This window comes from Cavia porcellus, unplaced genomic scaffold (genome assembly GCF_034190915.1).
Source record: "Cavia porcellus strain 051 isolate PalLab524CR breed Dunkin Hartley unplaced genomic scaffold, mCavPor4.1 scaffold_6, whole genome shotgun sequence".
In the NCBI taxonomy this organism is placed as follows: Eukaryota; Metazoa; Chordata; class Mammalia; order Rodentia; family Caviidae; genus Cavia; species Cavia porcellus.
Genome location: NW_026947489.1, coordinates 90,505,884 through 90,572,310, shown reverse-complemented (window position 1 = coordinate 90,572,310; position 66,427 = coordinate 90,505,884). Strand labels below are relative to the sequence as shown.

The 66,427-nt window shown below is 53.7% G+C and overlaps 5 protein-coding genes and 1 long non-coding RNA gene across 13 annotated transcripts in view; 4 read left to right on the top strand and 2 right to left on the bottom strand.

Moving 5' to 3' along the window:
- The window catches only part of Calcoco2 (calcium binding and coiled-coil domain 2), a 21,228-nt gene extending 3,219 nt beyond the window's left edge, over positions 1-18,009 (top strand). For 2 of the 5 annotated variants that reach the window (XM_013149557.3, XM_013149558.3), the window contains exons 2-14: positions 867-1,056; positions 5,758-5,860; positions 5,992-6,125; positions 7,189-7,314; positions 8,884-8,972; positions 9,285-9,354; positions 9,642-9,764; positions 9,995-10,081; positions 11,558-11,713; positions 12,896-12,991; positions 14,196-14,331; positions 16,402-16,430; positions 17,182-18,009. In XM_013149557.3, coding sequence (XP_013005011.2) covers positions 874-1,056; positions 5,758-5,860; positions 5,992-6,125; positions 7,189-7,314; positions 8,884-8,972; positions 9,285-9,354; positions 9,642-9,764; positions 9,995-10,081; positions 11,558-11,713; positions 12,896-12,991; positions 14,196-14,331; positions 16,402-16,430; positions 17,182-17,337 — 1,488 coding nt within the window. In that variant the 5' untranslated portion in view covers positions 867-873 and the 3' untranslated portion in view covers positions 17,338-18,009. Of the gene's footprint in view, positions 1-866; positions 1,057-1,202; positions 1,339-5,757; positions 5,861-5,991; positions 6,126-7,188; positions 7,315-8,883; positions 8,973-9,284; positions 9,355-9,641; positions 9,765-9,994; positions 10,082-11,557; positions 11,714-12,201; positions 12,281-12,895; positions 12,992-14,195; positions 14,332-16,401; positions 16,431-17,181 lie in introns of those variants that run through there. The other 3 variants (XM_063251400.1, XR_010048295.1, XM_023563862.2) reach the window with 3 other exon arrangements.
- A 10,254-nt stretch (positions 18,010-28,263) lies between these two features.
- Atp5mc1 (ATP synthase membrane subunit c locus 1) lies at positions 28,264-31,093 on the top strand. 3 transcript variants are annotated; one of them, XM_003466885.5, is made up of 5 exons: positions 28,264-28,364; positions 28,879-28,925; positions 29,798-29,875; positions 30,300-30,478; positions 30,905-31,093. In XM_003466885.5, the coding sequence occupies exons 2-5, from the start codon at positions 28,887-28,889 to the stop codon at positions 31,017-31,019; spliced, it is 411 nt and encodes a 136-aa protein (XP_003466933.1). In that variant the 5' UTR covers positions 28,264-28,364; positions 28,879-28,886; the 3' UTR covers positions 31,020-31,093. The 3 variants fall into 3 exon arrangements, with proteins under 3 accessions (XP_003466933.1, XP_063107473.1, XP_005002453.1); XM_063251403.1 differs by having other exon boundaries at positions 28,298-28,321; XM_005002396.4 differs by having other exon boundaries at positions 28,342-28,433.
- A 1,736-nt stretch (positions 31,094-32,829) lies between these two features.
- On the top strand, positions 32,830-37,575 carry LOC134476536 (uncharacterized). Its single transcript, XR_010048296.1, has 2 exons — positions 32,830-35,509; positions 36,860-37,575. It is a non-coding gene; the product is annotated as an uncharacterized LOC134476536 (long non-coding RNA).
- A 685-nt stretch (positions 37,576-38,260) lies between these two features.
- Ube2z (ubiquitin conjugating enzyme E2 Z) lies at positions 38,261-49,550 on the top strand. Its single transcript, XM_063251401.1, has 7 exons — positions 38,261-38,692; positions 40,481-40,553; positions 43,236-43,423; positions 44,918-45,029; positions 46,618-46,730; positions 47,010-47,100; positions 47,979-49,550. The coding sequence occupies exons 1-7, from the start codon at positions 38,364-38,366 to the stop codon at positions 48,147-48,149; spliced, it is 1,077 nt and encodes a 358-aa protein (XP_063107471.1). The 5' UTR covers positions 38,261-38,363; the 3' UTR covers positions 48,150-49,550.
- A 389-nt stretch (positions 49,551-49,939) lies between these two features.
- Positions 49,940-58,803, bottom strand: Snf8 (SNF8 subunit of ESCRT-II). Of its 2 annotated transcripts, none has more exons than XM_003466884.5 (8): positions 58,652-58,803; positions 58,286-58,336; positions 56,542-56,680; positions 54,361-54,465; positions 52,325-52,397; positions 51,131-51,272; positions 50,422-50,496; positions 49,940-50,154 (listed from the first exon to the last, which is right to left on the bottom strand). In XM_003466884.5, the coding sequence occupies exons 1-8, from the start codon at positions 58,703-58,705 to the stop codon at positions 50,017-50,019; spliced, it is 777 nt and encodes a 258-aa protein (XP_003466932.1). In that variant the 5' UTR covers positions 58,706-58,803; the 3' UTR covers positions 49,940-50,016. The 2 variants fall into 2 exon arrangements, with proteins under 2 accessions (XP_003466932.1, XP_063107472.1); XM_063251402.1 differs by having other exon boundaries at positions 50,428-50,496.
- A 3,786-nt stretch (positions 58,804-62,589) lies between these two features.
- Positions 62,590-66,177, bottom strand: Gip (gastric inhibitory polypeptide). Its single transcript, XM_063249715.1, has 6 exons — positions 66,064-66,177; positions 65,461-65,557; positions 64,545-64,685; positions 63,976-64,065; positions 63,536-63,622; positions 62,590-62,700 (listed from the first exon to the last, which is right to left on the bottom strand). Exons 2-6 carry the CDS (start codon positions 65,538-65,540, stop codon positions 62,691-62,693), a joined length of 408 nt encoding a protein of 135 aa, XP_063105785.1. The 5' UTR covers positions 65,541-65,557; positions 66,064-66,177; the 3' UTR covers positions 62,590-62,690.
- Positions 66,178-66,427: the final 250 nt, after the last annotated feature.

The window sequence follows — 66,427 nt, the reverse complement described above, 5'->3', positions numbered from 1 at the left end:
AGGCAACTTGCTGGAAGTTCAGCTGCAGAAGGCAGGAATGCAGTGTGGAAGTGACGGCTCCCACAGGAATCATTCCTGCCTTTTTGGGGTTTGGCATGGTGCCCCTTGAACCAGGCAAACCAGTCAGACCAGGGACTATGGCTGTACCTAGTGGTCATAATCTCACCCTGTTTAAGAAAAGAGGACCCTGAAGCAGTCATTTCTGCAGGGCTGTCCAGCTAAGAGGCAGACCTAACGCCTGCCTGGCACGTGTGAGGTGCAGGATTCAGTCCCAAGAATTTCTCCCAAGTCAGGGCATGCCTTACGCCCAGCACACAGAAGGCTGAGGCAATAGAATCCCAGCAAGGTTAATTCCAGCCTGGGCTATGTAGTTATTCGCTGCCCAATGCCATGGCTTTAAAACACTCAGTGGGGAAATTGGGATTTAAATGTCACCCTCGTGTGGCCACTGTGTCTTCTTTATTCTGAATCCCACCTTCAGCTCCTACCATGAGCCTCCAGAATGGAAGGGCCATTGCAGGAAAAAAGCAGTTGAGTGGGGCAGCCGGAAGCAGGCCTGTTGGGATGCAAACCGTAGATCTCGGCCTCACAACTTCCCAGCTAGGGTTTTTTTTTTTTCTCCGACACTATTTTTTTAAAGAGGAAGGTAAAACAACCCAGCTGTGTGCAGAGGTCAGGAGTGTGTGTGTGAGGCAGTGCCGGTGCCCCTGGGCTCCGGAAATAGGTAGTCAGGAATGCGAACTGCTCAGATGGAAACAGAAAATAAGCTGCTCCCGATCCCCTGGAACAGAATGTTCTTGGGTGAGAGCCCAGAAGCTGGGCGTGCGGGATCCTTTTTGAGCCGTGCTGCGTTCCGTCCCCGCCAGGCCGGCCATGGAGAAGGCGGAAGTGGAAGACCTCGCATCGGCAGCAGTGCTGCTGGACCGCACCAGCTTCTCGCAGGTCGTCTTCAACAGCGTGGACAAGTTCTACGTACCCGGCGCCGACGTCACCTGCCACTACGTCTTCACCCAGCAGTTCAGCCCGCGTCGAAAGGACTGGATTGGCATTTTCAGAGTGAGTGATGAGCGTCCTGCAGCTGCAAAGTGGGCGCGAGTCGTGGGTGCTTTGTGAATGACGTCTGGCCAGTTGTGGGTTTTTTGGGGTTTTTTTTTTTTTTTTTTTTCTTGATTTGGGTTGTTTGTTTGTTTTCTTTGAGACAGCGTCTCGATATGTAGTGCAGGCTGGCTTTGAACGCACTGTGTAGCCCAAGCTGACCTCGAACTCAGAGCCATCCTCCTGCCTCAGCCTCCGGAGTGCTGGGCTTACAGGCTTGAGTCTCCACGACAGGCTCATCTGGTGGGTGCTGTGCTGCTTAGCTATATCCCCAAGCCCTAAACCGTTTCTGTTAACTGCTTGTTGAGACAAAAACTCATAAGGTCTCTAAGTTGCTCAGCTGGTCTTGAACTTGCCTTTTCCTGCCACAGCCTCCATTAAGCCTCGCTAAGAATGGATTTTTAAAATACAGTTAGTATAGCCAGCCATGCTGGCACCTGCCTGTAGTCCTAGCATTTGGGAGGCTGAGGCAGGAGGATCACCAAGTTCAAATCCAGCCTAGACTACATAGTGAGTTCAAGGCCAGCTTGAAGTACAAAGTGAGACCCTGTCTCAAAAAAATAACTAAATAAAAAAATGCAGTAGACTGGGTCATACATGACAAGGCTGAATGGGACACAGTGGAGGACAGAGCAGCGGAGAGGGCAGGTGAGAAGTGTTTTCCAGCTGAGAAAGCAGTGTAAGAGGAGGCAGATCGAGGTTCACAAGCTGGGAATGTGTCAGCCAGTCACTGCATCTGACTTGCTGGGAAAATTTGGAGTTTGTATCCAGGGTTTAAAGAGCTAGTTTTATTTATTTTTTAAAATTGAGTTTATTGGTATGATCTAGATGCACATACTGATCACAATCATCATCGGGGATTTGACCCTGTACATGGTATGTCGATTGCTTTTTTCCCCATTCCCCTCCCCTCTCTCCAACCCCTCTTCTCCTGCTTATTTACAAAGCTTTATTTCCATTTTTTTTTCTCATTTTTTATTTTCTCTTCCTTTCCCCTTATTCCTCCCTTAACTCTCTTTTTGTTTTGAATAGTTTCTTTTTCACAATTTCTATTATACATTCTGGTTCTTATTTATACTTTCAGTTTCACAATCTGCCAATGTGGTATTTAAACATCTTTGTCTGATTTATTTCACTTAAGAATATGGTCTCAAGGTCCATTTAGCTATAAATGTCTCAAGCTTTTCCTTCTTTATGGTTGAGTAGTACTCCATTCTATTAATAAAACAGATCTTTATCCATTCACCAGTTGATGAGTATTTGGGCTGGTCCCAAGATTTAGCTATTACAAACTGTGCTGCTATAAACATGGGTATGCATGTGTCACTGTGATGTGGTACTTTTAAGTCTTTTGGAAAGATACCAACTGAGGTAATTAACTGGGTCAAATGGTACTTATACTCCCTAGATTTTTGAGGAGTCTCCACATTGGTTGCACCAGTCTACACTCCCCTCAACAGTGGAGAAGGGGTCCTCTTTCCCCACAGCCCCACCAGCATTTATTACTGGTTGATTTCTTGACAATAGCCATCTTTTACGTAGTGAGATAGAATTTCAGCCTTGTTTTAATTTGCATCTCTCAGCCAGCAATGTTGAACATTTTTTTCATATTTATTTGTTGTTGATGCTTCTTCATCTGAAAAATCTATTCATATCAGATGCCTGTATTTTGGATTGAGTCTTTAAATTTTGGGGGAAGGTCTCAGTTTTTCCCTTCTTTGTATGTTATAGATATTAGTCCTTTGAGGAATAGCTGGCAGAAATTTTTCCCCATCAGTGCATTGTCTGCTGATGATTTCTTTTCCTGTGTAAAAGCTTTTTAATAAGATGACATCTCAGTTGTTGATTCTTTGTGATGTTTTCCATGCAATTGAGATTATGTTCAAAAAATGTTTGCCTATACCAGTGTCTTCAAGAGTTCTATCTAGTCTCTCTTCTAGCAGATTTAGTGTTTCTGTTTTAATATTTAGATCTTTGATTTATTTTGATTTTAGTTTAGTATATGGTGATAGACATTGGGTCTAGTTCTAGTTTTTAACTTGTAGAAATCAGGTTTTCTGGGACTGGAGATTTAGCTCAGTGGCATAAGCACCTGCCTTGCAAGCAGGCAGTTGTGAATTCAATCCCCAGTACCAATAAAAAGGAAAAAAAAAAAAAAAGAAATCAGGTTTTCTGCAGTTTTTATTTATGATTTTTTTTTTTGAGATAGAGTCTTGCTCTGTAATTTAGAGTGGTTTTAAACTCACTGTGTAGCCCAGGCTAACCCTGAATTTGCAGCAGTCCTCCTAGCTCAGCCTCCCAAAGTGCTGGAATTGCTTGCATGCACCATCACACCCACCTCCCAGCATCATTGACTGAAGAAGCTATTTTTTTTTCCTGTAAAGAGGTTTCAGTATGTTGTACTGACATTGGTGTTTAATTGTAGAAAAAATATAGTTTCTTCTTTAATATCATCTGTGACCCATTGGCTATTCGGGAGGGTGCTATTTAATTTTCACGTGTTTATGAAGTTTTGTGGTTTCTTTTGCCATTGATTTCCAGTTTCATTGTGCTGTGGTCTGATAGTGTGTATATGGGGTAATTTCAGTTCTTTGCATTTTTACTTTAGCATGTTCTGTGAGTTAGTATGAGGCCTGTTTTGGAGAATATCCCATGTGCAAGTGAGAAGAATATGTATTCTAACACTGTGGGGTGGAAGTCTGTAGCCGTCTACTAGGTCCATTTGCTCACAGGTTTGATTCAGTTCTAATATTTCATTGTTGATTATTTTTCTAATTAATCTATCTCTGTGACAGTGTGGTACTGAGTTCCCTCATGACAGTTGTATTAGTGTGTCTTGGTTGCTTTTCTCTCCTTGCTGAGACAAAATACCAGACACCCAAAATTAAGGAAGGCAAGGTTTATTTAGCTCACAGTTTGTGGAGGTTTCAGTCTGTAATCAGCTGGCTCCAAGGCAGGGTGGTGTGAAAAGGGGGCAACCCTTCAAGGTGGCAGACGACAGCAAAAGCAACCAGAGCAAAAAGAGAGGGAACAAGCCTGGTTTTCTCCCTTATATTGTGTGTGTGGGGGGGGGGGGGTTGCCCTCACACCGTCTCCCTGCCCTCTTGCACAGGCTGAGGATGTTTACAAAGTGAGACCCCTGGACCCCTGCTGAGTCACTTCCTTAAACTTCTAAACTCAAGTTGACCCAATGTATCAAAGTGCTTTGATTTTTCATGTCCATTAATATTTGTTTTATTTAGTTGGGTGTGCTGTGATTTGGTGCATGTATATGTTTGATTGTTATCTCTTCCACTTGTATTGTTCCCTTAACAAGGATGTAGTGACTCTCTTAGTCTCTCTTGACTCCTCAGGCTTGAAATTGACTTTGTCTCCAAATAGAACAGCTGCCCCATTTTTTCTGGGTTCCTGTTGCATGTAGTATTGTTTTCCATCCTTTGACTTTCAGTCTTTGAAATTTTTTCTTTAATTAAATGTTTCTTGTATGCAGCATACTGTTGGATCTTGCTTCGTGATCCATTCTGCCAGTCTGTGTCTTTTGATTGGAGAATTGAGGCTATTTACACTGATGGTTATAAATGATATGTACTGACTTATCTTTGTTATGTTGTTTTCCTGTTGTTGGTTCTCCTTTTCTCCCCCTCTGTTTAATGGCTTGCCTTGCCTGATGGATTCATTCTGTTGGGGTTCATGGAGTGTGAGGTCCTTGTTATCTCTCTCTAGAATGCTCTTCAGGACATTTTGGAGTGCTGGTTTAGTGACCATGAATTTCTTCAGGTGCTCTAATATTTTCTTTCTTTTTTTTTTTGTACCAGGGATCAGACTCATGACCTCAGGCTTGCCAGCCAGGCACTTGTGCTGCTGAGCTAAATCTCTGGCCAAATCTAACTGCTTTTAATGTTCTGTTCTTGTGTTGAATTTCTGAGACCTTGACTATTATATGCCTGGCTGTAGAATATTTTTGGTCATGGCTCATTGGAGTTCTATATGCCTCCCTTACTTATATGTCAAATTCTTTATCCCTATCAGGGAAGTTTTCTGTCATGATTTCTGTGAACAGTTTTTTTAATGTCATTTACGCTATCTCCTGCTTTTTCATTGAGTCCAATCAAATTATGTTATTCTTCTTTGCATCATCTAGGAGCTGCTGGATTTTCTGTATCTGACATTCTGTCCTCACACTGGCTCATTCTGCTGTGGGATTTTTTAACCTCCTGGATGGCTGTCTGAATGTTCCGTGGGTTCCATTTCTTTCCTATGTTGGGTATCCATAGTTTCCATCCCTTTCCTAATCTGCTCAAGAGTCACTAAGCTGTTCTCTCATTGTGGTCACCATTTCTCTAGTTAGCTAAAAAAGTATTTCTGACTTGGTTTTTCTCTAAAGCTTCTAAATTGGTGTTTTTAACTGCATGTGGGCCTCAGTTTTTCTTTTGAGACAGGACTTTACTCTGTAGTTCATGCTGGCCTTGAACTCACTATGCAGCTCAGGCCAGCTCACAGCAGTAGCCTGCCTCAGCCTTCCCGAGTGGTGAGATTACAGGCGTGTGCCCCCATGCCCAGCCTGTATTTCCAACACAAGCAAATAAGGGAAGTGTGTTCTAGGGAGCCATAGCCTAGATGGATCCCTCTGCAGCGTCAGCCCCAGCACTGCTGTCCTTGCAGGTGGGCTGGAAGACAACCCGGGAGTACTACACCTTCATGTGGGTGGCTCTGCCCAGCGACACGGGCACCGATGTGGCCAAGCAGCAGGAAGTCCAGTTCAAAGGTGAGAAAGCCTGTTCTGAAGGTGTGGAGACCTCGGCCAGGCTGGGCAACTCTCTGAGCCCAGGCTCTCTGGGGCAGCGAAAACGTTTTGGGAAGAGTTCTTATTCTGAAATACACTCTGTGTGTCGTCAGCTTACTACCTGCCCAAGGATGATGAGTATTACCAGTTCTGCTATGTGGACCAAGATGGCGTGGTCCGGGGAGCAAGCGTCCCTTTCCAGTTCCGTCCAGAAAGTGAGGACGACATCCTGGTTGTCACCACCAAGGTCTGGAGTTGTCTGTCTCAAGCCCTTCCTGCTGCTGGGGTGGGGCTGTGGCTCAGTCAGATATCTGAGGACAGAGACCAGCACAGCACGGAGACCCTAGCAGAGAGGCTCTTGCCCTTCCCGAGCACTGCTGCAGCTCACTGGGCACTCAGCTCTTGCCTTCCCTGTCCTGGGTGAATTTCTGTCCTCCAAGTATCTGACCACCACTGTGACAGAAGAGCTCTGTGGGGCTGTGTTGGTGCCACATACCTGTCGTCTCAGCTCCCGGGCAGCTGAGATGGGCAGATCACTGGAGCTCATGAGTTTGAGACCAGCCTGGGCAACCTAGTGTAACCCACAGCAAAACAAAACCATCTCCCGGCAACAGTGAGACCAACAGAAAGCTGCTGGAGAGAGAAGCATTCGGTATTTTTGGCTCTAAGTTGTGACCCAGATCCTGTCACAGCAGGGTGTCAGGCCCACTTCCTTCCTCCTTTAGCGATGACAACTTTTCATTCCACACTGGGGCAGGTAGTGGGGCTGCTGGAAAAATCGGTCTAACGGGATGTAGCAGTGCACACCTGTCACCCCAGCACTCTGGAGGCTGAGGCAGGAGGATGTTGGTGAGTTCAAGGCCAGCCCAGGCTACATAGCGCAACTCTGTCTGAAAAACAACAAACATATTAGACACTGCCGTCCTCAGAGCCCAGTGCTGTGAGAGACAAGTGGCACTAAGCATCTGAGGGAGGATCCTCACGTTGTGGATGTGGTTTCTGCTTTGCCCAGCAGTACCAGTGGGGCTGCACCTCCACCACAGCCCCTCCGCTGCCCCTGCCCCTGCATCTGGGTCACAGGGATCTAGAAAGTGGGAGGCCTTGAGTCCCCAGCCACCTGGCATATGGGGCTTTTCTGGGGGCGGGGTCAGTTTTGAAACAGTGTCACTGTGTAGCCCAGGCTGGCCTCGAGCTTACGACCCGCCCCCCCATGCTGCTGTGACAGGGATGTGTGCCCCACTGTGCCCAGCATGGGGTGGAGGGCCCTTCCCTGAGGGGAGTCTGCACGTTCACGGGGTGTTCTTTTGCAGGTGAAGGTGGAGGAGACTGAGGAGCACAACCAGCAGCTTCTCCAGGAGAACCAGGAGCTGAAGGCCCGCTGCGCCCGCCTGGAGGAGCAGAGCTCGGCAGCACAGGCTGAGCTGCGGCAGAAGCAGGTGCGGCCGCACTGTCCCCAGCGGTCCTCTGTCGCTTGTCCCCCGGGTGTCCTGGTCTGAGCAGGCTTGCGGCAAGGACTCCTGTCCCTGGGCCGGAAGCTCAGGGCCAGTGCATCTCCAGCATGCAGCACCCTGATCCCCAGCAATGCAAACTAAAGAGGAAGAGACAGAATAGAAAGGGACCTTCCAACTGCAGGTGACTGTCAGGCTGACTCCAAAGTGCTGAATAATCCCGCTGCCCGTTTATTATTTGAGTCCTTCCCTGGCTTAGCTGCCGTGTGGACACCGGAGACCAAGGCCTTAGTATTGAAGTGACGTCATGATGTCCAGGTGTTTTTTTGCTCCTCTTTTGAATTGTGCTCCAAATCAGCAGTGAATGAGGGCTGATAATATCAAAAGGCAAGTGAAAGAAGTTTTTTTTCCCTCTCCAGTGACTATAAAGAAGACATTTGAAAAACTTAATACTAAAGGTAGGCTCCCAGGCATGGCAGTGCATCCCCATAAGCCCAGCACTCAGAGGCTGAGGCAGAAGAGTGCAGCTTGAACCACATGGTGAGACTCGACATCCACAGTTTACTTTAGTCCAAAAGGAAGCTAAAGAGAAAACAAACAAATATCTAGGGGCAGCGCGAAGGCCAGTGGGGCGCACATGGCTGCTGTGCCCCTGAAATGCACAGTGCACCTCACCTCGGGCAGAGGAGAAGATGCTCTGTGTCCTGTGTTGCCCCAGGTTGAGATAAAGCTTTAGCTCCACTGGGCTGAATACACCAAGATTCAAACTCGCGCCACCCGTTTTTAAATTTTTAATGTGGCTACTAAAATTTTTATGGGACTTTTAGTCATTTGTAGGACAACACAGTTCTGGAAGCAAAGCAACTTTATCTGTTTTGTTCATTGCAGAAACCTATCTGGTATGGATCAGGAACTCAGTAAAATGCTTGTTTAATAACTTAAAGGACAAATATGAATTACAAAAATGAAATTGAGGTAGATGACCTTTTTTGGGTCTTTTTAAGACAAGGTCTTGATATGCAATTCAGTCTTGAGCTTACTTTGTAGCCCAGGTTGGTCTTGAGCTTGCGTTATCCTCCTGCCTCAGCCTCCCAGGTGCTGGGACTACAGGTATGCTGTGACGTATGGTAAGTGGGCAGTAAATTCCATTGGCTCGAGCTGGTTGTGGTGATGCAAGCCTGTAAACCTAGTATTTGACAGGCTGAGGCAGGAGGATCACCATGAACTGGAGGCCAGCCTGGGTTACACTTTAAGTTCAAGGCCAGCTTCAACTACATAGCAAGACCTGCTTCCAAAAGCGCCCCCAGAAAATGTTTGCAGTCTGTATTAAATACTTTTTTAGTATATGTGCTACAAAGGGAGCACATGCCTCAAATACAAGATGTATTTTAGAAGCTGGGTGTCAGGGTAGACGCCATAATCCCAGCACTCAGGAGACCGAGGCAGAAGGCTCTCTAGGAATTAAAGGCCAGCCTGAACCACATACATGAGATCCTGTCCCCAAATAAAATGTGTCTTAGAAGCAGTCCATTCTCTTAATGGTGTTTCAACTTACAGGAGGAACTAGAAGCTCTGCAGGGCATCACTAAGAAGTTGGAGCAGGAGGCAGAAGCACAGAAGGCCCACTGGGATGTGGAGCAACTTCAGTGAGTGTGCAGCCGAGCGGGCTGGGGTGCCCCTCTGCAGACAGCTTGTCTAAAGCACTTCCTGGGGCTGGGGATTTAGCTCAGTGGCATAAGCGCCTGCCTTGCAAGCGAGCAGTCGTGAGTTCAATCCCTGGTACTGATAAAAAGGAAAAAGATAAGAAAGCAAGCAAGCAAGCAAGCAAGCAAGCACTTCCTGCTCGGGGGTCCGAGGGCGTGGTCAGCGCTACAGGGTTAGGGCTGGGATGGGACAGGCAGTGTGCAGACTTCTCTCACGCCTCCTGGTCTGGTCTCCCACCTCTGTCCCCACTGCAGACTAAAAGAACAGGACCAGAAGATGCGCTCGGAAAATGAGCAGCTGGGAGCCAGAGTGGTGGAGCTGCAGGTAGGTGACGCCGCACCTTTGCCTGTGGGTACCTTCTCACCTTGCCCCTCTAACCCGAGATGCATCTCCTGCGGTGCCTGCCCAGGGCTCAGACGGAAGCTTCTGGTCACGTGTGTTTTCCGGTGTGGACCAGGGGGCTGCCTTGCTCGATGTTTTATTTCATTTTGGGCTTTTGTAGAGATGGTCTCACTCTGTAGTCCGGGCTGGCCTCAGACGCACAGTGATTTTCCTGCTCCAGCCCGGCCAGTCTCCTGTTGTGTCTCGGTGATTCACTGTTTTCGCTTCAGTCCCAGCTGCTAAACCAAGAAAGAGCAATGGAGAAGCTGATCCGGGAAGACCAGGAAAAGACAGAGCAGCTGCAGCGTTTGACCAAAGGAAATGACCAGCTCCGTCTCAGCCTAACCGAACAGGTAGCCTCATGGGGGCAAGATAATGATCTCCAGGTTCCCAAGGTCTCCTCTGCTCTTGCTGCATCGCAGCCTGGGGGCCTGGGTGAGGTTGCCAGGGAGCCACCCAGCGGCTGGGAGGCAGCCTCTCCCCTCCAGCGCTCCCTACTGCATGCATGCCTGTGGGCGTGTGTGTGCAAACCGTGTATGTGGCATTTCTCAGCGGCGACACTGGCCTCTTGTCTTCTGTGCAGAGGGAGCAGCAGCGGAAGCTCGAGCAGATGGTGGAGGAGATGAAGCTGAGAGAAACGGCGGCAGTGAAGACGCAGGCAGACTTGATGGCACGTCCGTGTGGCTGGGAGGGAGGGAGAAGTGGGACCAGCTGGCTTTCTGCTGTATCCCCAAAACGACAGAGATCCTTAGGAAGGGGCTCTGGACAGGGGCTACTGGAAGGTAAAGGACAGGACATTCCCAGGGGGCCTAGGCCTGAAATCGCAGAGAATGACCCATTCCCTCCAGTAGCATCACCTCGGGCAGCCAAGAGCACCTGCTGCCCTCAGAGCCAGCCCTGGGACCATCACTATCTTCGCACCACCGCAGATCATTCTGAGCTTCAGGGCTGGAGTAAGGAGAGTCTATGGGACTGAGGATTTCCTGTAATACACTGTTGAGGCCTTGCAGGGCATGGTGGCGTATGCCAGTCATCCCAACACTTGGGAGGCTGAGGCAGGAGAATCTTTGCAAGTTCTAGACCAGCCTGGGTTATAAAGTGAGCTCGAGGCCAGCTGAACTGCAGAGCAAAACCCTGTCTCAAAAAGAAAGAGAGACCTCATGATGCTGATGGCATCTGGTAGCTCTCTTTCCTGCTGTGAAGTGAGATGACAAGAAACCTTGCCATGCTGGGCGTGGTGGCTCACGCCTGTAATCCCAGCACTTGGGAGGCTGAGTTAGGAGGATCATTTCGAGTTTGAGACCAGCCTGGGCTACAAAATTAGCTCAAGGCCAGCCTGAACTGCATAGCGAGACCTCGGCTCAAAAAAGACAAAAAAAAAAAAAAAAAAAGCAACCTTGCCGTGGGAGGCTCCCCTGTGGTTGACGCGCAGCTCACGTCACTGTGTGGTTTTCCTGCCTGGCCGGCCTGGTGGAAGCCTGCGCAGGCGCACTGTGGAGATGGCGCACATGAAGAACTGCACATGCGCGATGTTTTCTGCTGCGCCAGAAGAAAACAGGGTTTACAGAGCCGGCGGCTTGGGTGTTTAGCCCACAAAATGCTCTCCTTGGCCTGCGTGGTGCTTTCTTTAGAAACTTAGTGACCAACAATTGAAGATGAGAACATTTCCCAGAGAGCTTTTGTATCTCTGGCTCCTAGTGAAAACTCAGAGGCTTCCTTGGCACCGAGCCTGCCTTCCTGCCCAGCCACAGGACTCGGGACTGAGTGGTGGCCGTGGTCTTGAACCCTCACCCTGAGTGACGTCCCCAGTCCCATCTTCCCTGCTCTCCCGCGTCCAGCTCACTGCCCGCCTGGCCCCTTGGGTTGCAAAGAAATGAGCTTTAATCTATAGCCACTCAGAGGTGCGCAGCTGCTCCGTCCGGGGCCCTGAATTTTCTTTCTCTGTCCCTGTTTTCCCGGGTGCCTGACTGCAGCGTGTGACGGCATGACAGCATGACGCTCGCCGTGCCGGGACCGCTCCTGGCTTCCTGCTTGTCCCCTGTCCCCTCTGTCTCCTGGGACCACAGGCCCCAGGTCCCTTCTGCGGGAGCCCGCGTGCAGCAGCGGCTCCCCAGGGCCCTAACATGAGGCCCGCGTGTCACTTCAGGATCCTGGGAGGGCGAAGGCTGTGGAGGCGCAGTTAGTGCAAGAGGTGGCGCGGCTGCAGGCCCAGGTGGAGGCGGGCAAGGCCTGCCTCCTAGAGAAGTACAAGGAGTGCCGCCGGCTGCACAGACAGATCCGGCAGCTGCGGGCGGCCACACCGGTAGGTGACAGCCCATACTGGCCGGGAAGGGGGCGCCAAGGTCTGCGGTGCTGAGGCCCGGCCCAGGAGGCCCAAACCCTGTTGGGGAGAGAAACTTAACCTTCCTGCTGAAACAGAGGGAAGGCCCCTGTAAGCCCCGAGACTGGTGTGGGGGTCCCCGGCCCTGGCACCTAGTGGAGGACCGTGATCGCTGGTAGATCTGTGCAGATACAGCCCTTTCTTGCCTTTGCTACCAGGGATCAAACTCATGACGTCGTGCCTGCTAAATCTCTAGCCCCAGCCCTTTTTTTTTTTTGTGGTCTTTTTGGGACAGGGTCTTACTATGTAGTTTATGCAGTTCAGGCTGGCTTTGTGGCCTTGAGTTCACTCTGTAGCCCAGGCTAGCCTTGAACTTGCAGCAGTCCTCCCACCTCAGCCTCCCTGGTGCCAGGATTGCAGGGGTGCACCACCATGCCTGATTTCAGCTCTTTCTATTTCTGCTTTATGAGGAAGAGGAGGTTGCACAGAAGCGGAAGAGCCAGCAGCAGCCAGCGGGGATGGGGCACCAGGAGCCCGCTGGCAGCACAGGTGTCAAGTAGCCCCTGGCCAATGTCGCTGCCTCAGGGTCCTTGGGCAGTACACGGCAGCCTGGGCTCCAGCATTCAATAAAAACTCCTGGAACCAAAGCTCACCAGTAGGATTAGCTTAAGTGTGTGCGTGCGCAGGTTGGGGTCTTGGGGACACATGCACACACCCTGGGGCCCAAACACCGTAGGCAGGTTCCCTGAAGGCCCTTTGTCCTCACTGAGATGTAGCCCAGATCCTGCCCTTCCTGGAGGGGCTACACCACCAAGCCTAGAGCTGCGGGCTGCAGAGTGAGCAAGGTGTTGGTTCACAGCAAACTGGGGGTTTCCAAGGTTGGGTGGGGTCCAGTGAGGCTCCATCCACCTGATATTGGTGCTCTGAGGGGTTCCCCAAACTGGCCCTGTCTCCTGCCTTCCATCCCTTCTGCTTGCTGCTAAGCAACAACAGAAACCCTGCACCTGAAAGCCAGGCCAGGCACTCAGTGGAGTCCTTTGCGTCTGCGAGCAGCACCCCTGCCATGGCACCACGGTGCCAACCCATCTCCTGTCCTCCCGACCCCAGCAGCCCTGTCCTGGCCCGCAGTGGGTGATGCTCATACTGTGCTTTCATTGTTGGCAGGACGAGAACTTAGACCTGTCCAGACGTCTGGGTGAGAGTAAGATTCTGTGTGACCACCTGCGAGCGGAGAAGGAGCAGATGGAGAGAGGGAATGAGGTAGGTATTCGGGGAGAGCAGGAGCCTGGGCCACGGGGTAAAATGGGAGCTGAAGAAGGGCCCTGGGCAGGGAGTGGGGAAGCATAAATGGAGTCTGCTGTGCTCTCGCACCCTAAAGCCCACCCTGGGCCCGCACCCTAGACGGCGGCTGGGTTAGCCGTGGTGGAAGTGTGGCTTCCTGCTCGGAACATCATGGCCACCACAGCCTCGCTGGGCCCACGGCAGCCCTGACAGGTGCCGTGCCTTTCGCTCCGAGCTGGGGTGCCTCCCACTCCGAGTTGGGGTGCCTGACTGAATGGCTGGCTGCAGATGAAGGCAGCAAAGCAACTGCTCTTAAAAGTCACCTCCACTCAGCATCAGAGATCCAAGTGTCCCCACTCCCTGGTCACCACCACTCCCATCTGTCCCCGCAGTGTCCTTAGCTCCGCCCTTCCTGTAACCTTATCTGTGTGTCTAAGGGATCGAGTCTACTTTTTCTTTTTAATTGTGGTTTTAAAGGAACCCACATAACACAAAATGTGTTACCTTAATAATTTTAAAGTACACAGTTCAGTGGCACACACCTGTTATCCCAGCATTCGGGAGGCTGAAGCAGGAGGGTTGTCACTGAATATGAGGCCTGCCTAGCTACATAGTGAGTTCAAGGCCAGCCTGAACTGCATAATGAGACTCTGTCTCAAACAACAAAACAAAAAGTTCTCAGTAGAGCTCCTGCTACCCCCGCCTGCATCCAAATATTTGCATACCCCCTTTAGCTGGGGTATTAAATTTTTTTTTTTTTTTTGTACTGGCACTCAAACTCAGCACTTTGTGATTGCTAGGCAGACACTATTTTTTGTTATTGTTGTTTGTTTCATTTTATTTGGTTTTTGAGAAAGAGTCTCACTATGTAGCCCAGTTTGACCTCAAACTAATGGTGATCCTCCTGCCTCAGCCTCCTAGGTGCTGAGCTTACAGGCCCACATCACCACACCGATCTAAAATTCTTCTTTGTGTTAATGTGAACAAAATTCAGCAAAAACACTTGGCTTCTGATAGAAACAACTCAAAGCTCGGACTGTCAGGATGCCACTTTGCCGTTGAGGAATTAGGGATTGTCACTTGCTGGGTGTCACAGTGCCACATCGTTAGCTGAGGTCCCCAGCCAGTCCCCGGGGGCCATCTGTTGCTTGCATGCACCACACCTGGAACCCTCTGCCCTCAGCTGCTGCAGAAGGAGAACAGCAGGCTGCTCAGTTACATGGGTCTGGACTCTGACTCCGTGCTGCCTCAGGTGCCTGCGTCCAGTTGGGAGGGCGCCCCACAGAAGCCGGTCCTCATCTACGGGAACCCCTACTCTGGTGAGAGGCCCCACCTGCGTCCCTCCATGCCTGTCCCACTCCGTTTCCTTTTTCTCTTTCGTTTCCAAAAAATGCTAGTTAAGTGCAGTGCCATTGATAGGACTGCTGGGCATACGTGGAGGAGCAGAGAGAAGCAGGGCCCGGCAGCCATGTTACCTGAGCAGTAAATCTGGATTCCCAAAGTGCAAATCAGCCTCGCCCATGGCAGGGCAGATCGCATCCCGGCCGGGGTCAGATGGGCACCACAGAGGAGCAACGCGAGTGCAGGGGCAGGGAAGACCCCCGGCGGGCAGCGGTGCCCAGCCAAGGTGCCAGGCAGGAGGGGCGGACAGGAAGGGGTTCTGAGGGTCCTGCAGGCCCTGCAGTAACAAATGTGTCCTTGTCACACTGGGAGCTTTTCCCCTCCCTCTCCACGTGACGCAGGGATACAAGGTGTCCTCCCCACCCTGCCAGTCAGTTGGACAGAGACGGAGGACCCAGAAGGAGAGGTCACCAGCAGCAGGCAGGTCATGGGCCTCCACGGTGCCAGGACCCCGGCACCCACGGGCACCGCCACTTTCAGGGACAGCCCCCATGAAGAGTCCCCAGAGGGCTGCCGCCCAGGTGTTCACCCCGAGAACCCCCAGCCCAGAGGTTTTGGTGCTGCTGAGTGGGCACAGAGGAAGCGCAGCGCGAGCCTGCGCATGGCCGAGGACAGCAAACACCCAGCAGCAAAGCTCAGCAACGGGTGCCTGCCCAACCTCGGCCCGGGCCTGACACCCAGCGCCACGGCAGAGGAAAGGGGGAGAGGTGGGGCTCCGGCCTCTGTCCTGCCACAGGGGATGGCCTGGGACCCTGTCTTTGCAGTTTCTCCGTGCTCCATAAATGACCACATTAGCAAGTGGAAAGGACAGAGGCAGGTGAAAATAGTTCAAGAGACACCAGGACGACTGACAGCTCCAGGACACCGCATTTTTAAAAATTTAGGTTCTGCTGGGCGTGGTGGCTCACGCCTATAATCCCAGCACTCTGGAGGCTGAGGTGGGAGGGTCATTGTGAGTTCAAGACCAGCCTGGGCTGCAAAGTGAGCTCAAGGCCAGCCTGAACTGCTCAAAAAAAAAAAAAAAAAAAGAATTTAAGTTCTTTTTTTTTCTCTTACTTTTTTTTGGGTGTTTTTATACAGGGTCTCACTGTCCAGGCTGGTCTTGGACTTGCTATGTAGCTGAGGCTGGCCTTGATTTTGTGGTGATCCTTCTGCCTCAGCCTCCCGAGTACTGGGATTACAGGCATGTGCCACTATGCCTGGCTTTAAATTCAAAATTTAAATAAAAACATGTCAACAAAGAATAAATGACACAGGCATTTCTCACTTATTTGGGAGATAATTGTATATAAAGAAACCAAACACTCTGCAAAGTAAGAAACTTGAACTAAATGAGAGTTCAGACTTCACTATTCTATAATACTAACATGCTATAAAAAGGAGTCTGTTAAACTTTTGGGTAAAGATCAGTATATAAAATCAGGTGCAGGGCTGGGGATTTAGTTCAGCAGCATAAGCACCTGCCTTGCAAGCAGGCGGTCGTGAGTTCGATCCCCGGTACCGATAAAAATGAAAAAGACCAAAAAAAAAAAAAAAAAAAATCAGGTGCATTACTATACACTAGCAGCAAACAATCACAATGGAATTTTAAAAGATGATTCTTAACAGAATATTCATTTACTTAAAATACAGTGTAGTTAATGGCCAGGTGTAGTGGTGCATGCTTAGAGTTGCAGCATTCAGGAGACTGAGACAAGAAGATCCCGGCAAGGCCAACGTGGGCCCCGTAGTTCGAAGCCAGCCTGGACTATGCACCAAGATCCTGTCTCAAAAACAGCAAAGCAGGGGCTGGGGATTTAGCTCAGCGGCGTAACCACCTGCCTTGCAAGCAGGCAGTCGTGAGTTCGATCCCTGGTACCGGTAAAAAGGAAAAAAGACAAAAAAAAAAAAACTGTTAAAAACAGCAAAGCAGAACAGAGCAGCAAGTGTGTCGCATGTGTGAAGCGTGGCACTGTGTCACTGAGTGAAGCCTTTCCTGTTCTCCTCAGGTATCCAAGAGAGTCCCACCTCTGGCCTGGTAAGTATCTTCCCCACGCGCCTTCGGGTGGCTGAGACCCTCCCTGCTCAGCACCTGGGCCTCGGCAATGGTGCTCGCCGAGTTCCGGGCTGGCTGGCTGGGGTACAGGCCAGACCTAAGGTGCCTGCGGCCATGGGGACCCTGCTGTGAGCTCCGTGTGCAGTGGAGCGAGGAGGAGCCGCCGGGAGAGGCTAAGCTGGGCGCCTTGGTGCCCTTCCCCTGGGGCCTGAGAGAGCAGGGGCACCTTGAGCGGGCAGCTGTTGCTTCACTGGTGCTTCCCCCCTCACTGGGTGTGGAACCCAGGGCCTTTGCACTGAGCTGTGTCCTTAGCTCTTTTCTTGAGGCACAGTCTTGATAAGTTGCCCAGGCTGAGCTAGAACTTTAAGTCCTCCTGCCTTAGTCTCCTACAGTGCCCGGATTACAAGTGGATGCCACCACCACCAGCTTCTTTTTTGAAAATTTATATTAGGGGCTGGGGATTTAGCTCAGCGGCATAAGCACCTGCCTTGCAAGCAGGCGGTCGTGAGTTCTATCCCTGGTACTGATAAAAATGAAAAAGACAAAAAAAAAAAATTTATATTGAGACAGTCCTGTTAAATTGCCTGGGATGAACTTGAAGGCAGTACCCTCCTGCCTCGGCCTTCTCAGTAGGGGGATTATAGGCGGGCACCTCCCCCAGGGCACCAGGGATGCAGCCGAGTCTCTGCTCCTCGGAGCTGACGCTCACCCCAGCCTCTGTTCCTCCTGTCAGCTCTCAGCGGAGAACCCTCTCAGGTCGCCCCAGCAGCACGCCGTGGAGCCGCCACAGGCCCTGGACCCCGAGCTGACCTGTCCACTTTGTGAAAGGGTCTTCCCGGCCTCAGAGCTGCAGGTCTTCGAGGACCACGTGTACTGCCACTCCCTCTAGCACCCTCCCGCACTGTGCAGGCACAGATCTGCTGGTGTGGAGCAGGAGAGGGCCTCTCTACGGGCCTGGCCCGGTCCCGCCACCCACAGGGGTCCACCCTGAGCCTCGGGTGGGTTCAGTGCTGCGCTTGTCCTCAGAGCCCCACGGGGACAGTGCCCATTTCTCCTCAGGACTAGGGACAGGCCCAGGGGCACTGAGAATCCCTCTCCCAGGTTCTCTGCCAGCCAAGGTCAACTCAAGTGTGCGTACCCAGGCTTTGGCCCTGCACGAGCTGGGGGCGCTGGGGGCCTCAGGACCCCAGGACCCACCTCCACCTCTCCCTCTCCTCCTCCTGCTCTTTCTCCTCTGCCTCTTCTCCAGCCAAGGCCAGAAAGCAGGTCCAGAAGGCGCCATGGAGGGCCCAGATGTCCAGATACCAAAGATTTCTCCTGGATTTTGTGACTTGGTCCCAACCCCTGGGTGGGAAGCGCCCGGTCCCCGAACCCCTCTGCTCGCTGGTCGCTGTGCGAGCTTCTGCACCTGGGCCACACTGTCAGGCCGGGTGGTTCCCCAGGAGTCACTAGAAACTTAGGTGGGTTTCAGCTTGGGGGCTGCCACCTGGGACATGAATGCAGGAGACGTTGTTAATCTAATGCTGGGAATAAAAACTTCAGGGGCCTGGGGCCCGAGCTAGCCGGCTGTGATGCTTTATTTGGTCACGAGGGTAGGAGCACTGGCTCTGAGAGACAGGGTCTCACTGTGTCACACTGGCCCTGCACCAGGCCACCCTCCTGTCTCAGCCTCTCAGGTGCCGGGATTACAGGTGTGCCACCACCCCGTCTTTGTATGTGGTCTTTTATTTTCAGTTGGTGGATTCAGCAGCAGGATCGTGGGATGGCAGCCCCCGCAGCGAGTCCCCTTCACCCTGTTTCAGCTGTTTCAAAGAATGTCCCACACTTAGGCTGGGGCGGGGTCAGGCGCTCCAGCCAAGGAGACCAGGGCCCCACCTTGCAAGCAGGTGGCAGGGTCCAGGCAGCCTGTCAGATTTGTCTGCCGCCTATAAGGAAGTAATTCCACTCCGACCCCTGGGGCCTGAGCAAACGGGAACAGGCCTGGGCTCGGTGCCAGGTGCCTGCTCCTGCTACTCCCTTGCCTAGTGGTTCCCCACCCCCACGCCCTGCTGCCCGGGACCACCGGGGTCACCTGTCACCGGTCAGCCACACCGCAGTGGGGGGTCTACAGCTGCCTGACTTCCTCGAAGCAGCTTTCCCTCCCACTGCATCGTACCATCCAGGCTTTTGTGTTGTTTTATTTGGTTTTCCTTGGAAAGGTCAGGGTCTCAGGGTGACCTCAATCTCACCTTCTAGCTCAGGCTGCCCTTGAACTTTAGTCTTCCTGCCTCAGCCTCCTGGCGCTGGGATGACAGGTGTCGGCCGACAGGCCCACTTGCCTCGGCCTGTGAGGTGCTGTCTGCCCTTCTGAGCACAGCTACGTGATGAGCAGGGCTAGTTACTCTGGCACATGCAAGTGTGGCAGAAAACCAGATAGAACCAGAAAAAGGTGGGCGTGCTAGTAGCTCACCTGTGATCCCACCACTGGAGAGGCTGAGGCAGGAGGATCGCTGTGAGTCTGGGCTACGTAGTGAAACCCTGCCTCAAAAACCCCAAATAAGGGAATAACGTTAGAAAAGGGGGGTTTGGCATGGCCTTTGGTGAACACAGACCCAAAGCAGCTGTCGCCTCTTCCCAGCCTTGCTCCAGGGAAGCCGGCTGGATGTCCCCAGAGCAGCCTGCCAGGTGCCCTGACCTACACAGACCCGGTCTCCTAGCAACAAGGACAGATGAGCTGATTGGCCAGACAGATGCAGCCAGTATTGGGGGTGGGGCAAACCAGACTCCACCTGGAGATGAAACCCAGAGATGCCCGGCCAGCTGCTCAGGGTCACAGCAGCCCAGGTCCTCTTCAGCCAAAAGCATGAATACCCAGGTATCTCTGCATTCACATGGAATCTGATGCTTCGGAATGTGTCTAATGGTGGGTGTGGTAGTATAGGCCTGTTAATCCCAACACTTGAAAGGCTGAGGCAGGAGGCTCTCTGGGAATTCAAAGGCGGCCTGGGTCATATAGCAAGACTGTCTCAAAAAAACAAGCTGGTGTGTTGGTGCACAGTGTAATACCAGCACTTGGGAGGCTGAGGCAGGAGGATCACTGTGAGTTCAAGGCCAGCCTGCATTATATAGGAGACCCTGTTACAAAAATCCAAACAGGCTATGATCCCGGCTGCACAGAAGGCTGAGGCAGGAGGCTCACAAGTTGGAGGGTACCCTAGACAACTTTGCAAGACCTGTTTCAAAAAATAAACCAAGCATGGTAATGCACGTCTGTAGAACTCAGGACTCAGGAGGCTGAAGCAGGTGGCTCAACACAAGTTCAAGGACAGTTTAGGCTAGCAAGTTCAAGGCCATCGGGAACTCAACAAACAAAATATAAAAAGTTTAGGGGCATGGTTCAATAAGTGCTCCCCAGCACACTCAAAGCCCGGGGCTCAATCCCCACTACGGCAAAAAAAAAAAAAAAAACCAAATTCCCAGCCTCCTCCTCCCCAGAAGACTGTGTCCACTCCCTGACCACTGCCCCTCAAGCTGCTGCACCTGCCCCTCCAGCTCCCTGGACGCACAGAGATGCCTTCACTGGTCACACGGCTGGCAGGGCCCCACGGCTTCCAGCTCTGCACCCAGGACGCTGTCCCTGCACTGAGTGGTGCTGTGTGGACCCTGGGGGACTCTCTGCCTTGATGCCCCTGATACTCACCCTCCTTCCCTTCCAGCTGCAGGCTTTTCTTTTTGCTCTGCTCTGTATTTCTTCTTGCTTTGTGTTTTGAGGCAGAGTCTCCCCTGTGTAGCCCAAGCTAACTTTGAACTCTCAGCAACCCTCCTGCCTCGGCCTCCTAAATCCAGAATGACAAGCCACCCCCTTCTCCTAGTTTCTTACTCAAAAGACAGCCTCCTCCCCGATGCCCGTGGGGCTGTCAGCCTCTCCGAGCCCCTGGCTGCTGGGACTTGGACTCAGGGTCCATTTCTGGAATGGCAGCCTGCAGCACCCTGAGGTCATGGCAGACAAGGTCATTCTTCTGGCTCAGACAGGCCTGGCCCTGCAGGAGGAGGGGGATGGAAAGAGGGGACACAGCCTGGGGACACTCCTTGCCCCACGCATCACCAGCCACCCGCACCAGGCCAGGACTGTGTGGCCGGCTTCTCCCTGGGTTCCGCCCCCCTCCTCTCGGACCCTGGGGACTCTAGTGGCCACCTTGGCAATCTGGGCTGGGTGCACAGGATTCACGCCTTCACCTCCCAGTGAGACGCAGTTTGTATAATAACCTGCTCCAAGTAGAGATACCAGGGATGAGCTGATATTTTGTTTTGAAATTATTTATTTAAATGATTATTCCATTCCACACTGCTGTTCGGTTCTGTCTTGTTTTACTTTGAAGACGAGTCGCACACAGTAGTTCAGGCTGGCCTCCAATTCCCAGCAATCCTCCTGCCTCAGCCTCCTGCGTGCTGGGATTACAGGCGTGCACCACTGCCTGTACAATGTTTTTTTCTTCACTTAGAAATCAAAAAATGTTTCCTAGGTTTAATCCTAGACTGTGGGTCCTGAGAGGTGAGGGAGTTGTGTCACCTAAATGTGCTTGATTAGATACCCCTGTCTCTGAGCCTGCCAACTCCAGAGCCACCTGGACCCTGGACAGACAGCCACTCGGTGCATCCATCCACCCACCCACCCATCCATCCCAGGCAGCTAGGGTGAGGAAAAACTGGCCGGAGTTGGGGAAGCCGCGAGCGGCGCGAGGTTGCCCTCTAGAGCCTGCTCCGGGGCAGTGCAGAGATCAATCCCTGGGCTCCCTCCCCTGTAACCCGGCCCAGCATACAAAGGGTCAGTGACGCTAAGAGCGCATCATTTTTCAAAGGTAACCATAGCACGCGAGCACGCGGTTACAGCCCAGGACGATGGCTTCTGAGATAAGCATGGGCACAGAGTGCTAGGGCCTTAAGGGATGTATAGGAGTTCACCAGGCAGGGGCTTGGAAGAAAGGCGCTCCCCACAGGGCAAACAGCATGGTCAAGGTTCAGGCATGCACAGGTCAGATAGAGGGGTGGCAAAGCTCAAGTTTGTGGTCCCAAAGAGTCAAGGCCCATCTGGGAGAGAGAAGGGCCGGAGGGTGAAAAAATCCCTACACAAACTTGGAGAAGGAGGCAAGTGTATTGTGTAGGAGCCCTGAGATCTTAGCTATTAAAACAAGAGCGTTCATTAGTCAACAGATACATAGCAGCAAGCACCCACCCTGTGCCAGGAACTGTGTAAGAAGAGTGAACAAACCAGACATGGTGGCACATGCCTGTAATCCTAGCACTCAGGAGGCTGAGGCAGGAGGATCACTGCGAGATTGAGAGCACCTGGGCTACATAGTGAGACCTTGTCTCAACAAAACAAAACAACAACAATAATAATAATAGCAACAAAAAACCAACCTCCGGTCTCTAGCCTCCAGGCATCCCCTCTGCTGGATAGATGTGAAACTGCTTTTATAAAAAGTGGCTGGGGCTGAGGATTTAGCTCAGCGGCATAAGCGCCTGCCTTACAAGCAGGTAGTCGTGAGTTCGATCCCCGGTACCGGTAAAAATGAAAAAGACAAAAAAAAAGTGGTCAGGCTCCCTTCTGTACCACCACCTGCGCTCCTCACGGCCTGCGCCCCAGCCCAAGGCCCCGCCCTCGAGGAATCAGGACCTTGCATGGAACCACCAGGCAAGCCCAGCTCTGAACCTCTACCAGGCCAGGGAGTCAGCAGAGAAAGACGAGACTCTAGACACTGCTGCCACCGGAGGACTGAGTTTTTCTCCAGCCGGGGGGAGGGCTCTAACTCACATAGAAAAGACTCCAGAGCTGGACATAGGTAGCAGCACAGAACTGTTGTCCCAGCCCCTTGAGGCTGAGGCAGGACGATCGCGTGATTTCTGAGCCACTGTGGGCTACACAGTGGGACCCTGTCTCAAAAGAAAATAAAATACCACACACCACACACGCGGCCAGGAGAGTGGGAACTGGAGGGCCGAAGGTGAACAGCCCTGGACAGGAAACCTCCCTGCTGCTTCTGTCCCAGAAGCCGGTCATTCACAGGCCGTGAGGTTTGTGGTCTGGCCGCTCCACGATGCAGTCATCAAGCAGGAAACAGACGGCACTGGATAGGGAGGTTGCTCTCCATGGGCATCCTCCTGCCTCAGCCTCCCAGAGGGCTGTGACCACAGGTGGGCACCGGCATGCCCAGCAAGGTATCAGCTTTCTTTTTGTTTGTTTGTTTGTTGGGTACTGGGGATCGAACTCAGGACCTTGTGCTTGCCAAACTTTTATGCCACTGAGTTAAATCCGTGTATCTGCTTGCTTGCTTTGTCTTTTTGAGACAGGGTCTCCCTGTGCAGTCCAGGCTGGCCTTGAGCTCACTTTGTACCCCAGGCTGGTCTCGAACTCACAGCGATCCTCCTGCCTCAGCCTCCCACGTGCTGGGATCACAAGTGTGCACTACCCCTCTGGCTGAGTAATGACTAATAGTAGCTACTGATAATCAGAATTAGAACTGGGAAATGGTTGTGGTCAGTAAAACACAAGGAAATGCATGGATGTGCAGGAGTAATTGATGTTAAGAAAGATGCAGTGAACTGATAGTCAGATGAACATGTCTAGGTCAACAAATTGCTGGTGGAAGCAAAAATGATTTAACAAAATAGGTAGTAGGGGCTGGGATTTAGCTCAGTGGCTTAAGTGCCTGCCTTGCAAGCGCTCTGTTGTGAGTTCAATCCCAGAACCAAAAAAAAAAAAAAAAAAAAAAAAAGAAATAGGTCACAGACCGTACCATTTGACGTTTTAATGTTAATCACGAGGGAGAGAGGGAGGAAGATGTCCCAGGCACTGAGGGTGCAGGTCGGTTTGGGCCACCCTGGGGTTCTCGCCTTCGCTGAGCTCAGGCCCGGTCCTGCGCAGGCGCGCTGGAGCCCCACGCTGGTGGGGTGCAGGGTGGGGTACCCTGGCCCGAACCGAGCTGAGAGGGAAGGTGAGTTTGCCTGGGGACCCTTGCTTGTTCTTGAGGTGACTTCTGCATACTGCTGGCCGCGGTGGCGAAGTGTTTTCTTTTGGGAATAGTTGGGGCGGTGGTTGTCTTTCAGGTTGTTGGGGGCTCATTTTAAGCGGAGTCAGGACACAAGCATGCGTGTGCACATGTGCGCTGGAATGCACGGAGACCTCTGGGGTTAGCTCCTGCTTCAACCCGCACCCCTCCTCCCTGCTCCCAGGACGGACACTGAGTCACACTTGAAGGCTTATCTTCTTCTGTCGGATTTTCTGCGTGATTTTCAGTGTTGATTTTTCAGTTTAATTACGTTGTGGCTGAGAACATGGTTTACATGATATTGATTATTTGGTGCTTATTAAAGCATGTTTGTGGCGTAGTGAATGGTTAGGTTTTTACAAATATCCCCAGTGTGTCGGAAAAGAATGCAGAATGTGTACTTTTTAATTTTTTATGAAGAAACTGGTTTTGGGGGGGGGTTCTTTTTTGTCTTTTTTTGGTCTTTTTCCTTTTTATCGGTACCGGGGATTGAACTCACGACTGCCTGCTTGCAAGGCAGGCACTTATGCCGCTGAGCTAAATCTCCAGCCCCTCTTTTTTGTCTTTTAAAGACAGTGTTTTGCTATGCAGTTCAGGCTGGCCTTCCACTCACTTTGTAACCCAGGCTGCCCTTGAACTCTCAGCGATTCTCCTGCCTCAGCCTCCTGAGTGTGGAATCATAGGTGTGAGCCACCACGCCCAGCTAAGGGCATGTACTCTCTAACTGCTGGGTGCGGGTTCTATGGAAGTTCAATAGATGATGTGCCCAGTATGGTGGTCTACACCTGTCATCCTAGCACTTGGGAGGCTGAGGCAGGAGGATCACTGTGAGTTCAAAGCCAAACTGGGCTATAGAGTGAGCTCAAGACCAGCCTGGTCTTTTTTTGCAAGACCCTGTCTCAAAAAAGGAAATAACACAAAAAAAAATCATTAAAAATCATTTGAGCTCCCTTTTTTTTTCTTTCTTTCTTGTTTGTTTGTTTTGAGATAGGGTCACACTATGTAGTGCAGGCTGGCCTTGAACTCACTATGGAGCCCAGTGAACTCACTGAGATCCTCCTGCCTCAGCCTCCTGACTGCTGGGATTATAGGCATGCACCACGATGCCCAGTTAATTTGTGGTTTTAAAAAATTACAGAGCTAAAAAAAAGAAGAAAAAATTACAGAGCTGGGCCTGGTGGCGCAATGCTGTTACCTCAGCACTCAGGAAGCTGAGGCAGGAGGATTGTTGTGAGTTCCAGACCAACCTGGGCTACACAGTGAGCCCACGGCCAGCCCGAACTGCATAGAGAGACCATGTCTCTGAATAAATAAATAAAATAAAAATTAAAAAGAGACCAGCTTTGACTCAAACCACACAGCTTTAAGGGGTATCACCAAGATTTGAAACCTGCCCATTTAAATTTTCTAGGAAGTAACAGGATAAGGTAAGGACAGACCTTGTGACAAGTGTGTCCATGAGAAACATTTACACATGTGGACAAAGCTGGGCACAGTTAGTGCCCAGGACACTCAGCGACAACCGAGCCGCGCCTGGCGTATGGCAGCTCCCGTTTCCGGCCGGCGGCCTGCCCGCAGCGAGGTCGGCGCCCGGAGCTGGGCATGCGCACAACGCATCTCACGGTTTCTCCTCCCCCGCGCCCCTCCCGGTGGTGTCGCTGTCTGTCCTGCCCACTTCTGGGTTCCTGTCCTCTACCTTTGCTTTCGCTCTTCCTTTGTATTTTGGGTGTCTCACAGAAAGAGAAGCCGTGTGCTATTGAAGGCTGTGTGTCTGATTTGTCTCACTTAGTATTATGGTCTCAAGGTGCGGCCGTTTCCCCATGAATGCCTCAGGTTTATCCCTCTTTCCGGCAGAGTAGTACTCTACCATGCATAAATTTTCTTCATCTGTTCATCTGTTGAGGGACACACAGGCGGTTTCCAAGATTTAGCTGTTATGAATTGTGCTGCTATAAACATGGGTGTCCATGATCACTGCGAGATGAGGTCTTTAATGCTTTCAAGAAGATTCCTAGAAGGAAAAAGCTGGGCTAAATGAAATTTCTAGATGGGTTTTTTGTGTGTGTGTGTGTGGGGGGTTTTTGTTTGCTTGTTTTTGTTTTTGTTTTTGTTTTTGTTTTGGTACCAGGGATTGAACTCATGACCTCACACTTACCAGGCAGGCACTGTGTCACTGAGTTAAATCCCTGGCCCTCGTTTTAATTTTTTGAGGACTCTCCATACTGATCTCCACGGTGGTTGTACTATTTATACCCCTCCTACAGTATACAAAGGTTCTCCCCCCCCCCCCCCGGCATCTCTCCAGCATTTATTATCTGATTTCCTAACAATAACCATTTTTCCAGGAGCAAGATGGAATCTCAGTGTGGTTTTAAGTTGCATTTTCCTGATGGCCAGTGATGTTGGACATTTTTCATGGATCTATTGGTCACTTATACTTTTCCTGTGTACGTGTGCAGGAATCAAACTTGGGGCCTCATGCTTGCCAGACAGGCACTGTACCACTGAGCTACATCCCTGGCAAATTGTACTACTTTTTCTAAAATCTCTGTTCATTTCAGCCACCCATTTTCTGATTAGGCCTTTTAATTTATGGGCTCTAATTTTTTTCTTTTTTCTTTTCTGTTTTGAGTCAGTCTTACTATGCAGCTCATACTGGCCTGAAATTCACAACGATTCTGCTTCAGCCTCCCAAGAGTACTAGGATGGCAGACATGTGTCACATACCTGGCTCAAATTCTTTTTTTTCTTTTCTTTTTTTTTTTTTTTTTGTCTTTTTCTTCTTTTATCAGTACCGGGGATTGAACTCACAACCGCCTGCTTGCAAGGCAGGTGCTTATGCCGCTGAGCTAAATCCCCAGCCCCTTCAAATTCTTTATATACTGTAGATGTTAGTCCCCTGTTTTATGAGTAGCCAGCATGCTGGGGATTTAGCTCAGTGGCACAGGTGCCTGCCTGACAAGTGCGAGGTCGAGAGTCTGACCCCCAATACAAAAAAAAGTAGCCAGCAAGTTTTTCCCATTTTGTAGGCTATCTTCACTCTACTGATCATTTCTCAGATCTGCAGAACTATAAAGCGCTATGCTTTGGGCCCAGATAGACCTGGGTTCGAATGTTAACACTCCCTCTAACCGTGTGTGCTAATCAGAGAGATTCTGTAAAATAAAATAATATACAAAATGAAGGTAAGAATCCTACCTCCACGGTTTAACAGTTGAATCTAGCTGGGCGTGGTAGCTCATGTCTGTAATCCCAGCACTCAGGAGGCTGAGGCAGGAGGATCATTGCGAGTTCCATTTTTACATTTTATATCATGAAGAAATTTTCTCAAGACAAGACTTAAACAATGTGACTTTATTTTACATTTTATTTGTGTTTAATTCCTAAAGTGAAGACGGTATCATAATGTATTTAACCATGTACTATCTGTAGAACATTTGCCTGTTTTCATCTTAGATAAACTCTTGCCATGTAAACACTTTTAATAGAATGCTTGCATTTCTGATTATTTCTTCAAGATAAATTCCTAAAAGTAATACTAGCAAGTTGAAAGAGGATGCAGGTTTAAAGGCTGTCAATTGCTCAAGAATTGTGGGTCAAAGAGGATGGCCCGAGCAAAGCCTTTCAAAGAAAAATATATCCTACTGCCAGATTCCTTCGAGGAGTCGTTTAGCCAGGCATGGTGGTGTGTGGTCCTAGCCACTTGGGAGGCTGACGGAGGATAATCACGAGGTTCAAAGCCAGCCTGGAACATTTAGAGGGAATTTCGTCTCAAAATAGAAAGCCACTGGGGCTGTAGTTTGGTTCTAAACAGTGTACCTAACATGCCCAAGGCCCTGGATTCAACCCCCCATCACCCAACAAAAAAAATTAAATAAGAATTGTACCTTTGTTCTGGGGATTTAGCTCAGCGGCATAAACGCCTGCCTTGCAAGCTCATGGTCGTGAGTTCGATCCCCAGTACCGGAAAAAAAAAAAAAGAGAGAGAGAATTGTACTTTTGTGATAAATGGGAGATACCATGTTTAAACGTTGATTTCTTTGATTAGTAAGGTTGGACATTCTTTCCTGCAGTTCATACTTCTTTAAGGTAATGTTCGTTTTTAGACATTCATGTTTCTCATGCTGTCTTCCTTAAAATGATGTTTTTACGGCATTACTTATTAATGTATAATTTTTTGAGACAGGGTCTAGCTATATACTTCAGGCTGGCCTTGAATTCACTATGGAACCCAAGCTGGCCTGAACCCGCGGCGATAGTCCCGCCTCAGCCTCCCAATTCTTGAGATTACAGGTATGTGCCACCACGACCCTCGCAGCCTGCTCCATCGCCTATGGCGGTAGCCGAATTTCCAAGAACCGCTGGGCTAGGATTGCTGCAAAGGCGTGGGCTCGCCAGACCTCGGAGTAACATCTCGCGGGATCTTGGCGTTCCTCGACCCCTCCGACTCAACTACAAATCCCAAAATGCAATGCGCCTCAGGTCCGAGCGCCCGAATGAAAGCTCGTGGCCAAGGTCATGTGTCTGCCAGCATCAGGTCCCGTCATCTCTTGCACGCCTTTTTCTCCAGGTTCCACTTTGGTCGCCATTTTGTGTGCGAGGTTATGGAACCTCGGAGTCCGGCCGACTCTATGGTCGAGCATTTCGGAGCTCGGGCCAATCGTAACCTAGATCTCCAAGGAAAAACCCGCCTTTATCCGCATAGAGGCGGGAATTGCCACGAAGCCCCTGTGGAGAGAGAGGAAGGAGCTGCAGACGACCAATGAGACAAGAGAAGTCCAAGATACCAGCCAATGGAGACGCGAGAAGATGGCGGCCAATGAGCACGGAGGAAGCGCGAGACACGTGAGTAGGGGAGCCCAGCCCGAGACCAAGGGCTAAAGCTGAGGTGAGTCAGTCACCTTGAGCCGGGCGCGCGCTGCTACCGATCAGGGGTTGCGGGGCAGCGGGAGTGCAGGTGATGGGGCGGGCAGCGGGCGATCCGCAGGCCCGTGAGGAAGGGCATTGCTCGGGGCTGGGAGACCGTGGCCCAATGGGTTCCTATTCATTGCCCAGGGTGATGAGCAGGGCCGGGCCCCGCGGGTTTGGCGGGGACAGCTGTGTCGCCTGGGCTGGATTCCCGCAGCATCTGCCCAGTTTCCGAGGCCAGCTCCCCAGGAGACGGCCGCTTTTGCAACATTGCCCCTGGGGGCCTGGGCCTCCTCCCCTCCTTGGCGTCCTCCATGACTTGCCGGCGGTGCCCGGGAGCCCGCGCCGCCCCTGACCCCGGTGCCCTCCCCTCCCCGCCGGGCGTACATCGGGGCAGGGCAGGCGGGCAGGGGTGCGGGAACGGCAGAAGGTCGCCGCCGCACGCGCACCCCAGACGACCAAAGTGAATCACCGCTTGTTGATTCTCTTTGCAGACTGAAGCATGCAGACCACCGGGGCCCTGCGCTTGTCTCCGGCGCTGGTAAGCTGCGCCCCGGGTACGGTGTGTGGTGTGGGAGCCCTCGGTGTTTAATGAGTGGACCGAGAGAAGCTTGGCCCTTTAGGGAGGCCTAGGACGGGATGCAGGTAACCCCTGTTTAACGAGGCCTGAAAACCAAGCTCTGTCGGCTTTGGAATGCAGTCCTACGCTCAATCTGACCCTTACCCCCGCCTAAGCTGGCTGCATCTGAACCGCACTGCACCGCACAACCAGGAATCCTCGGCCATGCTGCACCCTGGGCGGGTTACAGCAGCCTCTGGGGAGAGAGATGGAACGCTGGGCCTTTTGGAATCCTCTGGTGATTCCAGTCCTTTCAGAGCCCTTGCACTAAAGAATATTTCTGGACAGTCCCGTCGAAGAGGACTTGCCTTACCCTGCGTCCTGGCTCTCAAGGGTGGGTGGCAGTGAGGACACTGAGCAGATTCCACCTCATGGATTCCTCGGAAGTCTGGGTCCAGGCCTCTTCTGGGCCTGATTTTAAGACAGGGGTTCCCTATGTGTGGGTTCTTGTTCTGTTATGCAGTGTTGGTTGAGGTTGTGGGCCCAGACATGAACTTTGGCACACGATTCTGTAGTTTCATTTTTGGTGCTGTGGATCTAACCCAGAGTGATGCCTTGGGCCAATATAAGCTACACCGCAGCCTGAGACATAGCTCCAAATCGCGGTGGTCACCACTGCTGGCCACTCCAGGCCCCCAGGACAGCAATGTCTGGTGCAAGCCTGCCTGGTGGGAATAAATGGGTGGACTTTAACACATCCTCTGTATGATTTTGTAGTCATTTCTGACCAGCTTGTCATTAGGATTGTTTTTTCCTGCCTAATTGGGAGGGATGTGTCTTTCTGATTTTTGCAGATCCGCTGTTGTACCCGGGGTCTGATCAGGCCCGCCTCTGCCTCCTTCCTGAGCCGGCCCCAGGACCCACCTAAATCGGTGAGAAGTAAGGCCCACTCTGGGGTCTCCTCGGCAGCGATTTCAGGTTAATGGAGTTGCCTTTAAGTAGGAGGATCTGTGATGCTCTGGTAGTTCTGAGTCTCCAAAAGAGACTGTCATAGGTGAGAAACTTGCACAAGTAGTGCTGGGCTTTGTAGCGTGCCCCTGTCCTCCCAGGACTTGGGAGGCTGGGGCAGGAGAATCCCTGTAAGTTCAAGGTCTGTCTGGGCTTCATATTGAAACCCTCTCTGAAAACAAAAGACATTTGCAAAATGAAGTGCGTCTAATCGAGCAGTTTCTTTAGCACTGTCTGGAGACAGAACTGAAGTCCTGTTCGGGCTCTCTGTACCTGTCCAGTGGGTGGGGCGAGAGGGTGAAATCTCCCTTACCCAGCCGTTCCATTCTCTCCCTGCCCCTTATCCAGCCCTCCAGCAGCGCCCCCCAACTCCAGGTGGCCAGGCGGGACTTCCAGACCAGCGTTGTCTCCCGGGACATTGACACAGCGGCCAAGTTTATTGGCGCCGGGGCTGCCACGGTTGGCGTGGCTGGATCTGGGGCTGGCATTGGGACCGTGTTTGGCAGCTTGATCATCGGCTATGCCAGGTAAGTTGGGGGCAGCTTAGAGCACCTGCTATTGTGAGCTCTACCCCCTAGGCAAGTCTGGGCTGGAGAAATGGCCTTCGGGTACATGCAGCTTGATTCCATCTGTCCTCTCCAGTGATCTCCATCAGGGTAAAAGTGTGGGAACTGAGCATGGGGGCACACACTTGTCATCCCAGTACTGGGGAGGCTTAGGCAGGAGGATCATTGTGAGTTCCAGACCAGCCTGAGCTGCATAGTGAGACCCTGTCTCAAAAAACAAAACAGAAAGAATTTAAGCATGTGCCTGCCAATTTGCAACATTGCTATTCTGCATGCTGTCAAGCCCCCAGGCTGGGTAACACCTGGCCCTCCTCAGCCTGGTTGCTCTGTACAGCCTGCCCTGTACCCCACCATATTCTCAACACCCCATCTGTCTCTGCCCCACAGGAACCCGTCTCTCAAGCAGCAGCTCTTCTCCTATGCCATCCTGGGCTTCGCTCTGTCCGAGGCCATGGGGCTCTTCTGTCTGATGGTCGCTTTCCTCATCCTCTTCGCCATGTGAGCGCCTCGGAGTGTCCCCTTCCCCTGTGCCTGGTGCTGGGCCCCGAGCTGTACCATTAAACAACGTTTCTCTAAGCCTTGTGCCTGCCTCTGTCCTTGGACCTCAGGGGCGGCCTTGGGCAGAGGTGGGAAAAAGGGCTTGGGCCTCTCTGGTAAGCAGGAAGTCACCCAGGAGGAAGTGAGTTTGCCCTTCACAAGTCCTATGTGGATGTGTAACTTTATTTTGTGGTACCGGGGGTCGAACTCATGACCTTGCGCTTGCCAAGCAGGTAGGTACTTATGTCCCTGAGCTAAATCCCCAGCCCCAGGATGTGTAACGTTTTTGTGGCGCTCCACTGGCATGAACTCTAATGTTTTACATCTCTGACTGATTTGGTTTTGGTTTTTTGAGACACTGTGGAGCCCAGATTGGTGATCTTCCTGCCTCAGCCTCCTGAGTGCTCTTTTAGGCCCTAAGGAAGAGCATACCTTGAACAGCATAATGCAGAGGTACCTAGGGGACATGGTCTCAAATTGGACAGTTTCCAAAAGAGCAAATACTCCTCGAAGTGGGACCCATTTGGTCAAAACCTTGTGTCTCAACTGGGCGACTTCTGTGAAGGAATGAAACCAAGATTGACCCTAATTAGCCTTAAGAATCCCTTCCACCATAGAGGTGATCAGCAGAAAGAGTTAACATGCGCAGAAAGCTGGGGGTGTAGCTCAGGCTTGAGCCCCTAGCCCCAAGGGGGAAGGGCAATGGATTCAGTTTACATACAGTTGGAAAAAAAAAAAAGATACAGAACACTGCATGAATTTTTGTGTCACATGTGCTGCTAAAACAAGCACATGCAGTTAAAGGCAGTCCTGGAGCTGGGCATGGTGGCATGTGCCTGTGACACCTCCGCACTTGGGAGGCTGAGGCAGGAGAGTCTATGCAAGTTCCAAGCTAGGCAGAGCTACACAGACTTTGTCTCAAAAAAAAAAAAACCGAAACACGAATGATGGTATAGGCCAGGAAACAGTGGAAAGCTGACAGGAGCAGGCATTCCTCCTTGGCTTACCCTGCTGGTCAGTGAAGCTTGGATTCAGCTCCACACCTGTGTCCTTAGCTAGCCGGCCAACTCCTCTGCTTTACGCAAGTTCAGCGACTCCTTGAAGGTCCCAGCCAAGCATCTGACATTGGGCAGCCACTGCTTTGTACCCTGGGATCTTTGACCTTGGCATACTTGGCACCAAATGATGGTCGGAGTTCCGAAGCTGCCCCGGCCCCTGCCTGCTGGCTGCCAAGAGCAGGTGCCCCCACCCCAACTGTGACGGCCAACTCAGACCTCCTCCTAGGCTCTTGTCCACAAGTAACTCCCCAGAGCTGGCAGAGAGCAGGCCAGGGAGAACCCGAACTGCAGCTCAGGGCTCCCCGGAGCAGAGCAGGCCCGGGGCTGACAGCTGGCAACCTGAGTGTCACTGGGGAGCAATGGATTAGTCACTGGCAACCCTGTCATCACGTGGCACCTTAACCCCTTGGGTGTCCTGCTGACTTCCCTGCCAGTCCTGGGCCCCGGAGGTAACCCAGGAACAGCCCCCGGGAAGAGGTTGCCTTTCGCTTCCTGCAAGAGCCAGGACCTAGTTTTACCAAGAAGCCGGGAAGAATTTCTCCGTCCAGGGCTGCAGATGGCCTCAGACCCTCCACATGAGCTGGGCAAGAAGTGTCCGTAGCTATGGAAAACCAGTCTCCTATCCCAGATGTGCTAGTTAGACCCATAACCTCATCTCTGAAGGTCTTTGTCTCAGGTCTGATGTGTTGGGCGGGACTGTTTTGAGACAAGGTTTTTTTTTTTTTTTTTTTTTTTTTTTTTTTTTTTTTTGTCTTTTTCGTTTTTATCGGTACCAGGGATCGAACTCACGACTGCCTGCTTGCAAGGCAGGCGCTTATGCCGCTGAGCTAAATCCCCAGCCCCGAGACAAGGTTTTAACTAGTCCAAACTGGCCTTGAGTTTGTGATCCTCCTGCCTCAGCCTCCTAAGTGCTGGGATTACAAGTATGTGCTACCATGACCAGCCTAGGTGGTACCATTTTGCTTAGTCCAAAATATTTGTATTCTAAAGGAGGGTCTACGATAAGAGGGTGATCACACAGAACCTGGTGGTACACACCTGTGACCCTGGCACTTGGGAGGCCAAGGCAGGAGATTGCCCTGAGTTTAAGGCCAGCCTGGGTTACATAGGAAAACTCCCTCAAAAAATCATAAAGGGGATTGGTAAAAATATATGGTGAGCTGGGCATGGTGGCACATGCCCATAATCCCAGCATTCAGAAGACTGAGGCAGGAGGATCTTCTGAGTTCGAGACCAGCCTGAACTGCATACTGAGAGTCTGTCTCAAAAAGATTTAAAAGTGGGGGGGGGGGGCGTTTGCATTTTTTTTTTTTTTTTTTTTTTTTTGGTCTTTTTCCTTTTTATTGGTACCAGGGATCGAACTCATGACTGCCTGCTTGCAAGGCAGGCACTTATGCCGCTGAGCTAAATCCCCAGCCCCCAGTGTTTGCATTTTTAAACATTTATTACAAGAAAGGACACATTGTCATTAATCCTCAAAATATCAAAATATTCCCCCCTCGCTTGAGATATATCCGTCCCACCGTTTTTACCACTTTGTGAAGCAGCTCTGGGAGTCCTCTTTCTTGAGGGTCTTTACTGGGTCTTTTGTGAGAGCAAAATGCAGTCGCTGCCAGGTGTCACCCAGTGGAGAGGCGGGCTCAGGAGACCATTAGCAGTCCTCTGCCAATGGATTCACCAGATACCCTGTGACCTCTTGACTACTCTGAAGTCCAGAGGACCACGAAAGGAGGACATTTTCAGTGGATTCAGGACATCCAGGCAGCAGCCACGGTGCCACAGAACGGCTTCCAGGCCGGGGTTTAGCCCAGCAGCATAAACGCCTGCTTGGCAAGCACAAGGGTCGTGAGTTCTGATCCCTGGTACAAAAAAGAAAAAAGAGTTTCCAGAGCGTGTTCAAAGCCAGGGGGAGGGTCTGGAGAGGGATCCAATCACATTTCATAGTGTTTTTATTGTATTCTTAGATGGTAGCAACCAAAAAAATGAGAAATAAAAGAATAAGTAAATAACACCTGTCTGGTTGGTTCCATGACTGTCTACACACACCTTACTGTTATGTGTACCTCAGTGGCAGTGTACATGTATTACTTGTATCTGCTGGACAATGAAGCCAGGACCTTTACACTGAGCTACATCCCCAGCCCTTTTTCCTGTTGTTTTTTGAGACAGGATGAAGTGCAGGCTGACCTTGAAGTCGATATTTAGCCCCAGGCTGGCCCCTAACTCCTACTGACCCTCCTGTCTCAGCCTCCAGATCCCTGGGACGACTTTGCCAGCGTGGCTGGCTCTGATAGATGTCTCACTAAATTACTAAGCACAGCCACAATGACTGGGAAGCCTTGGAACACCCACTCCGTGTTCCCACTCTCCTGTCCAGGTCAGGATTTCCCACTTGGAAGGGAGTTTCACTTGCTCCTGGCCAGCAACCAAGACAAAAGTCAGGCCCAAGAGGGAAGGGCCTTCCTGTGCGCCAAGAGAGGGAAGAGGCGGACAAGGGAGGCTTCTTCCCAGGGTCTTTTAGGAAGTGTTAAAGGGCAGCAATGACCTGGACCCTGGACACTTGTCAGGCCCTGCCCTTGGGAAGGCACCTCCCACAAGCAAGGTACCACCAAATCTTGTTCTGGGCTATAGTGCAGTGGTGCCTGTCTAGCAGGCTAGAGGCCCTGGGTTCCATCCCGGGCACCACAGGATGAAAAATTTTAAAAAGAAAATCAGAGCAGGATGTTATGGCCCACACCTATAATCCTAGCACTCGAGTAGCTGAGGCAGGAGGATCCCTAATGAGTTCAGACCAGCCTGGGTTACAGAGTGAGCGTGAGTTACAGAAAGACCTTGTCTCAAAAACATAAAACAAAGTGAGACTGATGGTCCAGGCAGGCAGCCCCAGCAGGAAGCAAAGCAAAGTTTTGGTCAGGGTGCTGGGTTGTCAGGGAAGCAGTTCCAGCTGGTGCACTCCTGCCCTCTGCCTGCTGCCTGTGGAAACCAGCCAGCCGTCACCTGCTGCTCCCTTGAGCCTACCTCGACGGCCTCCGCCCTTCTCAGAGTCCAGGTCTTTCCATGGCAGGTGGCGCCCTGGTCCCCAGGTCCTTTATACAACCCCTGGCTTGTGACTTCTAAGAGTAAACAAGCACCACTGCAAAGCCCTCGGGCCAGGGCAGGGGCAGTTCCCTCCATCATTTCTTGGTTCGATTTTTTGAGTTAGGCTCTCGGGCTGTCCTGGAACTCAGGGTGATCCTCCTGCCTCAGCCTCCCAGAGCGCTGGGATGTCAGGTGTGCGCCACCACACCTAGCTTTCTACTTATGATTTCTGCAGCATCTCCTGCACGCTGAGTCCCCGAGGAGACCAGAAGAGCTCGGCCTGGGCTTCCTAGGGGAGGTCCAAACTAGCGGCTCCCAGGTGAGTAACCGGGAAAGAACGAAAAGTAGTACTTACTCTAGCAGAGGCGAACAGTCATCCTTAACAACCGGAGGAGGGAGTAATTGAGGTGACTAATTAATAAAAATAACACGCCTGGGGGGCAAAGGCCTGCCAAGCACGGGCTGCAGGGAGCCTTGAGGGCTGAGGCAGAGTGGTGAGGACAGGTGAGGGCACAGTCACTCTGGCCGGGCCACTTCCCACCCATGACCTCCCGCTCTCCTCCCCCTCCTGCTGCATGCTGGCCCTGCTCTGCTTTCACAGATTCTGAGCAGAGAAAGGAGAGTAAACAGTAAGGATTTGGGGGCTGGGGATTTAGCTCAGCAGACATAAGCGCCTGCCTTGCAAGCATGCGGTTGTGAGTTCGATCCCTGGTACCAACTAAACAAACAAACAAAAAAAAACCAACAAGGATTTTCCTCAGGAGCATGGGAAAAAGTGTTCAGGGTAGAAAAAAAAATACAACAAAGCACAGGTGCAGGTGAAGCCTTATGTATTTATTTATTTGAGAAAGGGTCACACTATGTAGCCCAGGTTGGCTTCCAACCCCAGAGATGATCATCCTGCCTCAGCCTCCCGAATGCTGGTATGACAGGCTGGGCCACCATTTCCAGCAAGGTGCTGATTACTTGTACAGTGGTCACCACTTTACAAACCACTTGTGGAAATGTCCCACTTAGCCCTAAGAGAAGCCAAGTGTGATGGCACAGGGTTACCATCCCAGCACTCGGGAGGCTGAGGCAGGACGATCACTGTGTTGGAGGCCAGCCTGGGTTACAAAGTGAGTTCAAGGCCAGCCTGGACTACATAGTAACTTGCCACCTCAAAAACCAAAAAAAGAAAAGAAATCTCGATAGGTAGGGATTAGCGCCACGCCATCCATGTGGAAACAGAGAACACCCAGTATAGGTTCAAACGGGAACCTCTTCCTTCTGAGCTCTGTGTTTTCTGTTCACTGTGTCATTGCTACTGGATTCTGCGCTTGGGGATGGTGGCATTGAGTGAGGGAGCGGCTGGCCTAGGGCTCGGGAGCCTGGCCAGGGAGGGGCCAGGGCATAGTCTTTGTTTGTGACCTTCCTAAATCACACCCAAGCAAAATTTGGAACTCTTTTAGAAGGAATTAAAACTTCTAGCTGGAGTAGGGGAGACAGGCGTTGCCACAGCCCAGAAGACGCATTCCCTCAGCCTCCCTGAGACAGCAACCTCTGTGCTGGGGATGGAACCCAGGGCTTTTGCATCGAACTACACCCTCAGCCCTTTTGAATTTTATTTTTCCAAAAGATTAAATGTTTATTTTATCTTCAGGAATATAAAGGTCTAATTAGGGAACAGTTATTTTTAATTTTGAGACAGGGGCTTGCCGTATTGTTCAGTGCCGCACACTAGGGTTGGATTTGTGATGAATCTTCCTGCCTCAGCCTGCCAGAGTGCTGGGATTATCTGCATGCATCACCAGCTCTGCCTCTGACCTCTTTCCATGTCAGCATCTACTACAGTGCGAAAACACCATACCAGCGAAGTGTGAAATCTGTGTACAGCGGACTGATTTTCCTTTAAGTCAAGCCCGAGCTGGACTCCCAGATAACACGTGGTTTGCAGCGCATGTGTGTGTGTGTGTGTGTGTGTGTGTGTGTGTGTGTGTGTGTCTGCACGTGCGCTGCACTGCTGGGTGTGGCAACTGACTCTAATCCGACCGAGTTAAAGTACAGCACGTGCCCGAGAGGTCCAAGCCGTGCCAGGGTCACACGCGGTTTGAACGTGTGCACTTGGCTTGCAGTCCCTGCTCTGCTACCTGCTCTCCGTGTGACCCAGGGAAGTGGCCGAACCTCTGCAGGCCTGTTTTTCCATCTGTCCCGACAGCCTAATAATAGTCCTTACATCACTGGGCAGCCAGAGGGAGTGAATAAGACAAGCCGATAAAACGCTTGACATTAAACACTCAATAAATATCAACTGCAAAGTAAATCCCGAGCTTTCAATAAATACTGGCCATTGCCATTCAGGTCCACAGGCCTGGACCTGACTGGATATTCACAAAGCCCTGAAAATGAGATTTCTTTCCAAAAAAACCAAATCTGGCGGCAAAATGTAATCCCAAATGACGTCATTCACCAGTATGAATATTCAGAAACGTCCCCGGGAGATAGTGTGGATATTCATGCACTTTTCTGTGGAAATGGTGTGGCTCCTGGGTGCCGGCCTGCACCTGCTGGGTATCTCTAAATTTGCAAACACATCTGGCACCACCGGTTTCCAGACGTTATTAGGGCCTCCCTTCTTTTGTATAGATTACCTCTCCTCCCACGGGCTCCAGGGAGCGCAAAGCTCCAGCTGGTCCTTTCAGATTTTATTTTATTATTTATTTACTTGTTGATTTTGTGTCAGGATCTCGCTATGCAGTTCAAGCTGGCCTTGAACTCACTGTTAAAAGCTTCGAAATCGCTGCAATATGCCTGCCTCAGCTTCCCGCGTGCTGGGGATGACAGGCGTGAGCCAATCACGATCGGCCTCTGTGCCCCTTTTCAGTTCTTGGAAATAAAACGTTCTGCGCGGCCCGGCCTGCAGCTCCCTCCTACCCTGCACCGCGCAGGAGCAGCGCGGACCCAGAGCCCCCACCGACCACAAGCCCCCGCCCCCACCCTGGAGGACCGCGGTGGACGCTCTGGCCGCGCCCTCTCGCTGGTCAGGACGGAGTGGGCGGGGCCATCACCGCCCGGGCTGGGGCGCGGAGGGAGGGACGCTCTGGGCTGGCTCTCGGTGGTGCGGCAGCGGGCGGGAGCAGCGGCCGCTCTGGTCGGCGGACGTGCTGCCGAGCGGTCCCGGAAGCGAAGCAGCGATGGCGGAGAGTCCGACTGAGGAGGCGGCGACGGCGACGGCGGGCGCGGGGGCGGCGGGCCCCGGGGCGAGCGGCGTGGCCGGGGTGGTCGGCGTGAGCGGCGGCAGCGGCAGCGGCGGGTTCGGGCCGCCGTTCCTGCCGGACGTGTGGGCGGCGGCGGCGGCGGCGGGCGGGGCCGGGGCGCCGGGGAGCGGCCTGGCCCCACTGCCCGGGCTCCCACCCACGGCCGCGGCGCACGGCGCCGCGCTGCTCAGCCACTGGGACCCCACGCTCAGCTCCGACTGGGACGGCGAGCGCACCGCCCCGCAGTGTCTGCTCCGGATCAAGCGGTGAGCCGGGCCGCCTCCCCGCCAGCCCCGGGCATGGCCTCCCCACCCCACCCGGCCCATCCCGGCCCCGAGCCCCGCCGGCGCGGCCTTCCCGAACCCGCTTGGCCCGGACGCCGTCCCCTCCTCCAACCGGCCGACCCCGTGCACCGCAGCGACCCCCCCCCCGCCCCGCCCCGCCAGGTCCGAGGCTGCCGCAGGCCCCACCCATCGGCCCCGGGGCTCCGGGCGGCCCGGCTGCGACCCGCGCTCTGCGCCCTGCGCCGCCTGCGGGCCCCGGCCTGCCTGCCTTTTTTCCTCCCCGCGTCCCCTCACCCCCAGACTGAGATGGCTTGCGCTACTTTGCCGGAACTTCTTCTGGACCCTTTTGCAGTCCCCCCAAAGCCGTCCACTTTTCCACCTGTTCCTGAAACTCAGGCTCCCCCCCCCCCCCCACCCCGTGTCACTCGGCAGTGAACACCCGGGTTGGGACCTTCTGCTCTCGTCTGTCCACCGTGGACCATCTGGTTTACTGTAGTGGAACACACGCACTCCTTCGGGGCGAGGGAGGCAGGCCCGAGTTCCCGTGCTTATGTCTCGTGCTTATGTCTCGGGTGTCTGAACCTGGATGGTGGCGTCTCCTAGAAAGGTTTTGCCAAAGTGCTCAGTGTGGCGATTCCGCTGAGCTGTTACCCCTGAAACCTGTTTGCTCGTGACAGACCTCTCCCCTGCGCGGCTGCCAGCGTCTCCAATCCAGACACCACCCCAGCACCTTGCAGACCCTTCACATCTCTCTGCTGGCTGAGGCTGTGCTGAAAACTAAGCGGGCAGTGTGTAGACAGCTGGCACAGCGCCTGGCCCCGCTCACCCTCTGGGGATCGCTGCCTCTAACTCAGACTTGGCACTTCACTCTGGTCAGCTTGGTCTTCGAACCCTGGAGACCTCTGAGTTTGGACAGTACTTCTTTGCTCTGCTCTGTAGTCTGCTTACACCGTTTTTGTCCCTAATCTCTCCCCCTGACCAGGTCTCTAGATTTTTCCTCCTGTAGAGTTTTTTTTTTTTTTTTTAGTATTGGGACTCGAACTCAGGACCTTATGCTTGTCAAGCAGGCGCTTGTGCCGCTGAGCTACATTCCCCGGCCCTTGAATGTCTGACTTTACTCTGTTGCTCTCACCAGTTGATGAGGTAAAGTGTAGAAGAAACTCTTTGTAGCACACAGCACAGGTCATCTTCCAGATGGGGTTCCAGTGACTTTACAGGGTTCCCTGGTGCCTGGCCTGCAGGGGCCTCTGTTTTAGCAGTGTCCTGAACTGGAAGATGCCGGGGTAAACTTTTTACTTTCTACAGTCTCCTGCCAGCCAGGGTCCACCGTGCAGTGCATGGATTGGCGTTTTTAGGGGTACTCCTTCTGTCCTGGTCACCGAGGCGCTTTGCATTTATCGCTCAGCAGTGCCTGGGAACCGCGGGTAGGGGGCCAGAGATCCGCCCTGTGGGAGGGCCAAAGAGGGACGGGGAGGGACAGGCTGCGGCTTCTGGGGATGCTGGGGCTTCTGGGGATGCCGGGTGACTGTGCCTTCAGGATCCCTGGTTTGCACCGCCAGCCCTCCTCCCCAGGAGGACACAATGCCTCTTTGATGACAGTTTGCTCTCGGGCCTGCCTGACATGCGATTTCTAGCTGGCAGGACCGCAGGCGGCCTCGGTACCAAGCACGGCTTTCTGGGGCCCTGGCCTCGCCCAGGGAGGCCAGCTGTCTTTCGAGGAGCTCCCCCCACCCAACTCCCCTCACTCCTCCCCCTCTCGGTATCCTGCAGGGATATCATGTCCATTTACAAGGAGCCGCCCCCGGGGATGTTCGTGGTCCCTGACACAGTGGACATGACTAAGGTACGGAACTCGCTGGTGTCATGGTGTGGAAAGTTGGGTCCCGGCGGTTGGGAGAGCTGAAGAGCTGGTACTTGGGGCTCTACTAGTTCGTATGCAGGTGACACCATCAAGGCACCTGTGGAGTGACCGGCGCCTCTGGGGTTACACAGTGAGCTGAGACCACTTGGGATGGTTTCTGTTCTGGGGCCACATTGGTCCTCTCAGCTTACCCCAGGCCTGGAGTATGAGGACCGAGCACCCTTGTCTGCAGGTGCACTCAGTCAGATGGTCACCCCCATAGATTCCCAGGCAGGGCCAGCTGGGCCCATCAGTGGTGCTCACTTGACCCTGCTTGGCTCTGGTCCTCGCTGGTCACTCTTGCATGTCCCGTCCACCCTGACTGAGCCCCTGTCTCCAGAGAGGAAGCATGCAGTGACTGTCAGGCCTGTGGAGGCCGCTGCCCTCTGCATGACTGTGTCCTGTGTTACGTACTTTTTTGTCTACACTGGTGCCACGAAGAAGCCAGGTTTTCTTTTTTTTTTTCTTTTGCTTTAGAAGCCAGGTTTTCTATACCTACTGTTGTTGCTTTGAGTGACAACTCACAGTTTCGAATTTGTACATTTAGCTTCTGCATCCGTGGCAGGTCCTTTGTTGTTATTTTTTGTTTGTTTTTGTTTTGAGCAGAGTCTTTGTAGTGTAGGCCAGCCTGAAACTCCCTTTTATACCAGATGGGTCTTAAACTTGTGGTGATCCTCCTGCCTCAGCCTCTGAGTGCTGGGATTGCAGGCCTGTGCTACCATGCCTTGCGCCTTCGTTGTTTTGAAAGAGTTTCCCGTAGGTTTTCCCGTCGCGCTTTTGTGTGGAGAATGACATTTGCCTGGCTACTGTTGCCTGTGGAATACTAGTGTGGAGGGCTGTTTTGAGTCCGAGTTGGTTCTGTGTTGATGGAGGGCAGTTGAGGTAGCTCTTCCTAGTAAAGGATGGGGGAGGGGACTGCGAGGTGGGGGGCCGCAGACTTGAGGGGCAGGGTGGAAAGGTCTTCCTACTCTTCTGTGCACACTCTGAGCACACTGCAGTGCTTGGGACCCTTTGAAGCCAAAATACGCCTGCCTGAGTCGCCTCAGGTTTTCATCCTCCAAGAGAAGACGGCTGGAGACCCAGCTCAGTGGCACAGCGCCTGCTTGGCAAGCGTGAGACCCTGAGATTGATTCCTAGCACAAAAGAGAAGAGCAAACTTGCTGGTGAGGTGGTGCACTCCTGCAGTCCCAGCACCAGGGAGGCTGAGGCAGGAGGATGGCGACAAGTTTGAGGCCAACCTGGAATACCCAGTGAGACTCAGAAAAGAAAAGGGAAGCTTGTTCAGGAATTGTGTTTAAGGCTAGGCGTGGTGGGACAGGCCTGTAATCCTAGCACTTGGGAGGCTGAGGCAGGAGGGTCATTGTTGAGTTTGAGGCCAGCCTGGACTGCATAGCAAGGTGCTGTCTCAAAAACTAAAAACAATGGGCAGGGGATGTAGCTCATCCTGAGGTGGTGAGTTTGGTCCCTGGAATAAAAAAAAAAAACACACACACAAAAAAACCAAAAACATTTAGGGCTTGTGGAGGAAGAGAACTTAGAGGTTTTTGTTTTTTCCCTCAAGTACTGGGAATCAAACTCAGGATCTTGTGCTTGCAGACAGGTGCTGGGTGGCCGAGCTGTGTCCTGGCTTCTGGTGCTCTCTTAAGGATGCTGTGTTGGTTTTTTCTCTCTGTGTGTGCTTTTTTCCAAACCAGCAGTGATGGGGAAAGTTCAGGTGATGTAATGGCCCCTAGTAGACCTTGAGTTTTGTTTCTCTTGGTTCCAGAGCCACCTTGTCAGCCTAGGTCCGGTCCCCTGTGGAGAAAGCAAGGGATGCCTGGCCCCTGGGGCAGGACCTGCGCTGGTCTGACCTCTCCCTTTCTCTCCTCCTTTCTTCTTTCCTTGCCCGGAGCCTCTTAAGTGCCGGGTGGAGTGCAGTGCAGTGCAGTGCATACCTGTCTGACCTGGGCCGTTCTAGACATGTACTCAGGAGAAACGCAGATTGGCTTCTTCAAGTAAAAAACAAAAACAGAAACGCTAGCTGGGCATGGTGGCGCGGTCTGAAGAGTCCCGGCCCTTGTGAGGCTGAGAAGGGAGGGTCCTACAGTTTGAGACTGACCCGAGTTGCACTGTGAGACAAACAGAAGCCCTCACATTAAGGTCCCAGCTGTCTGTCGTGTGTAACATGGAGGAGGGAGGTTCCCGGAAGGTCACGTTGTAAGGGATTTAAGGCTTATTCTGCAGTCAGTTAAGGGAGTTGCTTTCTGTTTTGGGTGGCTCCAAAGGTAGAACAGGCCCCGCTGGAGGTGCTGTAGTGGGACTTTTTTTTTTTTTTTTTTTTTGAGACTAGGTCTTCCAGTGCAGGTAAGGATGTGAACTCACTGTGTAGCCACCACTGGCCTTGAATTCCTGAGGCACCTCTTGCCTCAGCCTACCTAGTGCTGGGATTACGGGGCATGATTGACCACACCCAGCCTATAGCGGGGTTGTTAACATTCCCAGCCAGGCTATGGGAGGGTGCCCGGTCCTTTATGCCCTTGGGGATGCAAACTGTGGCTGGACAGGGACGCTTCCAGCAGGACAGGGCTGGAAGCCAGGTAGGGTGAGGCTGCCTCTCGCAGTTCTGAACCAGCTTTTATTTTGCAGATCCATGCCTTGATCACCGGCCCCTTTGACACTCCCTATGAAGGGGGCTTCTTCCTGTTCGTGTTCCGGTGTCCCCCTGACTACCCCATCCACCCTCCTCGGGTCAAACTGATGACGACGGGCAACAACACCGTGAGATTTAACCCCAACTTCTACCGCAACGGCAAGGTCTGCCTTAGCATCCTGGGGTAAGAGGCGTCCTGGGCGCTGAGTGGTGACAGCGGGGGTGGCACTGGGCCACTCCTTTCGTCGGCTGAACCCGGAGGCCAAAGCTCCGAGCCACCTGACAGCACGGTGCTTGGGCACCGGCCCAGGTCTGCCATGCTCTTCCCTGATTGCCCAGGGGCCAGGGCCAAGGTGGGGTCTGGGCACCTTGTAGAGGCTTTGGTAGCATTGGCATCCACAGTGGCGGAGTGAGGGTGGGAATCCTGCTGGAGTGGAGCTGCATGTAGGATCCTTCTGTGTTTGGCTGAGAGCTGGCCTCGTGGCTCTTGTTGGTCCCCTGTCATTGCTCTGAGGGCTGCAGAGGGACGAGGTGTGGACATGGCCTTGGCATATCTGGGCTGCAAGCAGGATAAAGGTGGAGAGGAGCTGGGGCAGGTGCCGGGGGAAGGAGCTAGGCATGCTGAAGCTGGGGTTTTGCTGATTCCCCTAGGCCAGAGGTTCGGTCTGCCAGGCAGGGTGGTTCCTCACAGACTGAGCCCAAATCCTCGGCTTGATAGGGTGCAGGTGCCGCCGTGGGCTGGCGCACAGGATGTGCAGGCGTGGCTTTTGCGTGGGATTTGTCCATACAGCAGGTTTCCGAGGGCCCGCAGAAAGCTGTTGTGGATGGGGACGGTGACGGCTGACTGTCACTGAGGCATGTCAAGGTTCAGGTGTGGAGGGTGACAGCCAGTCCCTCTCCCTCCATGCTGTTGGCCACCTCCCTGACCCTGGAGGGTTGCAGGGAGCAGGAGGGGCAGAGGGTTTCTCGGGGACAGGTCAGAAGCACTAGAGAGCCACTGTCAAAGTTCCTGTCGCCTGACTTGGCCGGGCCCCCCAGGCCTGACCGGCCGGCTCCTCAGGACATGATGGTCCTCTGCCATCTCTCCCTCTGAGAGATTGCTGAAGTCCCTACACCAGCCCCTTCTGTTAGCTGGGCCAGTGTGATCAGAAGCAGGTGGGGATTTCTCTTGGCCTCGAAGCTGCCCTCGGTGCAGTGTCAGAGAGGGCCTGTCTAGTGCAAGCGCCCTGCTCGTCCTGTCCTCCGGCAGGGTGTTGTGGTCCTTGGGTTCTGCAGCTCTGGATCCCCAATCTCTGACCCTCCCCACACACCCGGCCTCGAAGCAGACAGCTCAGTCCGGTGTGTGGCTGCTGCCCCCAACCCCCACCTGTCGCCACCCGTAGTCAGCACACTCCCCCGTGTGCAGAGGTCACGCTCAGCTCTGGCAGCCTGAGGTGCTCTCCCCACTGTCCCTCTGTCTGAGGCACACACACCCCTCCCAGCTTGCCACACCACCCTCCCCTTTCGCTGCCCCATCTGCACTGGGCTAGGCCCTGGGTTGCTGGGGAGAAGGGGCCTTCCGGGGGTTCATGGCAGTGGGCCAGGCGGTGGGGCAGTTTCGGTACACCGCTCCCACAGGGCCCCCAGGGCTCCTGCCTGTTCGCCTCACCCCTGCCGCCTGCCTCCATGGTGTCCGCAGGACCTGGACTGGCCCGGCCTGGAGCCCGGCGCAGAGCATCTCCTCCGTGCTCATCTCCATCCAGTCACTGATGACTGAGAACCCATACCACAACGAGCCCGGCTTCGAGCAGGTGAGGTGGCTGCCGGGGCAGGGGTTGCGAGGCACATTCCTCTCGGCCTGCCGCCAGGTGTGGTGCTGGGCTTGCACTGTGCGCTGGGGCTGTTGCTTTGTCCCTCGCTGGCGCTGCGCTCTGCAGTGCTCTGGGCGGTACTACCCCACCGCTTCTCTCCTGGAGGGAGGGGGGCCAAGCAGGGAGCCAAAGTCTCCAGGGCCCATCTGCAGGGGAGCTCGCTCCTGGCTTACTCTGGGCCACAGGGAAAATTCCAGTGATCACAAAGCAGTGTCCTGGTACACACCTGTCCTCACTGTACTCTGGGAGGCTGAGGCAGGAAGAGCATAAATTCCAGTGCATCCTGGGCAACTTTTCACCTTCGATGGTCAGTGTCCTGGAATACAAAGGGCTGGGGAGGTTCAGTGTGAGGGCCCTGGGTTCACTCCCAGTACTGAAGAAAATGTAAACTTTCTTATACCGAACTAGTAACTCATGGCACTTGACAGATGTTTCAAACTTACTGTGTCCTTCAGAGATTAGGAACCCCGCCATGCCTGTCGGCTTCACTTCGGAGCCCTTAGGGAGCCCCTCCCCTCTCTGTCACCTGTGGCAGCTCTGGGCTGCAAGTGGGATTTCTGTCCCGAAACCTGTAGCTCTGCTCCTGATGGCTGTGAGCGGCTGGCTCCGTGATGGCGCAGCCCTGCTGGCACCTGGAGGTGTTGACCAGAGCCGCTCTTACTGGCTGTGACTCTGTCACCTTTTTTTTTTTTTTATACCAGGAATTGAACTCACAACTACACGCTTGCAAGGCAGGTGTTTATGCCACTGAGCTAAATCCCCAGCTCCTATTTTTGTTTTTTGAGACAGGGTCTCACTCTGAGATTTGGAGGGGTCTTGAACTCACCAGGTAGACCAGGCTGGCCTCAAACTCATGGCGCCTCCTGCCTCAGCCTCTTACATGTTGGCACTGTAGCCATGTGCCATCATGCCCATCTGCTCTGCTGTTGTACGCTCCTTTCTTCCTGCTGACCTTTGTACTTAAGGGCCTGGGAGTTGGACCTGCTGCCTCTGCACACTGGGCCGCTCATTTCCGAGCCACGACTGGCGTATCTCCGCCAGGCTGTTTTTGTTTGGTTTTATTTTTGTTTTTATCCTTTGAGATAGGACTTGCTATGTAGTTCAGGCTAGCTTTGAGTTCACAGGGATCCTCGTGACTCAACTTCTAAGTCCTGGGGTTGCAGGTGTGCAACCCCTGCCTGCCATGCCCCATCGTTCCCGGTGGATGTTTTCTGCTTAATGCTGACCTGACTTAGGTGTGGTGGTGTTTGATCACCTACAGAGGCAACGGTTGGAAGCCAACCCTAGTAGGTCCGAGGCCAGCCTGAGATGCATAGCGAGACCCTGGCTCAGAAGTGGGCTCTTAGGGGACTGGAGCAGGGAAGGGAGGCCATCCTTGAGGCTCCAAAAGCTGTGCTGTCCCTTGGTGCTGCTTCCTGGCAGGCAGTCCAGGATGGGAGGGAAGTGATCACAGAGCAGGGGCTCTACCCGCAGCTCTCCCTGCCCCTCCGTTTTGCATTGGGACTCAGTGGTGTCTGTCGACCTGCAGGAGAGACATCCAGGAGACAGCAAAAACTACAATGAGTGTATCCGGCATGAGACCATTAGAGTCGCGGTCTGTGACATGATGGAAGGGAAGTGTCCCTGCCCGGAGCCCCTGCGGTGAGTGTCAGGAGGCCCCTGGCTTCCCCTTGCCTTGCAGTGTGGGCAGTCCGAACCTCTGAGGGCCTCTGGGGCGGCCGGTGCTGGGAGGCAGAGGCGAGGAAGCTGCTGGAGAGGGCTGCAGGTGAGCGGGGAGGGATCCTCGTGTCTATTCAGGAACAGAGAGGTTGTCGTCTCCTCTGGTCCCTGTAAGCAGCCACCTGCCCCTTTCCCATTGGGAGTGGAAATGGCTCAGGGAAACGGGTTTGCCGCTCCCTGATGGCTCTGCCGGCTCTCCAGGGGCGTGATGGAGAAGTCCTTCCTAGAGTACTACGACTTCTACGAGGTGGCCTGCAAGGACCGCCTGCACCTCCAAGGCCAGACCATGCAGGTAACAGTCTCTGAGATCCCAGACATTGCAGTGCTGGGCTGCCCTGGGGCTTCAGTTCTCCACTGTGGGAAGAGCACACCCCCACCGGTGGTCAGGAGTTCAACTCCTGCCTTAGGGCTTTTTCCAACCCCAGGCCCCATCAGAAGCTTGGGGTGAGCACAGTGCTTGGGGCACCTGGGAAATGTTCTGGCTGCTCACACTCTGAGGCGTGTGCCCTGAGGCCAAGGCCTCGGGGAGAGCACACAGGTGCTTCCAGGGTGGCCCAGGACATTGCCAGCCTTCAGGGCAGGGGGCAGGGGACCTGGAGCATCTAAGCTCTGCTCCTGGGAGTGGGGGTGCCCAGTGAGACTGTCCCCAGCTGGGGAAAGGACTGGGCAGGATCGGCAGAAGGGAGGTGACTCGTGAGTGCCAGCCCTGGGCCTTGGGTATGCTGGGTGGGTGCTGACAAGCCTTCTGTGATCTAGAAGGACAGGGCTGGGATCCTGGAGTGATGCCTAGAATTCTGGATAGGGATGGGATGGGTCCCTGGGGAGGTCAGGACTCAGGTCTGAGCTGCGTCCTCTTTGGGCCCCAGAGTGAAGGGCAGCTAACTTGTCATGGTGTGCAGAGGATGCTGGAAAGGCCAGGCTGGCAGATGGTGGCCGCTGGTCCCCAATAGTTACATCCACACCTTGTAGACTGTCCCTAGTGGTGTGGCGTGGCGTCTTCAGGGGCATTTCAGTGTTGGCCCGGGCTCTCAGAACAGGCTGTGGCCATTGTGACTGGTGGGCCTGGGTGACTGTCACACTCCCACTGTGTGCCCTCTGTCCCAATGGCACCAAAGGGGGTGGTCACTAGACCACCCAGGCTGGAGTCCTGCCTGTCTCCTTCCCTCCCAGGACCCTTTTGGGGAGAAGCGGGGCCACTTCGACTACCAGTCCCTCCTCGTCCGTCTGGGCCTCATCCGCCAGAAGGTGCTGGAGCGGCTGCACAGCGAGGCCGCAGAGATGGACTCTGACAGCAGCTCCTCGGGTACCGAAGCGGACCTGCACGGCGGCCTGCGGCTGTAGACCCGCCGCCCTGGCCCGGCTGGGCAGGCCGCTCCCCCCAACAGGGAACCGGGGCCTTGGGGCTGTGTTCCCCATCAAGGCCCAGGTACCATCGGGGAGGTCAGGGCCCCACCCACAGGACCCACGGCTGACACCTCCAGGCCTCTTGGGGCACTCCTTAGGGAGGGAGAAGCTCAGGTGGGGTGCCTGGCACGGGAGCAGTCTGGGTGGTTGTCTGTCTGTCTCTGTCCGTCTCCAGTCTTCAAATGGGCTCCCCAGCCCCTCTCCCTGTCGCTCCTCCCTCCCTCCCTGCTGTTTGGGCCAGCGTGGTTTTCTTCTCCCTAATTTATGGTCACTGTTCTAGACAGACCAAAGAGCAGGACAGTGTCAAGCTGGCTGTGGGCGAAGCTTTAGGGCACCTTGCACCTCCACCCTGCCCCGCCCAGCTCGGTCTCCGGGCTCAGGCTGGAGGGAAAGGGCCTTAGGTCCAGGCCGCAGCAGGCCCTGGAGAAGCCGGAAATACTGTTGGTTCCCGAGGTCATCGCTGGAGATGCTCCCAGCACAGTGGCTGCGGGGCTCTGCGAGTGTCCGTGTCTGGTGGCCAGGGCCTCTCCCCAGGTGTGGGCGGTCCTTAGCACACTTCCCTTTGGCTCCTTGCGTCTTCTCACCCTGGCCCATGGTGCCCTCCTCAGTTCAACCCCAGGGATTTGTGGGGAGCAGGGTCCCCAGCGGCAGGAGCTAGGACTTGAGGCCCCTCGCCCCAGCTGCTCTGTTGCAGCCGCACCTGCGGCCTGGCTGTGTTGCTTCTGTTCAGCGCGGTGTCCTGCAGCTGGCTGGTGACAAGGCCAGTATTAGGTGTCCAAGGGTGTGGACGCTGTGGACCCGGCTTCCCATTTGTGCATTTGTAGGTGACTGCAGGTTAAGTTGTTCAGGCCCCAAGGCTGTGACCCAGGTGACACAGGGAGGGGAGGACGTTGTGCACCTGTCCTCCTGCTGCTACGAAGTCTCTGCCCTGTGGCTTCTGGGCTCCTAGGGGACCGACAATTGGGGGGCACCGGAAAGCACCCCACCCTGAGGGCTGGGAACACTGCCAGGATTGGACAGTGGCATGCGTGGGTGGGGTCGGTTCCCACTGAGGACTTGCAGGGGACCTGCTTCCGACAGCCCTCGGTCCCCAGAGGTAGGTGGGCGGAGGAGGGCCCTGGGTCTGTGGTCCAGTGTTGTCTCTCATTCGCCCGAGTGTCCCCACCTTGAAGTGACAATCTTCTTGCCCGCCGTGGGGCAGAGCTCGCTGGCCTCCAGCCCTGGTCTTGAGTTAAGGACATATATGCACAGGAGTCAGAGATGTCTTTATATCCGACTGTACATAAATGAAGTTCTTTTTTTTTTCCTTTTGGTGCAATAAAGTTTGTTTTGGCAGAAGGAGGAAGCGCCTGTGGGTGCGATGGGGGGTGTAAGGGGAGACAGGATTCCTGGGACCCGCATCCCACGCACTTTGATGTGGAAAACGGGTTGGGGGACGCCTGGTGTTGGCCAGGCTGTCAGCCAGAGGGTCACCACCTTCGGAGCCTGGGAAGGAGCCCCGATTAGGCTGCTGCGGGGACAGGATCTTGGCCTGCACAGAGTAGGTGCCCCCCCAGACTGCAGGGGTGCAAGACCCCGCAATGCCACTGCTTCCTCTGGCCTCCATGTCCCTGAGACTGAGTGGTCACAGCCTGTGGCCCCACAGACCACTTGGGTACAAAGCAGTGACCCTGCTTCCCCAGGGTCCAGGGGCAGGGACGGCGCTTTGAAAAAATAAAAGAATGGGACGAGAAAGAAAAACTTGCAACTTTATTTTCTATAAACAAGTGTGTCCGGGCCTCACCCCACGGGAGGGAGGCCAGGGTCAGGGCAGCGCCTCGCGGGCCTCCTCGGCCGTGATCTCCTGCGAGTAGAGGTCCGTGAAGAGCGCGGGCAGCCAGTAGTGTGCCTCGCCGGCAGCCTGCAGGTCCAGCCAGGCCAGCCCCTCCTTGAGCAGGTGCTCCTGGGGGAACAGCAGGGTAAGCAGGCGCCGTGACCCCACGGCACTGCCAGGCCAAGCAGTGGCTCTGGAGCAGCAGCACGCACCATGTGGCCGCCCCCACCCTCCCCTGGTGACACACAGCAGCGGTGTCCCGGGCAGGAGGTTCCCACTCACACAGCCACCCCACTCTGTCCTGTCCGGAAAGCACCCAGGGGGCTCCACCCCTGCACAATTTCTCAAGGCGCAGTAGGGGGAGTAGGGACCTGGCCAGGCTGGGTCCCCACCTACCAGCACCTGGCGTGCGCGTTCCTTCTCCCACCGGAGGCTGGCCTGGATCTCACTGACTGTCACGTACCCGTTTTTCTGGAGGGAGAAAGGATGGGGGCTGAGTGAGTCGGGTGCTCAGGGCCACCTGGGAACAGTAATGTGTCCCCATGGGAGCAAGAACCACCACAGGGCCAGGCTGGGGTGGGGGCACAGGGGCAGGTGTCCAAGGCCCCATAGGACGCAGAGCGCATGTGGGACGCCAGGTGCTCAGAGCCAGCTGCCCCGCCAAGGAGGGCCATGCTGGCCTACCACCCAAGGGCACCTCTTTCAGCTTTAATGCCAGAATTAAATGGTGGAATGTCCCCCTGAACACCTTGCTGTGGAGACCACAGTACATGCTGAGGGCTGGGCACTGGTGAACACAATCATCTTTTTGGGGGACTATTGTTCTATTCTGATTTCCAGGTTTTTTTGAGCCAGGGTCTTGCCAGGTAGTTCAGGCTGGCCTCCACCTCACTTTGTAGCCCAGGCTGGCTTTGAACTAAGGGTGATCTTCCTGCCTCAGCCTCCCAAGTACTGGATCAGAGACATGCGCTACCATGTAGAGCACAAAACTTGAATCCCAGCGTGGTTTAAAGAAGCCATCAGAAGGCAGCCTCCCCCGGAAGCCTCGCAGGCCATCTGCAGGCCCAGCCCCCTGCCCATGGCCCCAGCCCCCTGACCACCCTACCTCCGCCAGCTGCAGCACCACAGTGTGGTCCATGTTGAGCTCGGCAGGCACGGACTGGATGAGGTAGGTGCCGCCCACCGGGATGATGCCGAAGCCTGTGCCCAGTGCCTTGAGCTTCTTGATGGCCCTGATGAGGTCGTCTCTGTAGGACGAAGTACCATGTCAGGTTCTGGCAGGTCCCCCCCAGTGACAACGAAGACTGCCTCAGCTCTGCCCGCAGCCACCAAGGACGCATCCCAAAGACAACCTGGCACTTGGCATATTCCCGGCATGATGAGAAGGTGTGGCTCAGTGCCAGGACCCCATCCAGGTGCCACCAAAGAGAAGGCACCAGATAGTGCCCAGATGGTTGCCTGGACGGTGGCCAGAGGCGGTGGGCCACGCAGGAAACATGGCAGGGCCACCGTGGGTTCTGAGTCCCCACCTCTTCCTGTGCACAGTCTACACTCGGGGACAGAAGCCCAGGCTGGGCTCCACTGTGCCATCCCCTGCCCCAGCCTCAGATTGGCTCTATTCCGCTTTGAAACCAATCAGGTGGCCTGGCTGGTGACCACATTCTGAAACTCAAGCCCCCACTAGCAGATTGTTTTATTTCTTCAGTGCGCTTTCAAGAGTAAAAGCAAATGAATACAATAGCCTGTGGCGCATACCCAGCCACGGGTTTTCAGCCTTGGCAAAGCCCAGGTGCCCCAGCCAGGGACGGGCTGCTGCGGAGACAGCAGGGCTTGTGGCAACCCCGAGCAATTCCAGGCCAGCACCCTTGCTGAGGAAGCAACCTGCAGCAAGGCTGTTTTTTTTGGTGGGGGGAAGGTGTACCAGAATTCTAACTCGGGAGTTTAAACTTGCCAGGCAGGTGCCATGCTGCCTAGCGGTACCCCCGGCATGGGCCACTGATCTTGTTTGTCAGAGTGTTGTTTTTCTTTCAGAGACGGGATCTCACTATGTATTCCAGATAGGCTTTGAGTTCACTGTGTAGCCGAGGCTGGCCTCAAATTTGCAGCAGTCCTCCTGCCTCAGCCTCCCGAGTGTTGGGATTACAGGCCTGTGCCACCACATCTGAGTTTAAAGATCTCTTTCTAGGCTGGGGATACAGCTCAGCAGCACAGCACCTGCCAGGTAAGTGCAAGGTCATGAGTTCGAAGTACCAAAAAAACCTTCTTTCTCTACTGCAAGGGCTTAGACAGTGAGACCTACTGGCTGACATCCTGTGCAAACTTGCCCCGGCCCTTTAACACCTGCTGGTGCAGCTCCTCCAGCATTATCAGCCCTGTCAAGAGAAAGGGAGAGCAAAGGAGATTAACTTCATGCACTTTTGCATCTTTTTTCTACGCTACTGAGGACGAAACCCAGGGCCTTCATACTGAGCTACATACTGAACTCTTTTTTTCAAGAAAGAAAAATTTTATTGTTTGACAGCTCTCCCTAAGTTGCTGAGTTGCTCAGACCAGGCTCCTAGTTGCAGTCCTCCTGCCTCAGCCTCCCAGTGCTGGCATTAGAGGCTTGTGCTACTGTGCTCAGCCTGCAGGTATGTTAACATGCTCACTGCTCTACCTGCTTTTTTATAAACTAACTGGGTCCACAACTGAACATTCAGAACTTTCAGAACGTCACAAGAGGGAGACCCAGAAAAACTGGAAAACTTCTGCCTAAGATTAAAACAGTAAGGGGCTGGGGATTTAGCTCAGCGGCATAAGCGCCTGCCTTGCAAGCAGGTAGTCGTGAGTTCAATCCCCAGTACCGATAAAAAGGAAAAAGACAAAAAAAACAGTATTACAATATTACCCGAGGAGCTATCCACACAGGGGTGTTTTTTTTTCCTTGAGACACAGTCTCACTGTGCAGTTCAGGCAGGCCCTGCACCCCCAGCGACCCTCCTGACTCAGCCTCCCGAGTGCTAGGCTGACAGGTGTGCGTCACCTTTCCATTGGTGCACATTCACATTAGTGGCATGCACGTCCCTGGTGTGGAGCAGCCGCAGACAGCACACTGCTCCTCCCTTTCACCCCCTTCCCCTTCCCTACTTCCTGTTACCTTTCATTTTGCTCTTTATTTCTAATTTGAATTTCTCATATAAGAAACCAGGCTATATTTAAGCTGTGTCTAACTCTGGTCTCCAGGTGCTTCCATTTTCCTACAAATGGTTCCTTTATCCGCTTTTTTTTTTTTTTTTTTTTTTTTTTTGCGGTACTGGGGATCGAATTCACGAACTCACGCTTGCCAGGCAGGCACTTATGCCGCTGAGCTAAATCCCCAGCCCTCCTTTATCCTTCTTTATGGTAGAGCAGAACTCCACTGTGTCCACCACATTTTCTTCATCCATTCCTCTGCTGATGGACACACAGGCCACTTCCAAGATTTAGCTGTTAGCACTGTGCCGCTATAGACTGGGGGCGGGGGGGGGGGGGTAAGAGGTGCAAGCCGTAATCCCAGCACTCAGGAGGCTGAGGCAAGAGGATTGCCCGGAAGTCAAAACCAGTCTCAGCCACACAGTTAGTTCGAGGTCAGCCTGAACTGTACAGCAGACCCTGTCTCAAGAAAACCAAACACGACCACAGCAGTGAACGCGGGCATGTGGGCTCACTGCAGTGTGGTATCTTTAACTGCTTCAGGGGGACTCCTAGAGGGGGAACACTGGCTCATGTGGAATTCCTAGCTTTCCTTTCTGAGGAGTCTCCATGCGAGTTTCCACAGTGGTCGCACCAGTCTGCACTCCCACGGCAGGGCAGCGGGGCTCCTTCCCCACAGCCCCACCGCAGTTCTGATTTCTCCAGGTTCTTTTTAGGACAAGCAGAATCACAATGTTTTAATTTGCATTTCTTTTTTTTTTTTTTTTTTTTTTTTTTTTTGGTCTTTTTCCTTTTTATTGGTACCGGGGATAGAACTCATGACTGCCTGCTTGCAAGGCAGGCGCTTATCCCCAGCTCCAATTTGCATTTCTCTTAATGGCCAAGGATATGGATCATTTCCAGCCCTCCTGGCTCAGCCTCTGGAGGCGGTGGGGTGGGCCTGACACTCGGCCCCGCCCCAAGCTCCGCCCCGGAAGGAGCAGGGCGGGGCTCCCAGCCGAGATGCGGCGCCCAGATCCTGTGCTGCAAAGGGGCAGCGGCCCTAAGGAAGCAGAAAGGAAGCTCCTGCGCCTGGGTGAAGGCTGCACTCCCCAGGCCGGGCCCTCCTCCCTCCCTCCCCCACTTCCCTCTCCGTCCCTCGTCCCTCGTCTCTCCTTCCCTCACCTCCGTTGCGGTGCCGCAGTGCCAGGCACACTTCGATGATCTGCACGCCCAGCTCATAGTAGAAGTCGCCCACGCCCAGCATCTCTGACCAGAAGCCTTTCCCAGCTGCGGAACAGAAAGCCAGGCCAGGTTATGGCTCCTGAAACCTGTGTGCCTTGGGCACTGGCTGAAAACACCTCTCCCTGGGAGGCCCTGTTGCCCAGCCCAGGGACTGGCTCCCCATGCACCTCAGCTAGGCGCCTGGGATCTGACTGACTCTCAGATGGTCTCCCAGGGTGGACACTGCGAGTCCTCTCCGGAGCTGAGGTCACAGCCCAGCCGGAGGGCACTGGTCACTGAGCCAGAAGATGCCCTGGGTTCCACACCTAGCATGAAGGGAGGACAGGAAAAGAAGAAAAAGCCCTGCATGGTGGCTGACTCTGTAATCCTAGTAGTCAGTCAGGAGGCCGAGGCAGGAGGACTGCCAGGATTGGAAGCCAGCCTTACATAGTTCAAGAACAGCCTGAACTGCATAGGGAGACCCTGCCTCAAAAAGAAGAAGAAAGGAAGGAGCAAAGACGGAAGAGAAGGAAAAGGCTTTTTTATGTGGCTGTGCACACTGAAAAAATGAGTCGTCCTCTCCCTCAGTGACAGCGACAGTGTGGCTAAAACAACGCAGGCTCCGAGTTCCCGAAGCCAAGCTGGACAATGTTCAGGTTTTTCTCCTCTTCTTTTTGTGGTGCTGAGGACTGACCCTTAGCCTTACACATGCTGGGCAGTGCTCTGCCACTGAGTTTCAGCTCTGGCCCGTTTATTTTCTTAATTTATTTATTTTTGAGACATGGCCTCGCTATGTAGCTCAAGCTGCCCTTGAACTCACAGCGATCCTCCTGCCTCAGCCACCCAAGTGCTGGGATTTACTTAAAGCATGGGCTACCACAACTGCCTATTCTTAATTTTTTCCCCCCTCTAAGGATTGAAGCCAGGGCCTCTGCTCTGAGCAGCACCTCCCCTTATTCTGAGACAGGTCTCACCATGTCACTAAATTGCCCAGGCAGGGTGTGAACTTTTGGCCCTTCTGCCTCAGCCTCCCAATGCTGACACCACCACGCCTGCTGTCCCGAGACAGTCTCCGTGGGCTGGCCTCATACTTGCCTCTCAAGCCTCCCAAGCAGTGGGACCTGGGTGGTGCCCACCACACTCGTGACTGTAGTTCCATTAAATGGAAAAATGTACGTCGGAGAAAAGTTCATCACAATCCCAAGGGCCTAGAACTGTAAGCCAAGTGTCTACAACATGCACGGATGCTCCTCACAAGACAGCAGGGTTATACTACAGCAAATCCACCATCAACTGACCACACTATGCCAATGAGTTTAAGGAACTGGGCGTCACTGGGCATGGTGGTACCTTTGCTCCCAGCACTGGAGGCTGAGGCAGGAGAACTGCCATAAGTTTGAGCCCAGCCTGGGCCACACGTGATACCCAGTCTCAATAAATCAAAAACTAAAAAGTGCATTTATATGCCTAATCCAAAGACTGTCACAGATTAGCCTAACAGTCTGCTATGGGGAGTGATGACCCTGAAGCTGAGCTGTCACAAGAGAAAAGTCACAGCACAGAAAAAACAGAGACTGAAAATTCAAGTACGTGTTTTAGTGAATGCCATCTGTCTTTGAGACAGGCTCCTGCCATGTTGTCACAAGTGGCCTGGAACACAGAATCCTCCTGCCTCAGCCTCCCAAGTAGGAGGAGGTGCGGGCCTGTACTGCTGCACCCCACTGACCATTGCTTTTGCGGCATCACAAAGCGGAGCTATTGTGGGTCGGGTCCATCTGTCTCATGCTGTGGGCAGCACTCACCTCTGGAATTAGTGCACAAGGCCAGGATATGCACTCTCCCTCTGTGCACCGCGCTTTGTTGACTGACTGCATGACCACACTATTTTCACACCAGCATTAAGGTGAAAGGCGGGCACAGTGGTGCACACCTGTAATCCAGGCACTGAGAGGCCAGGGCAGAAGATGCTGCCTCAAAACAACTTAAAAAGGGCTGGGGATATAGCTCAGTGCCAAGAGCCAGCCTGGGGCCATCCCACAACTGTGTGGCACCCTGCATCTGCCCCTTCACGCTGGGAACAGCAGACACCCCTCCAGCAGGGATGGCAGAGGTGGACACGGAGCCCCGAGGACATCTCCTTACAGGCCAGGGGGTCCACCCCGATGGTGGCGCACATGTCCTGGAACTGCACACGGAACTCGGGGTTCTTCCGGATCTCCTGCTTGTGCTTGCTGGCGAACTCCTCCAGGTTGGTCTTGAACATGTCCAGCTGCTTCGACATCTGGGGGACAGACAGCGAGGGGGTCAGAGCTGGGCTCTCCCTACCAGGCTGTGCCCGGCAGGAATGCAGGGTTGCTCTGCCCCCTCCATTCTGAAACTGGCCCTGTCCTAAAAGGCTTCCCATAACCTCATGCACGTTTAGTCTAGTGCTTCTCTTCTTTTTCTCAGAAAACCTTTTTTTTAAAAAATAGAACTAGGAGCCGGTGTGGTGGTCCATGCCTGTAATCCCAGCACTCAGGAGATGGAGGCAGGAAGATCTGGAATTCAAGTTTGCATGGACTATAATCTTACATAAAAAGTTGTTTTTACTTTAAGATAAAGGTCCTGCTAAACTGCTTAGCCAGATCAAACTTGCAATCCTCCCTCCTTGCCTCCCAAAGTGTGCAGGGTACACCTGAGATGACAGGTGTGTGCCACTGTGCCCAGCTCAAAAACTGCTTTTAGCTAGGCACAGTGGTGCCTATTGGTAGCCCCAGCACACTGGAAGGCTAAGGAAGGAGGATCCCAAATTCCAACCCAGCCTGGGTGACTAGTGGCTTAGCAAGCTCTGCCTCAATATAAAAACCAAAGAGGATGCAGCTCAGTGCCAAGGTTCTGGGTTCCATCCCCTGGGGCTGGGGATGTTGAAGAAGGAAAGGCAGTAATTCAGTGGCAGGCTCTTATTCGGCTGAGCTAAATTGACTGGCCTATGTCTCAGTGTCTTTAAACAGGCCCATGCTTTACTACCCCATGAGTCTTCTCAATGCAATGCTATTCTCAGATAACTAGTACTGTTTATTGGGAATCTCTTTCTTAGGGTGCCACGGATTAAACTCAGGACCATTGCACTGAGCTACATCTAGTGCCCTGGCCCCTTTTTGGAGACAAGGTCTTGCTAAGTTGCCCAGGATGGACTCAAACCTATAATTCTCCTGTGGTGCACCCGTTTAATCCCAGTACTCAAGAGGCTGAGGCAGGAGGATTTTCACGAGTTTGTGGCCAGCTAGACTTAATAGTGATTTCAAGATCAACCTAAACTAGATAGCAACACTGTGTCTCAAACACCCCATCCCCTGATTAAAAAATAGTAACCCTGCAGTCTTCCTGCCTCAGTCCTGGGCCTAACAGGTGTGCGTCACCACACCTGGTTCATCTTTAACTTAGGCTGACACAGGATGGGAAAAATCAGCATACAAAGGAACTGGATACAGGACACAGGCTGGAGATGGAGACCCCGTTAAGAGTTTTTGCAGGGGGGCTGGGGATTTAGCTCAGCGGCATAAGCGCCTGCTTTGCAAGCAGGCAGTCATGAGTTCGATCCCTGGTACCGATAAAAAGGAAAACAACAACAACAACCAAAAAGAGTTTTTGCAGGTGGGAGGCCCTGAGTTCAATCCCCAGCAAGACATAAGAAAACGAAAGCCGGGAGGTCAAGAGGGATGAAACACGGTAAGTGTCCAGGACTGTATGAGCACGTAGTCATTCACCGATGCCAGCTAACAGCAGCACCGCATGGAACCCGCAGCGGCCCTGAAGTCGGGATTTGGCAGATTCCTGTGCTTTCAGTTCAGTCCACACAGCCTCGTTTATGCCGAAGCCCTGGGTCTCCCTTCCTGCCGTCACTCACCTGGTTCAGCTGGTCCTCGGCCAGGACGGTCCCCCGCTCCTTATACTTGGCCTGTGGACAGAGACTCGCGTGAGTGACAGCGGGCGCTGGGGGTCCCCCCTTTGTGACCGCGTCTGAAGGGAGGAGGGGAACGTGTCTCTTAAGTTTCCTTTTTCTGCGTGACGAAGGACAAGGTGAGGGAGACGCCTCGTCTGCTGTCAAGTCTGGGATAGGAGTAAGGGGCGCAGGGTCTGAGGATGCTGCCACTCCGATCACCAGGAGCAGAGACACTCAGAGCCCGCGTCCCGAAGCCCGAGTCAGGGTGCAGAGCTCGGCTGCACGGCTTCCGTCTCGCGGCAGGGGGCGGGAGCCGCCGGCCGCCCTCACCTCCGCAAGCTTCTTCTTGGCGATGGCGCCAGCTCCCACCCCGCGACGGTGCATCCCCGTCCTGGCCCGCGGGCCGCCCCGCAACGGGACCCCGACTCTTCCAGCCCTGGTTCCGCCGCGGTTCCCAACCCGGAAATCCTGGTTATACGTCATCAGCGCGCACCGGAAGTCACGCGTCGCGTTTCCGGTCTCGGGCTGATGGGTTCCTAGAGCAACGGCCCGGCCTTTCGCTGATGAACGAGATCTGAGCAGCCCCGGTGGCGCGGAGGGTGCGCAGCAGGGCTGCGATCCCGGCGCTCATTGCCTGGCGCGGAGTCGCAGACCCTCGCCGCTATCGTGCGGCTCCACTCATCCTGCCCGCTTCGGTGCTTCGGCCGGGTGAACAGATGTCTCCTGACCGCCTAGATCCGGACAAGCCTGGCCATCAAAGAACAAAAGTCATGTTGTCCCTTCGACACATTCTAGCCTTTTGGGTTTTTTGTTTTTGAGATCAGGTCTATGTAGCTCTGACTGGTCTTGAACTCACGATTTAGGACAATCCTGCTTCGGCCTCCGAGTGCAGGGATTACAGGCATGTAACACTATGCCTGGGTTTGTTTTCTTATTTTAGTTCATTGGAGCCTCTTAAACACACTCATACACCCTAACCTCCAATAGAACAATCTACCACTTGCTATGCAAATCAAGCGTCCCAATCAAAAGAAAAAAATGCAGAAATATTAATTTGCTTTATTTTCAATTCTTGAGTCAGGCAACTATTCATCCCAGAAAGTCCAAAAACTGTTGATGGCAGCATGCTGGGAACAAACCTGAGCCTTGATGGTCACACTTACAGAGTTAAAGACAGAAAGTCCTGAATACAGCAGAAGCAGAAAACAGATTAGTCGTTTCCAAGTTACAGTCCTTGTAAAGTGGGGGCAGAGAGACAGAATAATAGGCAGAGAACTGATTGGTTAACATCGGGTTATTTCAGGTTACCTTTTAGTGTTAAAGATGAGGGTGGGGGAACTTTGATATCACCCCAACAGAAACAGGCCTGTTTGAGAATATCCCTCTAATCATGGCATCCCGGAAGGTCAAATGAATGGCTTAGTTTGCTGGGCCTGGTAGTGCGCACCTTCAATCTTAGTACTTGGGAATCTGAGGTAGGAGAATAACTTCCAGTGTCAGGTCAGCCTGGGCTACATAGGGACACCCTGTCTCAAAAAAATAAACCAAAGCCAGGTGTGGTGGTGCATGCCGGTAATCTCACCACTCAGGGGAATGGGACAGAAGGATCTTTGCAAGCTTCAGACCAGCCTGGGTTGCAAAGTGAGCTCAAGGCCAGCCTGAGCAGCATAGGGAGACCCTGTTGCCAAAAAACAAAAACAAAAACAAAAAAACCCTTAGCATCAACTTAGCGATGTGGCATTTCGTGGTGACTCCAGTGTGATTTTTAACTTGGTGTGTTGGGATCTGATGCAGGAACTGAGGTCCAAACCCTGACCACTGTGATCCCCGATGCACTGACTTCACAGTCTCTCTACACTCTCCTGGACACTACAGCCGGCTCCTAAGGTGCTCACCTCCTCTAGACAAACCCCTTTCCTTGTAAGGATGGCAGATTGAACTGTTCACACTCACCAGGCTCACAACTCCCTGCACAAGGCCCAGATTCAGGCCCTTCTGCTCCCTTTGGGTTTTCAGAGGGAAGTTTGCTGACTGACTGACTGATGATTCACCGGAAAGTTCCCGGCTAGAAAGAAAGAGTCTGGTTTGTAGCCTGGGTCATGGTGTAATTCCTGTCTCTGACTCTAATTTCGAATTCCTGTCCTGTCTCTAATTTCGAATTCCCAGTGGTTCCCAACCAGGTCACAGGATTCCAGATGCATCCGCAATGGCGCCTAGGCCTCTGCTCCACTCACCCCGGAAGGCTGGGGATCCGGGATGGTCTCCCTCCCTCCCAAGGACTTGCTGACCTTGTGGGAGAGTAGCTCATCCTGGGTGGGCTTTTAATTTCCTACCTCTTGGAGCCTCCCAAGTGTTTAATGTATTCTTTTTCTGTTTATTTTTTGAGTCAGGCAGGGTCTCATTAGAACTCACAGTGATCCTCCTGCCTCAGCCTCCCCAGTGCTGGGATGACAGGCATGTGTCAGCATGTCAGGGTGATGGCTGTTATTATGGTATTTGAAGGGGTTATCATGAAACCTTAAAGAGGATTATGAGGGTTTTTTTTTTTTTTTACTGTTTTGGGGAGGGTCAAACCCAGAATCCACTAAAATGCTCAGACTAGACTGCATTCCTGCCTCAGCCTCCCAAGCGCTGAGATTTCTGGCATGCACCACCATGTCTAACTCTAATTTTCTTTGGCCAAGAGAAATATGAAGTTTCCAAAATGCTTTTCTCAATGCCCAGCTCACAGTAGTGAGACCACAGTGTCAATGTCAGGGACAAGGGCACCAGCCCTTTCTGTTTCACTGACAACACCCCTCTGACCATAAAATTCCAGAAGCATCAATTTAAACTTCAGTTCTGTTAGAATTGCTAGAATTTTTTATTTTTTTAATTTTTAAATTTTTTTTTGCAGGGAGTCTTTTTTAAACTTTTTTTTTTTTTTTTTTTTTTTTTTTTGTCTTTTTGCTTTTTATCGGTACCAGGGATTGAACTCACGACTAGCTGCTTGCAAGGCAGGCGCTTATGCCGCTGAGCTAAATCCCCAGCCCCGGGGAGTCTTTTTTGAGACAGGGCCTCACTATGCAGCTCAGGCTGGCCTTGAGCTCATTTTGTAGCCCAGGCTGGCCTTGCACCCACAAAGATCCTCCTGTCTCAGCCTCCCAAGTACTGAGATCACAGGTGTGCAGCACCACGCCCAGTCTGGAATGTATTTTCTTATTTATTCATTTATGATACTGGGGATTGATTCCAGAGCTTTCACTTTGATTACACCTCCAATCTGTTTTGTTTGCTTTGAGCCAGAGCTCTCACCAGATCATTTGGTTGCTAGTTGCACAGTTTGAGCTCAGAAAAAAAAATTTTTTTTGGTTGAGCTCGAATTTTTGATCCTCCTGTCTCAGCTTCCCAAATGCTGGGCTACTGGCCTGCACCGCCTCACCTAGTTTATCCTATTTTTAAAAATTCATTTCTCAGGGGGCTGGGGATTTAGCTCAGCGGCATAAGCACCTGCCTTGCAAGCAGGGGGTCGTGAGTTCGATCCCCGATACCGATAAAAAGTTTTTAAAAAATTCATTTCTCAGACAAGCGTGGTGGCACACACCTGTGCGCCTCTCAACCTGTGAAGCTGAGGCACGAAGATCACAAGTTTAAAGCCGGCCAGGGCTACACAGCCACTGGGTCTGGAATTTAACTCTGGTTTGGACCGCTAGGGGAAGCTCTGCTCCCAAACACACAGCGCTAACACAGCAGGGGCCTCAGGAATAATGCCCATTTCACAGACGATAAACGGAGGCCCCCAGTGAGAAAGTGACAGGCGGGGCAGAGCGAGGAAGCGGTGGGACCCCAGGCACGTAAGAGTTTGATGGATTGAATCGGATGGGGGCGGGGGCGGCGCCAGGCCGATTGCGCAGGCGCAGGAAGAGCCTCCCGGAACGCGGGGAGGGGTGCCCTGCCACGAGCTGCCTGCTGCGTGGGGAGGGCTTTGGCTGCTGTGGACCAAGTGTGGACTTTAGGCGGCTGCCCCCTTCCCATAACCCGCTATTGCTACCAGGTCAGATCCTCCATTGTGTAAAACCCAGAGATAGCCTGGGAGCCGCTCTTCCCCTCCCTTCAGCCCATTCATCTCAGTAGATCCTCCTGTCTCAGCCTTCTGAGTGCTGGACTCATAGCATCTCCAGTCCTACGCGACCCTCTCCTTTGGGAGAGGCAAGCACAGGCAGATACCCACACACAGGACCTGTGCTCGCTTCTCAGGGGTCGGAATAAACTCTGGGTGGACACCAAGATTTATTGCAGCGGATTCTTTATTGGCCTGACTTGTGTCTTGAAATGGAAGCCGGGGGTGGGCACGCGCAGGGCGGAGTCCAGCTGGAGCTGGGCTGGGTCATCACTGAGACCTGGGCCGCAGGGAAAAGGAGGAGAGGGGCATCATCCCCAGGAGTTGGAGTCCAGCAGGTACAGCACAAACTGGCCAGATCCGGCCTCCACCCCCTCGCCCCCACAGCAAAATCCCTAAGGCTTGCAGGTGCCATGCCAGCACCATGGGAGGCTGAGGCAGAAGAATCACAAGTTCCAGCAGGGCCCAGCAAACTTAGGGAAACTGCCTCCAAAAAGAGAAAGACCTGGAGCGTAGCTCAGGGCAACACCTGCCTGGTGCCACCAAAAAAAGAAGCCAAATGTGACCCAGCTTCTGTGCATCAGCTTCTGTATGTTGGAGGGGTGTCCTGTTACACTTCACCAGTGACCATGGAGCTGGGCGGTGGGCCTAAAGCAGGGCCATGAGCCCCCAACTGCAGGGATCCCCACGGTCCAGATGGGACACCAGGGATGGGCAGGGGAACTCGGGGAGGACAGGTGATAGGAAGCTGAAGGGAGGGAAGCTGAACTCCTTTCTCTAAGCCCCATGCCATGGTTGTGGTGCATGCCTTTCATCCCAGCACTTGGGAGGCTGAGGCAGGAGGATCTTTGTGAGTTCAAGGCCAGCCTGGGCACCATAGGGAGACCCTGTCTAAAAAGAAAAGAAAAGAAAGGAAGGAAGGAAAGAAAGAAAAGCCAAGTAATCTGCTCATGTGTGTTGAGCAAAGGTCCAAATAAGGCTGGCTTGCTACTTGGTGGCTGGAGGACACCCAGCGCCTGCAGGGCCCAGCCCATCTCTGTGGGCACAGGGGTGGCCAACATCCACCCACTGAAGCCCAGGTTTAGCCAGGGGCCCCTCACAGAGCCCCTGCCCACCTGAGGTGGCACAGCTCCGCCCACTCCACCATCCGGGCCAGCAGCTCGGGCACCAGCAGCTCCTGCAGCAGGTCCGAGTCCTGGGGCCTGGGAGGGCACAGAGAGTCAGCGCAGGTGCCTGCAGAGCCGAGCCTCGCCCAGAGCAGGAGTGGGGTCTGACACCAAGAGACTGGCGAGATGGGGTGGCCGCGGCCTCTGGGTTCCCTGAGCTCTCAGATTTTGGGGGCCTGGGCTTTTCAGCACAGCCAAACCAACGAGAGAGCAGAGCATAGTCACACACGCCTGTCCTCCCAGCATTCGGGAGGCTGAGGCAGGAGGATCACACAAGCCTGGGTTAAGAGTGAGATCAAGGCCAGCCTGAACTACAGAATGGCCTGCTCTGCAGTGTGGCAAGCAGAGTGACAGATGCCAGGCAGCTCCCTGCTCGCACGGGGTCTCACCTCTGCGGCTCTGAGGGCCCCTGCCTCTCCTGAGATGGCCTGGACAGCTCCGGGTTGTGGGTGTCCCTCTGAGTGAGGTTGTGACTCCAGCTGGAGGAGATAAATGAGGCCTGAGAGGGAGGGGGAGGTTTTGCCCCATCTGGGAACAGTGGGATCTTTTGCCACCAGGACCCTCGCGCTGAGAACGCCTCTCTCTCCACTCCACCTTCTGCAGCCTGTTCTCCTAATCTACCAGGCTGGCCGGGAGGTGGCGCACACCTGTCATCCCCAAACGCGGGAGGCTGAGGCAGGAGGATGGTGGTGAGTTGGGGGCCAGCCTGGGCCACACAAAGAGGCCCTGTCTCAACCTCTCCTCCCCCTAAAAGAGGAGATAATGACAAGGCCAAGCCTCATTCTGGCCTCCACCGCCTGGACTGGGCTCTGGGGTCGGCCCTGTGTGTACCCCATGCTCCCCAGGCAGATAGCCCCAGTTGCTGTGCATGGCACTGCGCAGGCGCTGCTGGAGGGCAGGGTGGGGAGTGGGGGGCGTGGGGGCGTGGGGGCGTGGGGGCGTGGGGGGGGGGACGCACTCGCCCTTCTTCCCCTTCTGTGCCAGCAGCCAGTTGACGAAGTCCTGCTGGCGGATCTTGTCCATGGCGATGCTGTAGTCGCTGATGAAAGTCCCCTCCGCGTACCTGGGGCCTCGGGGGCCGCTGGGCTGGGCCTGGGGTCTGCGGGGCAGCAGGGAAGGGAGAGAGGGGGTCACGGCCCTCTGCGGGGATCCCTGGAGACTGGGGGGAGCAGAGGTCAGCGAGGGAGGGAGGGAGCCAGGGTGTAGCTTGCAGGTGCGCGCGTGCGTGTGTGCGTGCCTGTGCGTGTGTGCGTGCCTGTGCGTGCGTGCGTGCGTGCGCGTTTGCATGTGCGGGCGTTTGCATGTGTGCGTGCGCTTGCGTATGCGTGCATGTGCATGTTTGCCTGTGCGCGCACTCGCTTCTGGTTTCCACGCAGAGGGCCAAGGCCTCGCTCATCCCCAAGGCCTGCGGCCCATGGTGCTTTCCTCCTGCCCTTCCTACTTTAGCGCATATCTGGAAAGCCTGGCGTCCCAGCCCTCTGGAGGCTGAGGCAGGGAGATCTAGGTGAGTTCAAGGCCGGCCTGGATTACACAGCCAGACCTTTGTCAGAGAAACAGGAAGGGAAACGCTGTCTGCAGCCAGGTGTGGTAGTCCATGCCTGTCATCCCAGTGCTCGCGAGGCTGAGTCAGGAGGATCGCTGTGAGTCAGCCTGGGCTCCATAAACAAGTTCAAGGCCAGCTTAAACTACAAGAGGAGACTCTTAGTTCAAAAAATCCCCCCACCCAATAAAAAAAAGAAGGGTGGGGGAGAAGAGTTCTCTGCATCTGTCATCCTTGCACAGGCAGCCGCCTGGGGTTCCTCCCCATCTCTTTCTCCACAGGGCCTGGCTCCCTCCCATTCTTCCTTCCCGGCTCCTGCGTCAGCCACTCCTACCTGGCCTGAGCCTCCCCCTTCTCTCCGAGCCCTGAAGCCAGGAAGAGCAGCAGCAGAGAGCAGATCTTCACGGCCACCATCGCCCAGGGCTTCCGAGCTGCAGGGAGAAAAGGCCCGGAGGAGGGGCAGCTGAGAGGTTGTGACCCGCGGGGCCTCGGCCTTGCTGGGTGCAGAGAAGGGTGATTTAAGAGGCCGGGGTGGCACCTCCAAGAAGATGCAGGTGTGGGCAGCAGAGACCCTGAACAGTGGGCAGCAAGGGTCACGCCCTGCTCCGCCCTGCTGTTTTCTGTCTATGCCAGGGTCTCTCCGTGCAGCTTGGGTCGGCCTTGAGCTCACTATGGAGCCCAGGCTGGCCTCAAACTCCAGGAGGTCCTCCTGCCTCAGCCTCCTTGGTGCTGGCATACCAGACGTGTGCCACCACTCCTGGCTCCTGACTGTGCCCTTCTCCTGCTGGGTCCGCAGCAGGGCAGAGGAGCAGAGGGGAACCTGCCCCGCAGCCCTGCCCACTGAGGCCATGGGCTCTGGAGAGGTGCAGTCCAGACCCGCCTTCCCAAGGGCCCAGCAGCTCCGTAGCCCTGACCACCCCATCCACCTCTGTCTCACCGCACTCTCTGCTCTTCCAGAAGGACAGGCTGGGTCCCTTCTTGGTCCCCTCTATCCCTGCCACTTTATACCCCAGCTTCTGGCCCGCTTGCCCTGATCCAGTCTTATCTAGCATTACCGCCACATTAGATCTGGGTACACACGTGGCCGCGCCTCCCCACCACCCACACTAAGTGGTGATTAACATTTGGGTATCTCTGCCTGCAATCTGGGCCAGTGCCTCGACCCCACCCAGGGCACAGGGCCACTGGGAGCCTCTCTCCCCACTTCCTGTCTGCTGCCTGGGCCCTGATGAGTGGGGCAGGACATGGACAAGGAGGCTGGCCCTGCGTTGGGAGGAGAACGGGTCACAGTCGTCTAAGTG

Excerpts from the sequence above, each read along its gene's own strand:
- Ube2z (XM_063251401.1), top strand. The coding sequence starts at position 38,364 with ATGGCGGAGAGTCCGACTGAGGAGGCGGCGACGGCGACGGCGGGCGCG. Across the intron at positions 38,693-40,480 it reads TGTCTGCTCCGGATCAAGCG|GGATATCATGTCCATTTACA; the intron begins GTGAGCCGGGCC and ends GGTATCCTGCAG. Across the intron at positions 40,554-43,235 it reads ACACAGTGGACATGACTAAG|ATCCATGCCTTGATCACCGG; the intron begins GTACGGAACTCG and ends TTTATTTTGCAG.
- Atp5mc1 (XM_003466885.5), top strand. The coding sequence starts at position 28,887 with ATGCAGACCACCGGGGCCCTGCGCTTGTCTCCGGCGCTG. Across the intron at positions 28,926-29,797 it reads TGCGCTTGTCTCCGGCGCTG|ATCCGCTGTTGTACCCGGGG; the intron begins GTAAGCTGCGCC and ends TGATTTTTGCAG. Across the intron at positions 29,876-30,299 it reads CCCAGGACCCACCTAAATCG|CCCTCCAGCAGCGCCCCCCA; the intron begins GTGAGAAGTAAG and ends CCCCTTATCCAG.
- Gip (XM_063249715.1), bottom strand. The coding sequence starts at position 65,540 with ATGGTGGCCGTGAAGATCTGCTCTCTGCTGCTGCTCTTCCTGGCTTCA. Across the intron at positions 64,066-64,544 it reads CAGAAGGGGAAGAAGGGCGA|CTGGAGTCACAACCTCACTC; the intron begins GTGCGTCCCCCC and ends TATCTCCTCCAG. Across the intron at positions 63,623-63,975 it reads GGGCCCTCAGAGCCGCAGAG|GCCCCAGGACTCGGACCTGC; the intron begins GTGAGACCCCGT and ends GTGCCCTCCCAG.
- Snf8 (XM_003466884.5), bottom strand. The coding sequence starts at position 58,705 with ATGCACCGTCGCGGGGTGGGAGCTGGCGCCATCGCCAAGAAGAAGCTT. Across the intron at positions 56,681-58,285 it reads CCGAGGACCAGCTGAACCAG|ATGTCGAAGCAGCTGGACAT; the intron begins GTGAGTGACGGC and ends TCTGTCCCCCAG. Across the intron at positions 51,273-52,324 it reads TTTGCACAGGATGTCAGCCA|AGACGACCTCATCAGGGCCA; the intron begins GTAGGTCTCACT and ends TTCGTCCTACAG.